General features: G+C 55.5%; 2 protein-coding genes across 5 annotated transcripts; both read left to right on the plus strand.

Moving 5' to 3' along the window:
• The first annotated feature begins 7,353 nt into the window (after positions 1–7,353).
• Positions 7,354–22,708, plus strand: KCNN4 (potassium calcium-activated channel subfamily N member 4). The gene is made up of 9 exons (XM_084769989.1): positions 7,354–8,049; positions 12,164–12,259; positions 13,331–13,752; positions 15,400–15,535; positions 18,276–18,386; positions 19,028–19,146; positions 19,399–19,468; positions 21,357–21,524; positions 22,217–22,708. Exons 1-8 carry the CDS (start codon positions 7,891–7,893, stop codon positions 21,519–21,521), a joined length of 1,278 nt encoding a protein of 425 aa, XP_084626115.1. The 5' UTR covers positions 7,354–7,890; the 3' UTR covers positions 21,522–21,524; positions 22,217–22,708.
• Positions 22,709–39,349: 16,641 nt separating this feature from the next.
• SMG9 (SMG9 nonsense mediated mRNA decay factor) lies at positions 39,350–60,649 on the plus strand. Of its 4 annotated transcripts, none has more exons than XM_084771404.1 (14): positions 39,350–39,615; positions 43,068–43,223; positions 44,811–44,885; positions 44,972–45,236; positions 45,330–45,427; positions 49,161–49,273; positions 53,033–53,144; positions 54,508–54,603; positions 54,873–54,958; positions 57,458–57,564; positions 58,236–58,343; positions 58,453–58,581; positions 58,727–58,871; positions 60,203–60,649. In XM_084771404.1, the coding sequence occupies exons 2-14, from the start codon at positions 43,074–43,076 to the stop codon at positions 60,279–60,281; spliced, it is 1,563 nt and encodes a 520-aa protein (XP_084627530.1). In that variant the 5' UTR covers positions 39,350–39,615; positions 43,068–43,073; the 3' UTR covers positions 60,282–60,649. The 4 variants fall into 4 exon arrangements, with proteins under 4 accessions (XP_084627530.1, XP_084627529.1, XP_084627528.1 ...); XM_084771403.1 differs by lacking the exon at positions 39,350–39,615 and adding an exon at positions 39,678–39,749; XM_084771402.1 differs by lacking the exon at positions 39,350–39,615 and adding an exon at positions 39,691–39,924 and having other exon boundaries at positions 44,981–45,236.
• Positions 60,650–60,948: the final 299 nt, after the last annotated feature.

A 60,948-nucleotide genomic window follows, 5' to 3' on the forward strand; every position in this document is an offset into this window, starting at 1 on the left:
ATTACCCCAAGGGTAAAGGCACTTGCTGCTAAGCCCAAGAACCTGAGTTTATTTTTTTCTTTTTGTTTGTTCTTTTTGTTTTGTTTTTGTTTTTGTTTTTTGTTTGTTTTTTGAGACAGGGTTTCTGTGTAGCCTTGGCTGTCCTAGACTTGCTTTGTAGACCAGGCTGGCCTCGAACTCACAGCGATCCGCCTGCCTCTGCCTCCCGAGTGCTGGGATTTAAGGCGTGAGCCACCACCACCCGGCGAGGACCTGCGTTTAAACCCATGGTAGAAGGAGACATGGGACAACCTCTCAGAAAAGCTGTCCTCTGACCTCCACACTCGTGCTGTGGGATGGTGCCAGTTTACACCCCCAAATCAACCCGTCAGCCAATGTATATTTAAATTTTTGTTTTTTGTTTGTTTTTTTGAGGCAGGGTTTCTTTGTGTAGCCTTAACTTTCAGGAAGCAGCTCAGTAGACTGGGCTGGCCTCGAACTCACAGAGGTCCACCAGTTTCTACCTCCCGGGTGCTGGGATTAAAGGTGTGCGCCACGGATGGCCTCAACGTATGTTTAAAATAAAGAAGCCTGCAGTTTTGGGTTGAGTTTTTTTCTTTGTTTGTTTGTTGGATGGTTGGTTGGTTTTTTCAGGGGGGGGGTTTGTGTGTGGGGAGTTGAGGTTTTTGTTGGTTTGTTTGTTTGTTGTTGTTGTTGTTGTAAACTACGGGAGAAAGGACAGGAAAGGGAAAACAGGAAGACAAAGTTTCAAGCTACAATGTAGAAATACCAAACGCATGCCCTTGGAGACGAAGGAAGAAACAGAAGTCCAAAGAGAAAGGAAAACTTGGAACTGGTAAAACAAACAAACAAATAAACCACAAAAAAAACCCAGAGACTTCGATGAACGGAATCCTGGGCGCTTTCTCCCGTGGCCCAAAAGCTCCTCCAGGAAGGGATTATTTGTTTTCTTTGTGGCAATATCCCCTGCTCTTAGAACATGGTCAGGCATTCGGTAGGTGCTCCATACATGCTAACAAGAAACTCCTGTTATGAAAAAAAAAAAAAAAAATCACAGAGTGCCTGCAGTTTCCAAAATCACCACTAGGTGGGAGTCTTCCAAGCCTCCATGAGCCCGGTCCCAAAGCTGGCTTACTGCGCTGTGCTGCCAACCGCGCCTGCTTTTCAGGGTTGTCTTCCCTGGGGCTCAGCTTGCCAGTGTCAGCACATGCCCTGGGCAACAAGTGACCTTTCCGCCTGAGACACCCTCTTCCCTAACCAGCCAGTTAAACAACCCTTTGTCCTTAGCCCCTTCCGGCTGGGCCCCGAGGCTCCTGGGTCTCTTCCAGGCCCGGAGATGGGGCAGGGACAGAGGTGGGGCATCTGGGAAACCGCCAAAGAAATGTCCTGGGGACTTTGAATCAGCTCTTCCAGTCTTCCTGGATAGAACTGTGGGATCCAGGGCCCTTCCCGCCTTGAACCCAGAGGCATCCCCACCCCCACCCCCACCCCCAGGGAACCAGGCCCCAACCCTCCCTCAGACCCAGTGGTCCAGGTGCCAGCCTCCTCCCTCAGACCCAAGGGTCCAGGACATGCCTCCTCTCTCAGATCCAGGCTTGAGCCTCCTCCTTCAGACCCAGAGGTCCAGGCCCAGCCTTCTACCTCAAATCCAGGGGTTCAGGCCCAGCCTCACCCCTCAGACCCAGGGCTCCAAGCCCAGTCCTCCTCCTTCAGACCCAGGGGTCCAGGGCCCAGTCTTTAGACCTTAGACTTAGAGTTTAGGGCCAGGACTCTGCACCCTGATTTTTTTTTTTTTTAAGGATTTATTTATTTATTATGTATACAACATTCTGGCTGCATGTGTGCCTGCCAGAAGAGGGCACCAGATCTCATTATAGATGGTTGTGAGCCACCATGTGGTTGCTGGGAATTGAACCCAGGACCTCTGGAAGAGCAGCCAGTGATCTTAACCCTCTGAGCCACCTCTCCAGCCCCTGCACCCTACCCTTACACACCCCAGTCCTTTCACTCTTTCCCCAAAGACCCCTGTCTCCCTCCACGCCCCCTTCAGTGTTTCAGGATTGAGCCCAAGGCTGAGTCACAGGAAGCCTGGGGCCTGAGTCACTCCCACCTCTCAGTTCAGCCCCTCCCAGGCCTGCAGAGAGCCAGACAATGAGGACTTTTTCAACTGCCCATCACTTCAGCACAGAGTTTGACGTCCGTCTCCCACGGCCATCACTCAATACCGCCCACTGCACTGGCATACTCCCCACATCCAACCTTTCTAGGTATCTCTTTACTACCAGTATATTTTAGGGACAAAATTTCTGTCTCATGTCTGGGTCTGGATTTCAGACTTAACCTTTTCTTTGCTTCTGTGCATCTTCTCTATTTCTTTAATTTTGTTGTGTTCTGGTTTTGTTGCACTAAAGATAGGATTCAGGACCTTGGGCTAGTGCTCTACCACTGAGCCACGCCCTCAGCCCCTCACTGGGGGATTCTAGGCAGGGGCTCTACCACTGAGCCACGCCCTCAGCCCCTCACTGGGGGATTCTAGGCAGGGGCTCTACCACTGAGCCACGCCCCCAGCCCCTCACTGGGGGATTCTAGGCAGGGGCTCTACCACTGAGCCACATCCCCAGCCCATTTTTCACCTCTGCCCCCAAATCTCTGTTGTGGTTTAGTTTCTTTTTCTTTCTTTTCTCTCTCTCTCTCTCTCTCTCTCTCTCTCTCTCTCTCTCTCTTTCTCTCTCTTTCTTTTTTTTTAAACAAGGTTTCTTCGTGTATCCTTGCCTGTCCTGGACTCACTTTGTAGACCAGGCTGGCCTCGAACTCAGAGATCCACTTGCCTCTGCCTCCCGAGTGCTGGGATTATAAGCGTGTGCCAGCACCTCTTCATTACCATGCCTCAGCCTCCAGTTTTCTGGAATTATAGATGTTTGATACTATACCTGGGTCCTCTGATTCCTCAACCTCGCCTCTCTCTCTCTCTGTGTGTCTGTCTTTCTGTCTCTGTCTCTCTGTCTCTGTCTGTCTGTCTGTCTGTCTGTGTCTGTCTTCTGTCTGTCTGTCTGTCTCTGTCTGTCTTCTGTCTGTCTGTCTGTTTGTCTGTCTGTCATTCTGTCTCTCTCTCTCTCTCTCTCTCTCTCTCTCTCTCTCTCTCTCTCTCTCTTCCTCACTCCACGTTTGTCTCTCTGTGTACGTTCATTTCTCAGCAGCCCCTGAACTGGGCCCAGCTGGAGTGGCTTGAGCTGATTTTGGCTTTTGACTCATGAGTGGCCCCAGTCCTGGACATGGCTATCAGCTCCTCTGTGGGGGCTGAGACAGGAACAGAAATAACCTGCTGCCCACATCTATGCCAGTAATGCAGACTGAGGAAGGGCTGGGGAGTAGGAAGGAAGGAGGGAGAGAGAGAAAGAGAGAGAGAGAGAGAGAGAGAGAGAGAGAGAGAGAGAGAGAGAGAGAGAAGTGAGAACAGACAAAGACCACAAAAGATGGTGACCATACCACAGAAGGACGGAGGCAAGAAGAAAAAGAGAGAGAATGAAACAACAAATCAAGGGCCATAGATGCAGACAGACATGAAGACACAAAGCCAGAGAGAGGGAAAGATGGGAAGACAGAGAGAGGACTAGAAAGAAGTGGGAGCAGAAAGAACATAAAGGCCCAGGCTGCACACACAAAGATGGTGGCTGACAGAGAAGCCATAGGAGAGAAACAAAACTATGAGAAAGATGGGGGTATAAAGACGGGGCTGAAGGCATCGCTCAGTGGTAGAGCCCCTGCCTAGAATCCCCCAGTGAGGGGCTGGGGTGTGGCTCAGTGGTAGAGCCCCTGCCTAGAATCCCCCAGTGAGGGGCTGGGGGTGTGGCTCAGTGGTAGAGCCCCTGCCTAGAATCCCCCAGTGAGGGGCTGGGGGTGTGCTCAGTGGTAGAGCCCCTGCCTAGAATCCCCCAGTGAGGGGCTGGGGGTGTGGCTCAGTGGTGGAGCCCCTGCCTAGAATCCCCCAGTGAGGGGCTGGGGGTGTGGCTCAGTGGTAGAGCCCCTGCCTAGAATCCCCCAGGGAGGGGCTGGGGGTGTGGCTCAGTGGTAGAGCCCCTGCCTAGAATCCCCCAGGGAGGGGCTGGGGGTGTGGCTCAGTGGTAGAGCCCCTGCCTAGAATCGCCCAGTGAGGGGCTGGGGGCGTGGCTCAGTGGTAGAGCACCTGCCTAGAATCCCTCCATGGTGAGCACATGTCTAGTTGACTGACTACCAACAGTGAAAAAGAAAAGAAAAACATGAAGGCTTAGAGTGAAGGAGACACTGAGCATAGAGTTGTATGCAAGGCCCAGAAATGCTCCTGTGAAGGAGGAACCAGGCTGCAAGCAGGCAAGGGACAGGGACTCCTGGGCTGCAGTGTGAGGAGTACCCGGCTGCAGCATTTTCTCCAAGTAGACACACGTGTGGTGTCTGTCTGGGTGTGCCTGGGTGTGTCTCCATCCTTCTCCAGGCATGTGTCACTGAGTGGGATCATCATGTGTGCCATGGGTGTGGGGCACCCCCACGGGGTGCGTTTTTGTCACTGGGCGTGTCTGTGTGTGTGTGTGTATGTGGTTGGGAGTCTCTGGGTGTGTCTGTGTGGGTTGCATTGGTGCCAGACATGTCTGTCCCTGGGTATCTCATTTCCCTGTGGCTGGCTGGTCCATAGTCCTAAATGCCACAGGACACAGGGAGGAAGGAGTTGGATCCGAGCATTTCTCTGAGAGTGGAGACCATGAGGTGAGACACCACGTCACAAGATCACTGTGTGACCTGTCGCGGTGACCCTGCGTCCTCTGTGTGTTGCCTTTTGTGGGAGCATTTGAGGGGTCCCAGTACATGGTGTATAGACCCATGTGTCTGCTTTCTTCCCTGTGTGTCCCTAGTTGGATTTCTGTGTCTCACACAGTGTTGCCATGTGCCTTTGTTTTATCTCTTGGGAGGTGTGGGTGTGCACGTGTGTGTTCTGTGTTGGAGGCAGGTGTGCAGGGTGTGCGTGGCTGTGGAGATCAGAGGGTGACATCAGGGCGTCTTCCTCCGTTGTGCTGAGCCTTACACGTTGTACAGTGTGTGTGTGTGTGTGCGCGCACGCCATAGCATGTGTAAGGAGGTCAGAGGACAACCGGCCTTCCACCAGGAGGATTATGGGAATCGAACTCACATCATCAGGATTGGCAGCTGATGCCTTTGAACCCCATCAGCCACCTCACTAGCCCTGCACCTTAGTTTTTTGAAACTGGGCCTCTCACACCACCAGGAACTTGTTGAGTCAGCTGGGATGGACCCCAGGGATCCAACCGACTGTATCACCTCCCCACCCAGGGCTGCAATTACAGACGCGTGTGTTTGGTGTGTGTGTGTGTGTGTGTGTGTGTGTGTGTGTGTGTGTGTGTGTGTGCATGGGTGGTGTGTGTGTGTTTGTGCATTGTGAGTGTGCATGTGTGAGTGTGTATGTGTGTGTCTGTATGGGTGTGTATGGATGGTGTGTGTGTTCATGTATGTGTGAGTGTATGTATGTGTGTGCACACATGTGTTTGTGAGTGTGTGAGTGTGCATGTGTGAGTGTGCATGGATGGTGTGCGTGTATGTGTGTGTGTGTGTGTGTGTGTGTGCCATGTGTGAGCAGGTGCCATTGGAGGTCAGAAAAACATGATGAATCCACTGCAGTTACAGGCTATTGTGAGCCACCCAGTGTCAATGCCAGAAACTGAACCAGGGTCCTCTGTAGGAACATCACAGGCTCCTACCTGCCAAGACATCTCTCCAACCCCTACACCGGTCTTTGCGCAGATGTGCCGGGAATTTGAACTCAGATCCTCACACTTGCCCGACCGACCATCTCCCCAGCCCTGTCTATGGCTTTTGCGTGTGTCAGTGTGAACGTAACGCCCTGTCTGACTCAGCGAAGTGACCTTGTGTCTCATATCGATATACGCCCACGCTAAGGGGTCTTTCTTCTCCCTGAGTGTGTTGTTCGTGTGACCATGCATGCTGGACTATATTATATGTGGGTATGTGGATGACTTTGGATTCATCAATTACCACCTATGCTAATGCTAATACGGACGTTGTGGGAAGGATTGTAAGCTTTATGACAGGACGTCGTCCTTTGTGTGGGTCCAAATCTCACCTCACCCCCTCCAAAGCATATAACCCTGGGCTGTGTCGTATGTGGCTAGAGAATTCTAGCATGTTCTACTTTGGGTAGAAGCTGCTTGCACACTTCCGTTCAGACTGTTTCTCTGACTGTAGGTTTGAATCACGTGGCGTGCTAGGGCATGCTGGGTGTCGAGTGCATCAGCGAGTGTTGAGAGTCACTGTCAGGAGTGTGTATTTGAGCCGGACACACAGCAAGGCTCTGGGTGACAGCGTCTGCCACCCCCAGGTGTTGGCAGATACTGGTTATAACCCAGTGCGTGTCACATTTGCATCCCCTTGGGTGTCTGTTGACACATGTATGTCGTGCCTTTTGCAAATTGCTGCGTCTGTGCCTACTGTGTGTTTGTGTGGCTCTTGATACACATTTTTGATGTGGCTGTTAATGCTCAGCTCTCCGTTTCATAGATTATGGGACGGCCAGGCACAACGGTGCACACCTATAATCCCAGCACTTGGGGAGGCAGAGGCAGGTGGATCTCTATGAGTTCAAGGCCAGCCTAGTCTATAAAAGGTCTATAAAATCCAGGACAGCCAGAGTTACACAGAGAAACCCTGTCTCAAAAAAAAAAAGGTTCTTATGGGGGTTTACTTGGTTTTGGAAATGGTATCTCATACAGCTCAGGCTGACCTTGAACTTATAGCTGAGGATGACCTAGAACTGCTGATCCTCCTGCTGCCAGCTCCCTAGTCCCCAGATCCAGGCACGCACCGCTGCTCACTTTATGCCGTGTTGGCGGTCCAACTCAGAGCTTCAACCTGTCAGAGGAGCGTTCTAATGACTGCTATTCCTTCCTGGCCCCACTTAAAAACTATTACTTAAGAGTCTTTTTTTTTTTTTAAATCCATGCTTGATAAGCCACACGTGGGGCAGGGGAGCCCGCAGAGGCTTGGAAAAAACGGTATTAGAGCCTCCCTGGAGTTGAAATGACAGGTGGTTGTGAGCCACTGGGTGGGTAGGTAGGTAGGTGCTGGGCACAAAAGTCAGACTTCTGAGAAGTGAGCAGCGCTCACTTTTAACTGCTGCTGTGTCTCTTCCGCCCCTCCCCCAGCCCCACTTTGAATGGGACAAGTGACTGTGTGGGTACAATCTTTGGGTGGCCCTGTATGCCACGGGTCACTCCTGCCCTGCTAAGTGCTGGCGTGTGTCACACCGTGTGTGTGTGTGTGTGTGTGTGTGTGTGTGTGTGTGTGTGTGTGTGGTGTCTGGGTGTGGCTGTGGGTTTCTGAACTTTCGGCAGTTGTGAGTCACTTCTGTGGAGATTGTGCGGTGTGTCCTGGTGTTTTGGGCTCTATCTCCGGTCTGTGGCGGGGTGCTCTGTGGTGTCTGGGCGTGGTGGCTTTGTAGGTGTGTACCACGGAGTGCGAACGGTTGGAGAGTCGCAACGTATTGTGTGTCAGAGTGTGTCTTTGCCCACGTGGATGGACTCTTCTTCTTCTTCTTCGTCTTCTTCTTCCTTGCCTGGGGCCACAAGACACACCCCAACCCCTCCTTAGTCTCAGAAGGGGCTGGGATGGGCAGCCTCCCCCTACCCAGGGACCTCCCTGTCCCTCCCCGCCCTGCTGCTGTTACCACTCCCCAGAGGGCACCAGGGCTAGGCTGTGCCTTCCAGCCAAAGTCCCAGGGTGAGTAGAGCAGGGCCGCCCGGCCTGGAAGCCAAGCTGGCTGCCATTTGTGTACTGAGAGGTGGGGGACCCTGGGCAGGAAGCTGGCTGAGCCCCAAGACCTCAGGGGCCATGGGCGGAGAGCTGATGACTGGCCTGGGGGCCCTGAGGCGGAGAAAGTGGCTGCTGGAGGAGGAGAAGAGGGTGGCCGGCTGGGCGCTGGTGCTGGCGGGAACAGGCGTTGTGCTCATGGTGCTGCACGCCGAAATGCTGTGGTTCCTCGGTTGTGAGGTGAGTGGAGGCCGTCCCCCCCCCACCCCCCCACCCCCCCACCCTGCACAGAGCAGGAGAAGCACATGGACTCTGGGTATGAGGGGAGAGAGCTGGGGTCCTACACTCTTGGGTGTCAGGGAGAACTGGGATCTGCATCCCTGGGTGTGAGGCAGGAGAGCTGGGGTCTGCACCCCTGGGTGTGAGGCAGGAGAGCTGGGGTCTGCACCCCTGGGTGTGAGGCAGGAGAGCTGGGGTCTGCACCCCTGGGTGTGAGGCAGGAGAGCTGGGGTCTGCACCCCTGAGTGTGAGAGAGGAGAGCTGGGGTCTGCACCCCTGGGTGTGAGGCAGGAGAGCTGGGATCTGCACCCCTGGGTGTGAGAGAGGAGAGCTGGGGTCTGCACCCCTGGGTGTGAGGCAGGAGAGCTGGGGTCTGCACCCCTGAGTGTAAGGGAGGAGAGCTGGGGTCTGCACCCCTGAGTGTGAGGCAGGAGAGCTGGGGTCTGCACCCCTGGGTGTGAGGCAGGAGAGCTGGGGTCTGCACCCCTGGGTGTGAGGCAGGAGAGCTGGGGTCTGCACCCCTGGGTGTGAGAGAGGAGAGCTGGGGTCTGCATCCCTGGGTGTGAGGCAGGAGAGCTGGGGTCTGCACCCCTGGGTGTGAGGCAGGAGAGCTGGGGTCTGCACCCCTGGGTGTGAGGCAGGAGAGCTGGGGTCTGCACCCCTGGGTGTGAGGCAGGAGAGCTGGGGTCTGCACCCCTGAGTGTGAGGCAGGAGAGCTGGGGTCTGCACCCCTGGGTGTGAGGCAGGAGAGCTGGGGTCTGCACCCCTGCGTGTGAGGGAGAGGGGTCTAAAGTCTTGTACTTCTTAATGTTTAAGGGAGGAGGGCTGCTGCTGAGCCCCTGAGCCCTGAGCTAGTGTGAAATCCAGGCACAGGAGGCAGCTCCCAGGGTCAGGCCTTTGAGTGGGTGTTATCAGACCCATTGGGGGTCTGAGCGTTGCCGAGGCCCCATGCAAGGCTGACCCTTGATAGCCCAGCTCTGGAGACGGGAGGGAGGGGAAGAAAGAAAAAGTTGTCTTTAGGCGGAGTCACCTTGCTCCTTGTGGAGTCACCAAGGCAGTGCCCTGAAGTAACTGACAGAGGAGCAGGTGGGAAGTGGAGCCTCCACCCGCGGCCTCTACCCGACAGATTCCTCCCAGAATGCACCTGTTATTCATTTGCCAGACAGTGGTTTGCAGTAGCTTGAGCCCCTAAGAAAGAGGTGGCCTGGGGCTCACGAAGTCTCAGCAGGCATGGCAGTGGCATCTCTGTGACCCAAGCACTGGGGGCGCAGAGGCAAGAGAATCAGAAGGTTAAGGCCAGCCTAGGCTATGGACTGAGTTGGAGGCCAGCCTGGGCTACACAGGACCTTACCTCCAAAATAAAAATAAGAGCAAAACAACATGAGGGAGGGAGGGAGGGAAGGAGGGAGCACACTTAGGAGAGCTAACTATCAATCAATCATCTTTGAAGGACCAGGGACTGCAGGTGGGGCTGGAACAGGTCTTAGCAAGCCCCTGGGATATTCCAACCTGGGTCAGGCTTGTGCCATAGGACTGATAAAGAACAGGAGGTGGTCCTGTGGCTTGAGGTAGAGACATGTTTGTTCCACAGGAAAGTTGGGGAAGGGGCTGTGGGTGTGGCCTGCAAGCCGGGGGCCGGGGGGGGGGGGTTGCTCAGCCCTGTCTTTGACGATTGGGGGTGGCAGGCAGCCACACGGAGGGGCAGGGCAGGCTAGCTTCCTTCGGCCAAGTGGCCAAGGAGAGGGCAGCCACTGCGAGGGGGTGGGGCCACCCAGAGCCATGCCAACAGGAAACATGGCTGGGGCCTGCCCGGCGCGCTCCCACGCCCCAGCACCGCGCCCGCCCAGTAGGGGAGGTGGGGGGACCTGGGGTGTCCTGGCAGATAGGACGGGACCAGGGGGTCTTTCTCTTCTTCACCACCTGCCCAGGGCCTTTCCTGCAACTGTGATATCTTGAAGAAATGGGTGCCTCTCTCTGAGCCTCACTTTCCCCGGCTGTTCAAGCATAGCCAAAAGCAGCCTCCTAGCTCTTTTTACCTTTGTTTGTTTGTTTGACACAGGGTCTCATGTAGCCCAGGCTGCCCTTGAACTGGCTATGTAGCCCAGGATGACCATGTATTTTTGATCCTCCTTGCCTCTGCCTCCCCAAGTGCAGGGATTACAGGCGTGTGCCACGGTACAAAGATGAGGGTCCAACCCAAGGCTCTGTACACCGCTGGGCAAACTCTACCAAGGAAGCCCCGTCCCAACGGCTGCCTTGGTGACACGCGCGCGAGCGCGTCCCCTCCTCCTCCAGCTCCATTTCAATCTAACACGCCTATTTTGACAGACCGAAGACACCTGCTGTCCAGGAAGAGGGGCAGGTGCCAAGATTTAGGGAGGAAGAGACAGAGAGCTCTTTGGAAGAGGTAGAGAGGATGGGATTGGCAGAGACTTGGGGGAGGGAAAGGCACACAGAGGTAAGGGAGGAAGGGGGGAGGGAGGGAGGGAGGGAGGGAGAGAGGGAGAGAGAGAGAGAGAGAGAGAGAGAGAGAGAGAGAATGAAAGAGGCTCTAAAGCCACTGAGAAACCCATTAGAGAGATGTAGACACAGGGATAGAAAGGATGCGCGCGCACACACACACACACACACACACACACACACACACACACACACACACCCCACAGCTGGGCAGTAGCTCAGTTGATAGAGTACTTGCTTAGCATGCACAAAGCCCTGGGTTCGATTCCCAGCCCCAGACAAACTGGATGTGATGATCCACGCCTGTAATCCTAGCACTGGGGAGGTGTGGAGACCTAGGGAACTCTCAGAGATAAGGAAGTTAAGAGAGGCCAGTCTAGGTAAGGGGTGGGGGTGGGGGGGGGAGGGGGAGGGGGGAGGGGGGCATCAGAGAAATAAACTTGCCTCCTGGGGAAGTGGCTGGTGTGCCATGCGAGACAAGGGGCTGAGACAAACTGAAAAAAACTGAACAGGGAAACTGGGGGAAAGAACGAAAGCTGAGTGGGGGGAGGGGAAGGCTGGGGACAAGAGCACCATTGTTCAGGCAGGGGTGGGGGAGTCCCCCCCCCCTCGGGGGCAGGAAACTGGCCCTCTTCCCCTGCTCAGAGGCGAGGTGTTGGCCCAGGCCCAGCCAGGGAAGCTGGCAGAGGACTGCTGAGAAACAGGTGCAGGGTTCAGTGAGGGAACCCAGGCAAGCCCTGGCCCCGGGGGGGGGGGGGGGGGGAGGACGACAGTATCTCCTGGTGGGCACTGGCTCATCTTAGGGGACTCAGCAATTCTCCTCCCTGCCCTCTAAATCCTTCCCGAATTCTAGATTCCTCCAAGGCATTGCCACACAAAGAGAGGAAGAAAAAAAAAAAACAACCAACCCCACTTTTGGTGGTTTATGCAGGCCCTGGACTTCCGCCCCCTGTGCCCTGGGCTTACAGCCAGGGGAAATGGTGGGAGCCCGGAGTAGGGGCTCAAGGAACAGGACCGGCGATCCCCTTTGGGAGCTGGGGCTGGGGGTGGGGTGCAGTCTCAGAGATTTACTCTCCAGATGAGAGCGGGAGGGGGGGGGGAGGGTGCCGATCTGCTTTAGGACAATTGAGTGAGAGCCTCTAGTTTTTCCTGGAGTTGGGGTTTGGGGGTAGGCACAGCTTGCTGGGAAGGGACCGGGCACTCTCTGGAAGCTGGGTGTCTTTGGACTTCCTATGTGTACATAAATGAGGAACTACGTTTCATAAGGAAAGGGAAAGAATGTGAGTTTCAAGGCTCCCCCCCCCTGGTGGGGGAGTGGCGGGGGGGCATCTACTACGAGCTGTCTGGATCAGGTGATATCTGTCTGCCCTGAGGCAGGGTTTGGCTATATAGCCCAGGTAGACCCCAAACTAGACATCCTCCTGCCTCAGCCTCCTAAGGGTTGGAATTATGGGTGTGACCCACACACTAGACTCGAGAACGGTTTTTGAGACACCTTGTGGTACAGGTTGGGGAGCTAGAACAGTGGGAATGGGGGCCCGATGGCCTTTCTGAAAGGGGGGAATGGGGTGGGGCCCTGGAGGCCCCCCCTCACGGTCTTTTGTTCTCCTCACAGTGGGCGCCATACCTGCTCTTGGTTAAATCTCTGATCACCCTGTCCACCGCCTTCCTCCTTTGCCTGATCGTGGCCTTCCACGCCAAGGAGGTCCAGGTAAGTCGGGTCCCATGCCTCGGCTCTGCCCTCCATGCACCCTCCTCCTCCTGCCCTGAGATGTGTGTGTCTACGTACACCTTTGCCTGCTGGGATGGAATGAACCACAGATGGACAGACAGACAGGCAGGCAGGCAGACAGGCAGGAAGATAGGCAGATTCTGCTGGGGTAACCGATCCATCCCCCAATCTGTGGCTCCCATGTTTTTCCTTGTTCACCTAAGGATGGTAGCAGTGTTCCACCTTCCAGCTCCCAGGTCCCAAGACTCCTTACTTATATTTTATTATTATTAACTTTGGTACTGGGAGTTGAAGTCAGGACCTTAGACTGAGCCACGCCCCCAGCCCCTCACTGGGGGATTCTAGGCAGGGGCTCTACCACTGAGCCACGCCCCCAGCCCCTCACTGGGGGATTCTAGGCAGGGGCTCTACCACTGAGCCACGCCCCTAGCCCCTCACTGGGGGATTCTAGGCAGGGGCTCTACCACTGAGCCACACCCCCAGCCCCTCACTGGGGGATTCTAGGCAGGGGCTCTACCACTGAGCCACGCCCCCAGCCCCTCACTGGGGGATTCTAGGCAGGGGCTCTACCACTGAGCCACACCCCCAGCCCCTCACTGGGGGATTCTAGGCAGGGGCTCTACCACTGAGCCACGCCCCCAGCCCCTCACTGTGGGTTTGTAGGCAGGGGCTCTACCACTGAGCCACGCCCCCAGCCCCTCACTGGGGGATTCTAGGCAGGGGCTCTACCACTGAGCCACGCCCCCAGCCCCTCACTGTGGGTTTGTAGGCAGGGGCTCTACCACTGAGCCATGCCTCCAGCCAGGAGAGTTCAAGAAAGTGGAAAAGGTGGAGTGTTGGTTTGCTGGGTTCCTGCCAGGCTCTTTCTCCAGCTCTCCTCAGCTCCACGCCCCGCGCAGCTATCTCTATCCTTTCCAGGCCCAGGGCGTCCCACCCTCTTGCCTTCCCCCCGCCCCCCCCCCACCGCATCTTATCTCGGGGTACAGGCTGGGTGTGCCACTGTCTGCCCTGCACCTGACCTCTCTCTCCTTGCCTGCCCCTTCCTGGCAGCTGTTCATGACTGACAACGGGCTCCGGGACTGGCGCGTGGCGCTGACCCGGCGACAGGTGGCGCAGATCCTGCTGGAGCTGCTGGTGTGCGGGGTGCACCCAGTGCCCATGCGGAGCCCGCACTGCCGCGTGGCTGGGGAGGCCACGGACGCGCAGCCCTGGCCGGGCTTCCTGGGCGAGGGCGAGGCGCTGCTGTCCCTGGCCATGCTGCTGCGTCTCTACCTGGTGCCCCGCGCCGTGCTGCTGCGCAGCGGAGTCCTGCTCAACGCTTCCTACCGCAGCATCGGGGCGCTCAACCAAGTCCGCTTCCGCCACTGGTTCGTGGCCAAACTGTACATGAACACGCACCCGGGTCGCCTGCTGCTGGGCCTCACGCTCGGCCTCTGGCTCACCACAGCTTGGGTGCTGTCTGTGGCTGAGAGGTGAGGGGCCTGGAGCACAGGGAAGGGGAGACCAGGGTCTGATGGATATGGAGGTGCAGGCTGGAAGGCTGCAGCTGCCGGCCAGCCAACACCAGGGCAGGCTCACACTTTCCGTGTTTCTTGCCTGGGAAATCCCACATCCTTGAGGTGGTTCCCAAGCAATTCTCTGGGCCACCTACAAAACACACACACACACACACACACACACACACACACACACACACACACACACTACACACAGCACACACACAATCCCACCCTTCTCGCTCCCATACCGAGTCCAGATTCAGTCTCCGGTAATGGGACTAATCCTAGTAATAGTAATAGTAATAGTAATTCCTTATTAAAAGGAACAGCTTTTCCGAATTAGCAGGTACAGTAAGTGCTTGCTGTGAGTCTGGAAAGGCAGACATTTGGAACCACTTTGCCGGGGAAGTCCCTGCGGGGCTGTTGCTTAGCAACCGTAAACAGATGGGGGAACCTGGTAGCCTCTCTACAGCTCCTCAGAGTGGTTTAGGGAGGAATCCAGCCTGTGGCCTGAGAACTGGCAACAGGACCCCCGTACAAAGCCAAATCTTGGGAGCCCAGGCTGCCTCCACCTCCGCACCCCAGATTCACAGCCTCCAAAACGCTGAGGGCCCCTGTGGCCTAACTCCCTACAAGCTTTTTTTTTTTTAAGAGTGGCCAATCATTTTGATTCTGATCTAGTACTTAAAGGCCTCTTTACCCGTAGCCTCTCTGTGGATATTAGATAAAGGTGTGGCTGGGCCTCATCACACACTAGCTGAGCTCAAACAGGCTCTAGGGCGTGCGTTCTCAGTCTTCCTAATGCTTGACCCTTTGATGCAGTTACTCACATTATGGTGGCCCCTCAACCCCCAACCATAAAAAATCACGTTCGTTGCTACTTCATAACTGTAATTTTACTGTTGTTAAGAATTGTGATGTCATCCGGGGCGTGGTGGCGCACGCCCTTAATCCCAGCACTCTTTGGGAGGCAGAGGCAGGAGAATGGCTGTGAGTTCGAGGCCAGCCTGGTCTACAAAAGCAGTCCAGGACAGCTACACAGAGAAACCCTGTCTCAAAAAACAAAAGAGAGAAAGAAAGAAAGAAAGAAAGAAAGAAAGAAAGAAAGAAAGAAAGAAAGAAAGAAAAAAAGAAAATCATTATGTAAATACGTGGTGTTCGGGACATCTAATATGCTGCCCCCATGAAAGGGTCAGTTGGCCTCCAAAGGGGGGTCGCAACCCACAGATTGAGAACCACTGCTCGAGAGCTAGCCGGATCTGGGTTTGTACTTGGAAGCCCAGAGTCGCTGAGCATCTGAGCCAGGTCACACAGCAGAGAAAAGGATAGACTTCCTGGCTTTTCTATTTCGATGCTTCTTGGGGTTAAAAGCATGGGAGGCAGAGGCAGGCAGATCGCTGTGAGTTCGAGGCCAGCCTGGTCTACAAAGTGAGTCCAGGACAGCCAAGGCTAACACAGAGAAACCCTGTCTCAAAAAAACCAAAAGAGAAAAAAGAAAGAAAGAAAGAAGGAAGGAAAGAAAGAAGGAAAAGCATGGGAGGAAGAGGAACAGAGTTAGAGGGTAAAGGATACCAACGCCCCCAGGCTGGGGCTTCAGAGCTAAGTTCCCTTTGTCCACAGGCAGGCTGTCAATGCCACGGGGCACCTCACAGACACACTGTGGCTCATACCTATAACGTTCCTCACCATTGGCTACGGGGACGTGGTACCTGGCACCATATGGGGCAAGATCGTCTGCCTGTGCACTGGCGTCATGGTGAGTCTCTGCCCCCAGGACCCTCTCTCCCTGCCCACTGCCTACCCTCATGCCTCAGGAAACCACGGGCCGGCATAGGTCCCTCGCTGGCATCCCTGAGAAACGTGAGTGCCTGCATCCCTCAGCATCACTCTTTGTTTGAGACCCAGATGTCCAGCTCCCGTTTCTTTCTCTTCTTCATCCTCCTCCTCCTCTCCCTCCCTTGCTCCATCACCTCCTCCTCCACCTCCTCCCTTTTTGATGTGTGTGTGTGTGTGTGTGTGTGTGTGTGCGTGCGTGTGCGTGCCCCCGCGCCCACGCACGCACGCGTGTTCGTTTGTTTTGAGACAGGGTTTCTCTGTGTAGCCCTGGCTATCCTGGAACTCACTCTGTAGACCAGGCTGGCCTCAAACTCAGGGATCTGCCTGCCTCTGCCTCCCAAGTACGTGCGCCACGGCGCCCAGCTTCTCCTCCTCCTTTAAGTTAGGATTTTGCTGTGTGTCCCAGGCTAGCCTCAAACTGCCTATGTGCTTCAGGCTAGCCTCAAACTCCCAATCCTCCTGCTTCGGCCTTCGGCTTGCTGGGTACTACAGATGGCCTATTTTCTCTTGAGACTGCTGTCCCTCCTTAGTCCTTCTAGAACCAAGGACCCATTTCCTCAGACCCAGGCCCCAATTTCCCAGCTCCGTTTTCTCCCTTAGTCAAGGGATCCAGTCTCCCGTCTCCCCCAGGGCACAGAGTCACTAGAAGGAGTATGTTTGGGGGACCAGGATTTATAGATTCCAGTCCCACTTTGTCCAGTGCCATCTGGGGAGCTCAGGCAAACCACATGACATCTCTGGGCCTCAGTATCCTGTGGAGTGGGTGCCAGTCCCAGCATCCTCTTTGTGGGATTTGTTGAGGCAGTAAATAAAGACCCTCATGTCAAAGGTCAAGGGTCAAGGGTCAAATAGGAAGCCTAGGGCTTAGGAAGTACTCAGCAGAAGTTGTGGCGGGGGGGGGGGGGGGGGAGTGGGGGGGTGAGGATGCTGAGAGTTGGGTTTGGGGAGGTGACAGTTTCGGTAACTGATCCTACACATCTGTTCCGACCCCAGCCCCCTGAGCCCTCTAGGAGGAAGTGGGAGTTTGGAGGACAGTTGTTGTAATGGATCCCATGTATTTGGCTGTTCCCACCCCAGTTTCAGAGCCCTCCAGGCAGGAGCAGAGACTCCTAACCCCAGGCTCTCTCCCCTCCTTACAGTCAGCCTCTTTCCTACCACAGACCGCCCCCCCCCCAAATCAGGTTCCTTCCCCTCAGTTCCCCCTGCGCCCCCCCCCCCCCCGCCCGCCTCCACAGTGCCTCTGCCTAGGCCTTCCCACTGGGGACCTACACCACCAGCTCCTAGCACAGATGCTGCCTCAGAACATGCTGAGTCCGTAAGCCTTGAGTCAGTGGGTGAGCAATGGCATGACAAATAAGTATGACTGACACCCACACAGTAGTCTTTGGGTGGAAGGAAAAGGAAAAAGAAGAAGAAGAAAAAAAAAAAAAAAAAAAATATATATATATATATATATATATATATATATATATATATATATTCCTGAGGCTCAGGGCCCCTCGGGGCTGCATCCGTTGACAGAAAGAGAAACCGAACCTGAACCTGTGAGAAATGAGAGAAGCGGGTGCCGCTGCCTGGCTGAGAGCTCCCAGGGCACAGCAGGACAACAGCATCTCTTTAATATCTTTAAATTATATTTAATTGTTTATTGGGGGCTTGCGGGCCAGGGCACTGATTTCCGGGTCAGAGGGCAGCTTTTGGAGAGTGGTTCTCTCCTTCCGCCATGCGGGTTCTGGGGAATCGAGCTCAGAACATCAGGCCTCGTACCAAATGCCTTTTTACCCACTGAGTCATCTCCGTGGCCCTGGTCTGTGGGGTTTTTTTTTGGGGGGGGGGTGGGCAAAGGGCTCACGTAGCCTAAGCTGACCCCAAACCTGCTATGTAGCAAAGGCTGATCCTCCTGCCTCAGGGCTGTCCCCTCCTTCCTCCCCCTGTACTGGGTCTATAGGTGTGTGCATCACAGAGCCCGGCTCTGTAGCAGACTGGTCCTCTGTGCCAGTCTCTGCACTGACATTTTCCAGGTGGCAACTGGCGGCATTTACACTGACACGGGGAGGACATGTCTGTCTCCCTGAGAGGTTGTCCTCTCATCTTCCTGTCAGTCAAGCGGCCGTTTAAAGGAAGAGGCAGATCAAGCCGTGGGAGGTGGGAGGTGACAGGTGGAGCATGCCTGGGATCCGAGAGCTGAAGAGGCAGGAGGATTGATACAGGTGTGGGGGGGGTAGCCTGAGCTACATAGACTCTGTCCATAATACTCCAAAATGAACAGGGCTGGGGATTTGGCTTGCCCAGAAGTCATGAAGGCCTGGACCAGGTCCCCAGTGTGATATTAACTGGGCACAGTGAGAAGTGCCCGTGAGCTCAGCACGTTGGAGGTGGAGGTAGCAGAATCAGAAAGTCCACATTCGCACTCGGGAGGCAGACGGGTCGCTGTGAGTTCGAGGCCAGCCTGGTCTACAAGGCGAGTCCAGAAAAAAAAAAAAAAGTCCACATTCATCTTTGGTCACATAGAGTGAATTCAAGGCCAGCCGGAAAGACAGTTCCAATAATGGTAGAACGTCAGTGGTTGTACCTGTCTTCTGTGCTAGTGAGGAGAAAGGAGCTGGTGACACAGGGCTGACCCACAGCACCCTCATAGGCCTTGCTTGGCGTACCCACAGGGGGTCTGCTGCACGGCTCTACTGGTGGCCGTGGTGGCCCGGAAGCTGGAGTTTAACAAGGCGGAGAAACACGTCCACAACTTCATGATGGACATCCATTACGCCAAAGAGGTAAAGACTGCGCACCCGCAGCTCCGGGCAGCTGCCACCCAGGCTGCGGCTGCCGCATAAGACCCTGAGCTCAACTCCCAGCACTGTGTAAATGGGTGCATGGTGGCATAGACTTGTAATCCCAGCATTCAGAAGATGGGGGCAGGAGGATCAGGGCTTCAAGGTCACCCTCAGCTTTTTTTTTTTTTTTTTTTTTTGGTTTTTCGAGACAGGGTCTCTCTGTGTAGCCTTGGCTGTCCTCGACTCCCTTTGTAGACCAGGCTGGCCTCGAACTCACAGCGACCCGCCTGCCTCCGCCTCCCGAGTGCTGGGATTAAAGGCGTGCGCCACCACACCCGGCCTCATTCTCAGCTTTGTAGTGAGTTCAAAGCCAACTGGGCTACATGAGACCCTGCATTAAAAAAAAATAAAATTAAATTAAAAAAAAATTTTTTTTAAGCCAGTTTTCCTTTAAGCATGGCAGTTCGTCTGTGTGTGACCCCAGCACCCAGGAAGATTGAACAGTAAGATGGCAGGGAATTTGAGTCCAACCTGGCCTACATAGCAAGACCCTAAAGGGGGGGGGGGGAAGAAATCCAGTCCTCTAAGCCAGGTCTTCCAGATTCCTGGGACCCCTCTCCCCTGACACTTTGTCCCATCAGATGAAGGAGTCAGCGGCAAGGCTGCTGCAGGAGGCCTGGATGTACTACAAGCACACTCGCCGGAAGGACTCCCGCGCTGCCCGCAGGCATCAGCGCAGGATGCTGGCCGCCATCCACACGTGAGGGCCTCTCTGTGTCCCTGTCTGTGTGGCCCTGCGCGGCTTGGGTGTGCATGCCCCCGGCCTGTCCACGATACCCACGTGTGATCCACACGATTCTGACCAAGACTCGGTGCTGGTGGCCCTGGATTCCCGCGGGTCCCTTCGGCTCTGAGGAAGATTTGCCCCCGCAGTGTGCTCTGCTCCTCCCCTCACCCCTACCCTCTGACTTAACCGGGGATCAGGGTTAGAACTGGGCCTGCTTCCCCACAGGTTCCGCCAGGTACGGCTGAAACACCGGAAGCTCCGGGAACAAGTGAATTCCATGGTAGACATCTCCAAGGTACCAGGGGTGGGGCCGAGGGGCGGGGCCGAGGGGCGGGGTGTAGGGAGGAGATGGAAAAGTGGGGTCAGAGGAATGGTGGGACTAGGGATGGATGGCAAGGGAAAGCTTGTGAAGCTGTGAAGGAGGAAATCTCAGACCCAGCCACGGTAGCACACCGAGGAGGTGGATACATTGTGAGTTCAAGACCAGCCTGTGCTACCTGAGACCCTGACTTTAAAAAAAAAAAAAAAGAGCCAGGCGGTGGTGGCGCACGCCTTTAATCCCAGCACATGAGGGTAGGGGACAGAGGCAGGTAGATTTCTAAGTTCGAGGCCAGCCTGATCTACAGAGTGAGTTCTAGGACAGTCAGGGCTACACCGAGAAACCGTGTCTCGAAAAACCAAAACCAAACAAACAAACAAAAAGCCACCCTAAGGACAGGTGTAAAAGGCTTGGTCACTTGAGTTCTGTCCCTGGAACTCATTTAAAAGTAGAGTGAGAGAACAGACCTCACAAAGTCGTTCTGTGACCTCCACACTTGTGCCCCCCACAATCCTCGGTACACACAACAATAATAAAGAAGTTGCTTTTAAAACAAACTAAGGCAGGGCAGTGGTGGCGCACGCCTTTAGTCCCAGCACTCGGGAGGCAGGGGCAGGAGGATCGCTGTGAGTTCGAGGCCAGCCTGGTCTACAAAGAGAGTTCCAGGATAGCCCAGGGCTATACAGAGAGACCCTGTCTTGGGGGAACAAAAGAAAACAAACCAAAGGTGACCTCACTAATAATACAAGAGGGCATCGCTGCTGGGGTCTGGACCCCACACGTGTGCAGTGAAGGTTACGGAACGGAGAAGAAGGCTCCCACGCTTGCATAAGATCCGGTCCCCCCTTTTACACGTAAGGGGGAAGCACACAAAGACTGCCAGTGTTTGGATTCAAATTGCCTTTATTACTTACATGTGGACGGATATAAATTTCCTTCCAGGTGCGACTTATACAAATAAAACCGGGCAAACTTACAAAGCAGCTCAAACACTGATGACAAACCCAATTTTAAAAAGAGGAAAAAAAAATTAGCGGACACAGTGACAGAGGATGGCATTGTCTTAGCAAAAGCCAGTTCCTGAGTGGTTATGAAGCCAGTGCCCAGGGGCGGATGGGCACCCTTGCCTCTGGAGTTCAAATCCTTTACTTCTAACCAGCAGTGGTGATGTCCTGTCCCCTTGGCCTGGCTGGTACCACCACTTCTTTATGTAGTGGCCTTTGCCTTTTCTCATTAGCCCAGCACAATTCAAACAGCCACCCTTGGCACCAAGGCCACGGTAAACATAGTCACAGACACAGAGCCCCAAACTACATGACACGTGTCGCAGGGGCAAGGTAGCCCGGGGCAGCCAGAACCAGTGGGTCTCTGCGGGTGGGGGTTATAGTCCCTGAGCGCAAGCTCACAGACAAGGTTGGGATGAATGCCTGCCTGGCATGCAGGAAGCCCCAGGTTCGATCCCCAGCCCTGCGTAAACCAGGCAGGGCAGGATATACCTGTGATCCCAGCATTGGAGAGGCAGAGGCAGGAGGATCAGGAATTCAAGGTAATTAGGGCTGAAGAAATGGCTCTGCAGTTATGAGGACTTCCTGCTCCTGCAGAGGACCCATGCTGGGTCCCCAGCTCCCAAATGGCAGCTGTCATTTGTCTGTAAGTCTGGTGGCACAGAAAAAAATCAGTTCCAGTCCGGGGTACATGAGACTCTGCACCCCTCCATACACACACACACACACACACACACACACACACACACACACACACAGTACTCAAGAGCAGAGAGGGCTTGTCAGTGCTCTGCTGTCCCACCCTGTAGGGCACACTAGGCTCTCCTAGGCCCTCACTCCAGTGTCGCCCTCCCACTCAGATGCACATGCTCCTGTGTGACCTACAGCTGGGTCTCAGCGCCTCGCACCGGGCCCTGGAGAAGAGAATCGACGGGCTGGCAGGAAAGCTGGACGCGCTGACGGAGCTGCTCGGCGCTGCCCTACAGCAGCAACAGCTATCAGAACCCAGCCAGGAGGCCACATAGCTGGTGAGGGGACAGGGACCTGGCCAGGAAAAACCCTGAGGACGAGATAGGCACCTGTGGGCAGTGTTCCGTGTGGCTGCTGCCCATAAGATAAGGCCGCCCTTTCTCTTAGGCTGTGTTACCTCTTAGGACTTTGAGTTCAAGGCTGGACTTTAGGCAGGTACTGTACAACTGAGCCACGCCCCCAGCCCCTCACTGGGGGATTCTAGGCAGGGGCTCTACCACTGAGCCACACCCACAGCCCCTCACTGAGGGATACTAGGCAGGGGCTCTACCACTGAGCCACACCCCCAGCCCCTCACTGAAGGATTCTAGGCAGGGGCTCTACCACTGAGCCACACTCCAGCCCCTCACTGGGGGATTCTAGACAGGAGCTCTACCACTGAGCCACGCCCCCAGCCCCTCACTGGGGGATTCTAGGCAGGGGCTCTACCACTGAGCCACGCCCCCACCCCCTACTAAGGGATTCTAGGCAGGAGGTCTATGCTGAGCCATATCCCATAACTAGTGGCTTCTGGCGTCCTAGCCCTCTCTGTTTTTTTGCTTGGTCTCTGTCCCTCTGCCCACCTGGGCCTTGGCATCCTTCTCTCTTCCCACCTCTGGCTATCCCCTGGCTTCGATAGCCTCTACCTCTGGTGTCCCTGTCCCCGTGCTGTCTAGATTGCTATGCCTCTACCTCCCCTCTGTCTCCTCAGGATCCACAGAAGAATCAGGCTGTGTACCTAAGAACTGAGCTGAAGGACATCTCCCTGCCACTTCTGACCAAGCCTCATTAACAAACCACCTCAAGATACCAGGACCCAGGTGGGTCCACGTTGAGATGCATGGACTCTTTGGTGGCGGCAGCCATGAGGGGTCGCTGGCTTGGACCTCCAACCGCAATGGGAGCATGGTCACCACTACACACATGCCCTCATCAGAACCCCCTTTTTGCCGTGCTGCTGTTCACGACCTCTCGAGCTCTGTTGGAGGAGGAGGAGGAGGAGGTGCCTGGGGTCCAGGATGCTCGGAAGCTTCAGTTTAACCGCGGGCCGGCCTCGCTGAAGGAACCAGGTCCGAGCGGCGCCCCCTGGTGGACACCAAGGAAGACGCCGCTTGCCCCAGAGTGGAGAGACTGCGGGGAGGAGGGTGTCAGGTGCTGTTCACCCATCCACTGTCTTTGTAATACATGGTGAGCAAAGCCAGAAGCTGTCATTTCTTTCCAAACATCCAAGTCCTTCAGACCTTGCTGCGGGAAGCCCTTGCCCCGTCCCATCCTCAGTTTCCTCATCTGTAGAGGAAGCCTCCTGGTGGCCGGTGCACACGTTTAATTCTAGGACATGGGAGGCATAGGCAAGGGGATCTCTGTGAGTTCAAGACCAGTCTAGTCTACACAGGGGTACCCCAGGACAGCCAGGGGTACATACTAAAACCCAGTCTTCAGAAAAAACAAAAACAAAAACAGAAAACAAAACCAGGGGAAGGCAAAAGGAGCTTGAGTCTGGGGATAGCCTAGGCTACATTTGTGTGTGTGTGTGTGGGGGGGTGCTAGCCACACCTATAATCCCAACACTTATTGTGAGGTAGAGGCAGGATTACGAATTCAAGGCCAGCCTCAGCTACACAAGATCTTGTCTGAAAAACAATAAAATGGGTGAGTGATGACCCATGCCTGTAACCCCAGCACTCAGGAGGCAGAGGCAGGCAGATCTCTGTGAGTTCGAGGCCAGCCCGGTCTACAAAGGGAATTCAGGACAGCCAAGGCTACATAGAGAAATTCTGTCTCAAAAACCAAAACCCAAAAAACAAACAAACGAGAGAGAGAGAGAGAGAGAGAGAGAGAGAGAGAGAAGAAAAGAAAGATGGGGTGGCATACCCCACCCACCATCCACAAATGAATACATGCTTTAAAAAAAATCAAAACCCAGCCAAGTCTCCTGAAGTGCCCGCCCCCAGCCTTATAAACCAGGTGGTTGTCATTGATACCCTGCCCAAATCCGAGGCCAGAGCAATGGGTTTGAGTTCAGCCAGGCGAGCATGGAGATCCTGACTCTGCCCTCTCCTTGCTGTGTGACCTAGGACACGGGCCTCCACTACTCTGCACATTTTACTTTTCCTGTGAAATGTGTCTCCACAGGACTGCTGTAATGCTATAAGAAAAAAATTGCGCCACGGAGGGTCGGGCCAGTGTCTAGTATCATCCCAAGCAGGAGGGACTCCTGGCACCCGGGTTAATAATTTTCACATGTGGTGTGTGGCTGCCTCGACCTCATTGACTTCCCCCTATTCGTTCATGCCTGGCCTGGTCCTAGACGCCAAGTCTCGCAATGAGAGATGAACAGAAACCCAGAATGCGCACACAGCAATTTCACAACCGCTCACGAGGAGCTGTCTGGGTCTTAGGAAAAGGAAGGGGTCGCCACAGACAGAGAACCTACTGTGAGCCCAACTTTTATTTTGTAATGGTTTGGTTTTATCTTACGTATGTGTCTGTGTGTGTTCATGAGGACATGTGCCTGAGGAGGCCATAGGTCGAGCTTGGGTGTTATCCTTAAGCTCTGGTCTGCCTTTCTTTTCTTTTCTTTTCTTTTTTTTTAGGTTTTTAAGACAGGGTTTCTCTGTGTAACAGTCTTGGCTGTCCTGGACTCACTTTGTAGACCAGGCTGGCCTCGAACTCACAGCAATCTGCCTGCCTCTGCCTCCCGAGTGCTGGGGTTAAAGGCGTGCGCCCCTAGAACCAACCTCCACCTTTTCTTTCTTATTCTTTTGAGACAAGAGTTGTCACTGGTATGGAACACCCCACACGCACAATTCAAGGTTGGAAAACGCCGGGCACCACCAGCCTGTGTCTGCCTCCCCAGGCACCACTGCATCTGACTGTTCTCACCTGCGATCTGGGGTCCACGCCTCACGCTGGCTCCCCATGGGTTGTGCCAACTGAGGCATTTCCCCAGCCCTGGTGTTTTACTTGAGACAGGGTCTCATTATGTAACCTTGGCCACCCTAATACTTTGTAGTCCAGGCTAGCCTCGACTCAATCCTTGTGCCTTGGCCTCCTAAGTGCTGAGATTACAGTCATGTGCCACCTCTGGCTGGTACCGTTTTGTTGTTTCTTGAATACTGTGTGTGTGTGTGTGTGTGTGTGTGTGTGTGTGTGTGTGTGTGTGTGTGTGTACACCATGGGCACATGTGGAGGTCAGAGGACAGCTTGCAAGAATCGGTTCTTTCTACTATGTAAATCCCACAGATCAAACACAGGTCACCGGACTTGGTGACAAGCGCCTTCACTCACCGAGCCCTCTCACCAGCCCAGCTGCCTTGCTCTTTGTAAACCCCTAAGCCACCATCAGCATCACCAGCCATGCCTCAACTTCCCCATTACACAGATCTAGAAACCGAGTTTGCAGAGCACACCCACCTGACCCCAAGGTTCCAAGCCAGGAAGCCACACATCCGGCTGCAGAGCCTAGCTCCCCAGCTGTCCCGTCTCCTGGCTGGTCTGCCCGCCTGCCCTGCCCGGTATGAGTCAGAGCCAGTGGCCTTGGGCCTGGGACCCGGGCCTGCATTCCTGCTAGCCTGGCTGATTCATCAGCCTGGCCTGGAAGGGGAAAGCCAGGCTGCGAGTCATTCTGGCTGAGCTATCTTTGGACTTCCCTACAAGTCCTCTGCCAGTGTCGCCCCTGGGCTAAATTGGAGTGTCCGCCACCCACTGCCCCCGCTGTCCTTCCTCTGCCTGCCGGCTCACGTGGAGACCAAGCCGTGGTTCCAGAAAGAGACTGCTCGAGGGATGCTGGAAATGTCCACCTCCTTCGAGAAGCCCGCAGGTGGCCTCGGGCCACATCCCATCAACTCACACCTTTGGGACTACTGTCCCTTTCCAGATTCCCTTCAGCCGGGGAAACGCCCGCGCACCCCTCCTGTGGGCCTTGCCTTGGATGTCCCCTCCCTCCAGGAAGCCTATCCTGTCATAATAATATTGACTGGGCCAAGCACCACGCTAAACTCTTTATAGAAAACTACCTCACAGACGGACGGGAAGAGGATACTGTGGAGAGGGGTTTGAGTTTTTCCACGTGAATTAACTGAGTCAGACAAATTAATAAATCGGCACAGCCCGAGTGCTTGCTTACTGTGTGTCAAGCCCCGAGTTCGAATCCTGACACTAGACAAAAATGTAAAAAGTCAAAGAAGCCTGTCCAAAGCCACAGTAAAGAACTGGGCCGGGTGGTGGTGGTGCACGCTTTTAGTCCCAGCACTCAGGAGGCGGAGGCAGGTGGATCCCTGGTCTACAAAGCAAGTCCAGGACAGCCAAGGCTACACAGAGAAACCCCGTCTTGAAAAACAAAAACAAAAAAAGGAACTGGATGCGGTCCCGCACTGTGATTGTTCAGCCATTAGATTATATTTTAGCATCGTTCACTCTCTCGTGTTCTGCTTCTAGAATTCTCTTACTTGGGAGATGGAACAAGTGCCCACGGCCCCCCCATGCCAACGCTAAGCCACCGTAGGAGTCCACCAAGGTCCAACTGGTAAACCATGAGCTGCAGATCCCGAGTGTGGGTTTATCCAGCAGCGTGGTGACCCCAAAGCAGCCGTGTCTCTTGGGAGTTTCACACACACACACACACACACACACACACACACACACCCCGCCCCCCAGCATAGATGACGGCTTCCCCACAACTCCACAATGGAGCATCCCTTCAGCAAACCTCCCTCAGTCTGTGTGCTCCTGAGACCAGCAGGCCACGTGCAATTGGAGCAAAATTGCATACAGCCGGCTGCGAGGTGCAGCAAGGGGAGGCTAGAAGCCGGGATGGCGGTTGAGTGACTGCCCCACCCCTCCTCCTGTGAGGGAACATGAAATCTCGGGAGCCTTCAGCAAGCCCACGCAGCTGCTCGGATGAAGGTGAGGGCCAGGATACTGGGATACTGCTCTCTACATCTTCAATGTCAAAGGTCCCAGCATGCCAGAACCTCAGTACATGTCCCCCAGAGAAACACCTTTCATCTCTCTGGGTGGCCGGGAGCACCCTGCCTGCAAAGAAATCAGATTTGGAGGTGGGGGCGGGGAATGCAGCTCAGTGGTACAGTGCTTGCCTAGCACGTGCCAAGTCCATCCACAGCAGCTCTCTCTCTCTCTCTCTCTCTCTCTCTCTCTCTCTCTCTCTCTCTCTCTCTCTCTCTCTCTTGTGCGCACACACGTACACACACACACACACGCGCGCGCGCACGCGCATGCATGTACACATGCACATCTTTTTTTAAAAAAAGATTTATTTATTAGTACACATACAGTTCTCTACCTGAAGGCCAGGAAAAGGCATTAGATCACCTTATAGATGGCTGTGAGCCACCATGTGGTTGCTGGGAATTGAACTCAGGACCTCTGGAAGAGCAGCCAGTGCTCTTAACCTCTGAGTCAGCCATCTCTCCAACTCCCCATCTTTTTTTTTTTTTTTTACTTTAAGTTAAATCATTTTATTTGAGCAAAGAAGACACACGAACCCTGCCATTCTCGAGAGTGAGGCTGTGACGACCTCCTAATCCAGTGCAACCTGACACGGAGGACAGCAACACGCCTATGTGGACACCAGGCCTCTGTGGTTCCAAATGAAACAAGGTCAGAAACGCAAGGGGCTTTTGGCTGACCCTAGGATCCCCCACAAAAGATCCCATGTCTTGGGGTCTCTTGGCTTTGTACCGCCAACTTGCCCCTGTTCCCTGTGGGGGCTCAGATTCTCACAGCCCTCTTGCAGTGGTTGTACAGTTCCCTTCGCCGCTGGGCGGGAGCTGAGCTGAAGACGTTGAGTCAGAGGGCACTGGCCTCCGAGAGCTTGGTCTGGCAAGCACAGTTACTTCCCTCTCTGCTTTCTGCTCTGCCTGCACTCCCATGAGGCTATGTGGGGGGGCGGGGGGAGGACAAGGCTCAGAGAGGGGCCGGAGGCCAGCCTCCCTGACTGGTATACTTAATGTAAACCACACTCCAGCCTGATTGTGCCCTTCCCCGGTCAGTGGCTTCCAGAGCCTTTCTACCTAGAGCTGGCGGCAAGGTGTAGTGCAAATGCTCACGCTCTCCCTCCCCTCTCCCTTTCATTGCTTTGCAGTGCTGGGGTTGAGCCCAAGACATTATATGCACGAGACAGCATGCTATTGGTCTATCTGGATTCAAGTCTAGGCGATAGTCTAGCACTTGAGCCACGCCCCCAGCCCCTCACTGGGGGATTCTAGGCAGGGGCTCTACCACTGAGCCATGCCCCCAGCCCCTCACTGGGGGACTCTAGGCAGGGGCTCTATCACTGAGCCACGCCCCCAGCCCCTCACTGGGGGATTCTAGGCAGGGGCCCTATCACTGAGCCACACCCCCAGCCCCTCACTGGGGGATTCTAGGCAGGGGCTCTATCACTGAGCCACACCCCCAGCCCCTCACTGGGGGATTCTAGGCAGGGGCTCTATCACTGAGCCACACCCCCAGCCCCTCACTGGGGGATTCTAGGCAGGGGCTCTATCACTGAGCCACACCCCCAGCCCCTCACTGGGGGATTCTAGGCAGGGGCTCTATCACTGAGCCACACCCCCAGCCCCTCACTGGGGGATTCTAGGCAGGGGCTCTATCACTGAGCCACACCCCCAGCCTCTCACTGGGGGATTCTAGGCAGGGGCTCTCCCACTGAGCTACACTATTTGCCCCTGCCCATGTGATGTATGTGTGTGTGTGTGTGTGTGTGTGTGTGTGTGTACAGTTTAGAGGTCAACCTCAGGGTCAATCTTCAGGGACAACCTACCTTCACTTTTGTTTTGTTTTAGCCAGGGTCTCTTGCTGGCCTGGAGCTTGCTAATGGGATGATGCCAGCTGGACCACTAGTCCCCATCTCTGCCTCCCTATCCAGGGATTACAAGGACTCACTCCTACCCAGCTTCTGTACATGGGTTCTGGTGACTGGACTAAGTTCCTCAGGCCCACGGAGTAAGCTGTTTACCAAGTGAGCTAGCTCTGCAGATATGTTATTTTGTTGTATTTTATTTGAATTTTAAAGACAGGGTCTCACTATGTAACCTAGGCTAACCTGGAATTCACGATGTAGCCAAGCTAGGCTTAAACCACTCTCAACAATCCTCCCAAATTCTAGAATTACAAGCATCTCATCCAGATCTTTTATTTTTTTATAACTTAGAAGTATTTTTATACAAAGTTAAATGCAATCTTTTAAAAATATATTTACTTATTTAAACAGTATTCTGCCCGCATGTGAGCCTTCACACCAGAGGGCACCAGATCCCATTCTAGATGGTTGTGAGCCACCATGTGGTTGCTGGGAATTGAACACACGACCTTTGGAAGAACAGACAGTGCTCTTAACCGCCGAGCTATCTCTCCAGCCCGTTTGAAGGAGAGATGAACCTGATTTTTAGGATTCCAAGTGTGGGATCAGAACGGTCTTGTGAGAGAACAGGTGAGGTTAATTCACTAGAAGACCGACCACCTCGTGCGGGAGCTTGATTGTTGCCAGCTGAAAAGATCCTGTGAGCAGACTCTGGGAGGAGATATGTAAATGAGCCCAGAACTGGAGGCGGGGCTTTTTGGAGACTTGGGATAGTTTTGGCTGTTCATCGCTGCACTTTGAGATGCTCCTAGAGAGAACCGCTCGAGGGAAGGCTTCAGGGCTCCGGCTCCTGCTGAGGTTCTGGGTTCTGGTTACTCCAGGTTCCAGCAAAAGAAACCCTGCTGATTTTGTTATTGTGTCCATTAATCCTCATCTCCTATTGTTTTGGTTAGTCGGGTTATAAGTGACGTATGCTAGTTCACTAAGGTGTTAATAAAATATATTGGTTAAGAAAATTGAGCCTACACCTGTTAAATGCAATCTTAATGTATTTTTTCAAATTATAGCATTTGCTGTGTCTGTGCACGCATGCGCACATGTGTGGGTATGCACACACGCCATGGCATGTGCGTGGCAGCTGGAGGACAACTTGTGGGTGCTGGTTTGCTCCTTCTGCCCTGTGGGACCCAGGGATCAAACTCACGTCTGGTGGCAAGGCCCTGTGCTTGCTAAAGCCACCTCACGGGCCCCTTAGTGAAGTGTGGCAGATGCCTCCAGACAACCAGTCACTACTCAACCCCGACAAGAAGTCCCCAGCCGCTCAAGGCTCTCTCAACCACTGCCTTCCACCACGCCTAGTAACGGCAGCAACTTCCACACACTCCTCTCGGCTGACGGTAACCTGGGAAGCTGGTCCTGTGTTCACCTGCTGGGACCGGTTTCTTCACGTCTGCGGGATGAGGGGGATTCTCAGCAGCTGTTCTGTCCTCCCGAGGACAGTGGTGTTCCAGGGTGTCAGTGTCCCCATGAGCCTCCACCTGGATTTCTTCCCGCCCTCCCTGCCCTGGTAGCAGGGTGTTCTCTTGCCCCCTCCCCCGTTCCCCCTCCCCTTGCCCCATCCGCTGAGAGCGGACTCCGGGTGCTGGTGCTGTGATTTACTGCCGCCCATAAACATCCACACTTGGCTGGCTGTGCAGAGATCTGCTTGCAGCCTTTGTGCTGGGGACTCTCTCCCAACATACCACAGCCAGGCGGTGCCTTTTACAGGGGGAAGGGAGTGCCGAATGACAAAGCCTTCTGTCCTGTCTGTCCCTTTCCTGCTTCCTTGTGGACAGACTGCTGAGCTGAGCACTGTGGTCCCAGCTTGTCGGTGCCCTGTCTCAGTGAGTGGAGGCAGGGGCCCAGGCATTCAAGGCCATCCGCAGCCAACAGCCTGGAGTATGTGAGACCCAGCCTTAAAATGAGACAAAGGAGAGAAGGAAAGGAAAGGAGGGCGGGAGGGAGAGAGGGCGGGAGGGAGGGAGGGAGGGAGGGAGGGAGGGAGGGAGGGAGGGAAGGAAAGAAAGGGAAGAAGGAGGAGAAAGGCTGACTTCAAGTTTCATCTCTTCAGGAGCTCCCTCACACTCATGTGCAGACAAGCATCCCTTTGGGACTTTAAGGAACACTTTCAGATCTCTGTTGTCCTTATGGTCCATCATCCACCAGACAGCCAAACATCCGGATTTGAAATTCAGCCTTTCAGCTCCTTCGTTCCTTTATGTATTGCACGGGCCTCTCACATGCCAGGCACGTATGCGCTCCACCGCTGGGTTACACGAGTCTGTGTTAAACACCGTACCCTTCGCGGAGCGTGGTGGTGCACACCTTTAATGTCTGCACTCCAGAGGCAGAGGCAGGGGGATTTCTGTGGCTTTAAGCCAATCTGGTCTACAGAGTGAGGCTGTGTCACAAATGAAACAAACACTGTACAGTTAGTGGCATCTGGAAATCCTTCAAAGCCAGTCTGCTGTGTCACACAGCAGGTGACACAGGACATGGAAGATTTGGGCACCCAAAGCTGAAGCAGCACACACACACACACACACACACACACACACACACACACACGCATGTGATCCTCCTGCCCCACCCTCCAGCGGCTGTGATAACAGGTGTGTGGCATCACACTCTTCATGTACTTTCTCAACAAACTTACACTTCTCCCAAGAAAGGACAGACAAATATGTACTAACAAACTTCTACTTGAACATGTACTTTGATTCTGAGAAATTTTCATAATAGAGTTAGATTGGGGGGTTTAAAAGCCTTGCCTGGGCTAGTGACACAGGCCTAGGATCCTAGCTGAAGGACTGCCTGAGCTACAAAGTGCATTCTACACTAGCCTGGGCTACTTAGAAAGACACTGGTTCAAAATAAAAACATTAAAAGACAGGCTGGGGCGTGGCTCAGTGGTAGAGCCCCTGTCCAGAATCTCCCAGTGAGGGGCTGGGGGCGTGGCTCAGTGGTAGAGCCCCTGCCTAGAATCCCCCAGTGAGGGGCTGGGGGTGTGGCTCAGTGGTAGAGCCCCTGCCTAGAATCCCCCAGTGAGGGGCTGGGGGTGTGGCTCAGTGGTAGAGCCCCTGCCTAGAATCCCCCAGTGAGGGGCTGGGGGTGTGGCTCAGTGGTAGAGCCCCTGCCTAGAATCCCCCAGTGAGGGGCTGGGGGTGTGGCTCAGTGGTAGAGCCCCTGCCTAGAATCCCCCAGTGAGGGGCTGGGGGTGTGGCTCAGTGGTAGAGCCCCTGCCTAGAATCCCCCAGTGAGGGGCTGGGGGTGTGGCTCAGTGGTAGAGTATTTGCCTAGCTTATGGGAGACCCTGGATTCAGTCCCTAGCATCATATACACAGACAAAGCTATCTTTGTCTTTCTCACGGTAGACTCCAGTTCACCCTCTCTTTGAAGCCCTTTGTTCTCATGGCTCTGAGTCATCTCCCTAAAGTCCCTGCTCTGTAGCCTCTCTCTTGTAGTCAGCTCCTATCCCCAACTCCAAGAAGAGGGAAGGATTGTAGGCCTTATCCCAGGTGAAGGCCCTTGGAAACACCACTAAGATTGACTGAATGGAGCCATCTTGGCTCTGGAATTCAGGAAACAGACCAGGACTCCAGCCGGGCTATTACGTTTATAATGTTTCTAATCGAACATCGAACATCGATCAATGGAAGGAGGGATTCTGAGAGGATCAGCCAATGGGCGCTAGAGAGAGTCGCAGGTGGAGAGGAAAGAGAAGGCTGCTGGTTTTGGAGCAGGAGCGCAGGTGGATTAAGGAGAAGACCAGCGTGCAGGCCAGAGACACCTAGGGATCTGTCCTGTGGAACAGACACCGGAAGGTTTCCCTTTAACCTTTTCCCCTCTGGTATAGGATAGTTGGGTTGTGTAATAAAGTCTAATTATTGAGAAACAGAGCCAACAGCAAGCGGCCGGCCTCACTTGTCTTCTCCAGCCCCTCGGCCAGATGACCTCAGGTCTCAGGACTTGAAATATCAGCCGCACTTAAATTTAGCACGCGTGTATAATTATTGGTAAGAGGGCAGAACACCTGTCATTTGCTCAAGACTGACTAATCCGGAAGGGAGACGCATTAGCTTGCTTCTTTATTGCTCTCATCAAACACTGACCAAGGCCCTGGAGAGCTGGCTCGGTGATTAAGAGCACTGGGGGGCTCTTCTAAAGGACCTGGGTTCGATTCCCAGCACCCATGCACAGAGTAACTCTGTGTAACTCCAGTTCCAAGGTGATCTGCTGCCCTCTTCTGACTTTGATGGGCACTGCACACGTGTGGAGCACAGGCACACCTGCAGGCAATGCATCCGTGTATAAGCAGTCAAGCAATCTCAAAAGCAACCCTGCCCACAAGCAACGGTGGTGGGGGTTGTGTTTCATTACAGGTCACTCGCTGTTCACTGTTGAGGGATGTCAGGGCAGGACCCGAAGCAGACGACATGGAGGAACTCTGCTTGCTGGCTTGTTCCTCACTCCTTGTTCAGTAGGCTGTTTTTATACAACCCAGGACCACCCGCTTAGGGGTGGTACTGCCTACAGTGGGATGCGCCTTCCTCCATCAATCAGCAATCAGGAAAATGCTCCACAGACACGCCCACAGGCCAATCTGATGGAGGCAACTGCTCACAGACACACCCACGGACCAATCTGATGGAGGCAACTGCTCACAGACAAGTCCACGGGCCAATCTGATGGAGGCCACTGCTCCACAGACACGCCCACGGGCCAATCTGATGGAGGCCACTGCTCCACAGACACGCCCACGGGCCAATCTGATGGAGGCCACTGCTCCACAGACACGCCCACGGGCCAATCTGATGGAGGCCACTGCTCCACAGACACGCCCATGGGCCAGTCTGATGGAGGCCACTGCTCCACAGACACGCCCACGGGCCAATCTGATGGAGGCCACTGCTCCACAGACACGCCCATGGGCCAGTCTGATGGAGGCCACTACTCCACAGACACGCCCACAGGCCTATCTGATGGAGGCCACTGCTCCACAGACACACCTACAGGCCAATCTGATGGAGGCAGCTCCTTCTCTGGGGTTCCCTCTTCCCAAGAGAGTCAGACTGGCAACCAAGCTTAGCTGCCCTGGGACAGGGGTGGAAACAGCATGGTAAGACAGCTCCAGACTGGGCAGTGGGCATACATAGAGGGTCTTCCAGCATGTTTTTACTATATTAGCCCAGGTTGGCCTTGAACCCTTGCTCATGCTTTACAAATATTTAACGAAAAGGGGGAAAATGTTATTTTCACATGTCAACTTCTCTTCCAGCATGTTTTTACTATATTAGCCCAGGTTGGCCTTGAACTCAGGACACTCCCGCCTCAACCTCCCTGGGTTTGGGGTTGCAGGTGTGCACCATTATGCCTCACCTTTTCATCAACATGGAGGTTTGTCCAGCTCTGTCCTTTCTCCTGGGCCAGCTACAAGCATCGTTCATCCAGTTAAGCAGGCCCCAAACCCTCAGAATGAACACCTGTGGGTGAGTGTGGTGGGGTAGTGGTGCACGTATGTCAACCCAGCACTTGGAGGGGAGGGTGGTCCCAAGTTCAAGGCCAGCCTGGGATACATAGTGAGCGCAAGGCCAGCCAGGATTAGGAAACTCTGACTCCAAAGATTCTCTTGCATCAAAAGAACTTTCTTTTAAAAATATCTATGTTTCTTTCTTTATATTTTTGTGTATGCGTGTTTGCTTGCTCGAGTCCACGTAGGTCACATGCACACAGCTGTGGTGGAGGCCAGAGGACATCAGAGCTGGAGCTACAGGAGATTCTGGGTTGTCGGGTGTAGACGCTGAGAACTGACCCAGGCCCTCTTGACCACTAAGCCATCTCTCCAGCCCCTCAAAAAGAATCTTTTCTGGGGGACGGGGTGTTTTCAAGACAGAGTTCCTCTGTGTAGCCTTGGCTGTCCTGGACTCACTCTGTAGACCAGGCTGGCCTGGAACTCACAGCGATCCACCTGCCTCTGCCTCCCGAGTGCTGGGATTAAAGGCGTGCGCGCCATCACCACCCAGCTAAAAAGAACCTTTTAAACACCGCACACCCTGGTGATATTAGCATGTGCACACACGGTAGAGAGGCTAGCTCATGCTGACTAAGACACGCACAGCCTTGGTACCTGCATTCTCGTCACGGGAGCTCCCTGAAGTTTCAGCACACCCCACACATTCCTCATGTCGTTATCACCCGCAGTATCATGTTGCTCGGCGGAGCCCTAAGATGACCGTCTGTCACCCCATGAGTCATGAACGCTTCCGCTGGCTCCGTCTCATCTCCAATTACGCTCCCATCTCGTCACGCCTGTCAGTCAGCACCGTTATGGTCCCAACCCACCTAGGGGCATCTTGCCTAGGCAGGTCCCGCGGCTTCCTCGGCTTCCTCAGCTTCCTCGCGTCCCGCTCGCACTTGAGAGTGCTGCAGGCCTTTCTCCTCGAAGCACCCAGCCCTTGTGCCTTGATACACATCACATGGGGGAGGGGGGGAAGCACAGTGCATTCCAAAGTGCCCCCCCCTTCCTGCCCACACTGGTCCTGACTCACACGTGCCTCTCGCCGTTACCCCCCAGGTAACCACTGTGAACTTTGGTACTGTTTTAACGTAATAATTAATAACAACAATAACAACACATCAGAACGTGCTAGGCCTTGTGTATAGTCCTCATTATACCCGGAAGCCATAGCCCCTCACCATGACGTAGGCAGGTGGTATCTCTGGGTGTGAGGGACTTCTCAGCAGGCGCCCAATGGCCTGGGCTCCGTCCCTGGAACACGCATGACGGAAGGAAGAAAATGGCTCCTGATGTTGCTCCCTCATCTCCACGTGTCACCATGGCACATCTCCCTACCTCACGCCCACACACGAGAGATAAACACACAAGGGCCCCTCTGGCCACCTCCATGGCTAGTCCAACCTCCCCAACTCTCAGGGATGGGTCAGAAGCCAAGCTGATCAGCAATGGCCAGGGATTGTCATGGAGGGTGCCTATTTAATGCAGCCCCACTGAAAACCCAAGAGGAGAGGCTGGTAATGTGGGCTCTGCCAAGCCTGCGGGCCAGAGTTCAATCCCCCACGGCCCACGTGCTGGAAGATGAGAACCCGAACTTTGTCTCTGACCTCCACACATACACAATAAATAAATAAATATAAATAAATAAAATGTTTGGTTTTGGTTTTGGTTTTTGGAGGCAGGGTTTCTCTATGTAGCCTTGGCTGTCCTGGACTCACTCTGTAGACCAGGCTGGCCTCGAACTCACAAAGTTATACCTGTCTCTGCCTCCTGAGTGCTGGGATTAAAGGTGTGTGCCACGACATAAATAAATAAATATAATGAAAATGATTTTTTTTTGTTGTTTTGGTTTTTTGTTTGGTGTGGTTTGTTTGTTGTTGTTAGGGTTTTTTTGGGGGGGGGCGGCTTATTTTGTTTTGTTTTTGTTTTTTCGAGACAGGATCTCTCTGTGTAGCCTTGGCTGTCCTGGACTCGCTCTGTAGACCAGGCTGGCCTCGAACTCACAGCGATCAACCTGCCTCTGCCTCCCGAGTGCTGGGATTAAAGGTGTTCGCTACCACGCCCGGCCAAATAATAAATTTAAAGGCCTGGTGGTCCACACCTGAAATCCCAGCACTAAGGTAGGCAGATTGGCCCGTCTGGGCTACACAGTGAGGCTCCAGTCTCAAAGAGCCACAAAAAAAAAAAAGACAAGCTTTCTGAGAACTTCGGGGTAACCAGCCACGCCCCGAGAGTGCAGTGGACCTATGAGAGAACCGCAGCTCCTGATTCTCCCTTCAGAGCTGGCTCTGTGGACTCCACACCTACCTCCTGAGAAACTAGTACGGGGCATTCCCTGACTTCTGTGGGAACGGACACCTGAGGCTAGTGACTGGAGCATCCAGGGCAGCTTAAGGGATGGAGCCCTCATCTGCCACTGCTGAGCCAACAACATTCTTGGTGGCACATGCTGCTTTGCATGCTGGGAAACCCCTCTCCCACACCTGCCAGGTGCTGGTGACATCAGGGAAACTGAAATTGAGTTTGTTTCTTCCTGTCCCAGGCCCACCTCTTATGGCGTTGCTGAAGCTTCTGGAAAACTCCGTTGCTCGCCCTTTAAGGCCTCTGTCAAGCATCACCCCTCACCCCCAAGTAACCTTCTGGGGCTCTGACACTCTCCATGACTTTTAAAATGCTCAATTCCTCTTGTCTTTATTTTTCCTTTCTCCGAGTTTTTTTTTTTTTTTTTTTTTTTTTTACAGTTAATTAAAAACCGAACGTGTATCTTAAATACTTAGTGTTGCTATTTGGTGCTCTGTTTTCTTAGCAACTACAAATGTAGGATCTACTGTTGTTAACTGGAGTAACAATGTCAGACATACAGTGTGTGTGTGTGTGTGTGTGTGTGTGTGTGTGTGTATGTACATGCGTGTGAGTCTGGTTCCACATACCTGTGCACACACCGTGGAAGCCCAGGGAGAACCTTGTGCCTTCCTCTAATGGTCTCCACCTTGTTGCCTCGAGACAATGTTGATGAAATGGGAGCTCACCTGACTGGCAGCATCCAGCATCTGTCTGCATGTATGTGCCTTGCCTGTGGAGGCTGCAAGAGACCTCTTAAGGAGTGAGTTCTAGGGGAATTTAGTGAGAGAGACACAGTCTCAAAAATAAAATCCGGGCAGGAGAAATGGTTCCGCAGTCAACGGCACTGGCTGCTCTTGCAGAGGACAAGGGTTCGGTTCCCAGCAGCTGCCTGGGGCTGCCTCACAACCCTCTGTTATTCTGGTTCCAAGGAATCCAGTGCCCTCTTCTGGCCTCTGAAAGCACCAGGCATGCACATGGTGTGCAAACACAATTATAGACAAAGCACTCGTATACATAAAAGAAAAATAAATCTTTAAAAAACGTAAAGGAGCTATAGGTCAGAGCTAGAGTGCTTAGAAAACCTGCTTAGGTTTAGTCCCCAATACCATACCTCCAAAAAAAAAAAAATATATATATATATACACACACACACACACACACATACACACACACACAAACTTGAACTCAAGGACCAGTGAGATGGCATATTGTGTAAACTGAGGCCCTCAGTTCCATCTGTGGGACCTACACGATGGGAGGAAAACACTGAGTCCTACTGACTTCCCTGCTCATCATATGTGCATGACTGCATGTGTGTGCACACACCCGGGAGGCCGCACCTTATAACTAATTCAGAAACGTTAAGCACTCTTTACAAACAGCTCTCCCAACAAAAGCTGCCTCGCCGGTCACCTTCAACCAATATGAAAACAAAAAAACAAAAGAACAACAACAAAAAATAAATGTGTCACCGGACAAGGCGGTGCAGGCCTTTAATCCCAGCACTCAGGGGGCAGAGGCAGGAGGACCGCTGTGAGTTTGAGGTCAGCCTGGTCTACAAAGCAAGTCCAGGACAGTCAAGGCTAACACAGAGAGATCCTGTCTCAAAAACCAAAAAATAAAATAAGTAAAATAATAAGACAAAAAATGTGTACTTTCTGTCCCCAAGCATTAACTATAAAAATCCTTTAGAGGCCAGGGACGTGGTCCAGGTGGCAGAGTGCTGGCCTGGCATGCATAGCACACACAAAGCTCTAGGTTCAATCCCTGGCGCCACATAAACCAGGCATAGTGGGGCGTGCCTGTATTGTAGCACTCTGGGGGGACAACTTCATTGAGATTTGAAAGAAAACCAGAAGGGAAGGTAAACTTCAATTCTTGTCAGCTGCCCATAGGGGAATGGAGAAAAGAAGGGCGTGGCTGGGCTGTGAGGGGTTGGGGGGGGCGGGGCAAGCACGTTTGATTGAGTGTGGCTGGTGAGGAGATCAGCTACACTGTGGCTGGAAGTGCAGAGCAGCAGGAGAGAACGCGCTACCTAGCAAGGGCCGCTCTCATAGTACAGAAGACATAGAGGGGCCGGGCGGTGGCGGTAGTGGCGCACGCCTTTAATCCCAGCACTCGGGAGGCAGAGGCATGAGGATCGCTGTGAGTTCGAGGCCAGCCTGGTCTACAAACCAAGTCCAGGACAGCCAAGGCTACACAGAGAAACCCTGTCTCATAAAACAAAAACAAAAGAAAAAAAAAAAAAGAAGAAGACATGGAGGGAAGAAAGAAACCCTGAAGTGAGTGGGGGTTCCCAGCACCCCTGAGTTCTAGGCCAGCCTGGTTTACATAGCTAGCTCGGGCTACACAATGGGACCCTGTCTCAAAACAACAGACAGGGACGTTTGTTGGTGGCACATGCAGGTGGGATACGCCCAGGACGCTGTGACAGGAGGATAACAAGTTTGGACTACAGATTTTTAAATTTTATTTTATTTTTATTTTTTTAAGGAAAAGAAACAGTGGAGGTGGAACATCGGCCGTTCATCTGTGTTCCCACTGGGCAACCACAACCTTCAGATGGATGGCTGAGTCCCTATGACTGTACCCTTTGTTCCGGGCAGTAGAATGTCTGTGCCTTCAGTGGTCCTGTGCTCCCTTCAGCCAGCCCCCAGTAATTATATATTTGATAGTTATGTCCTCAGCCAGGCCACATGTCCTTGTGACGTAACGATCAGACCCGATCACTGCTGCTGCCCACCTTGCCTAGACCTTCTTCCTCTGTGCTCTCCCTTAAAAGTCTTTCAAGATCTCTCCTCGCAGCCAGCTCTGAGTCCGCCCTGTATTCGCTCTGCTAAGAACACAGGAATCCCTCCCTTCAGCAGCACCCTACCCTGTCCCGCCGATACTACTGAAGACCCCGGGATTCGAACTCGAAATTCCCCAGAGCTGCCCGCCCAGACAAACGCCACGCCCACCCAGAGGAACAACGCGCACGCGCCCCGCCCACCGCAACGTGCGCCCCGCCCACCTCAACGTACGCCCACGCCCCTCCGTCATCCGCACGCGCGCGGGGGAGACCTCCTCCACTCGCGCATGCTCAGTCCGCCGAGCACGTTTGGTCCGCTTGCGCGTCCAGCCCGCCGCGCATGCGCAGAGCCAGCAGCGCGGAACCTGACTTGTTCGGCACCGCACTGCCGCCTTCACTTCCTCCTCCTCGGGGCGCTTCCGGGACGCCGAGGCCTGTTCCGGAATAGCCGGCACCGGCTCTCTCTGCCTCTCTCTCCCTCTCGTGACCTTCCGGCGCCATTTGTTCGGCAGGTGGCTGCGGAGGACCTTTCCCCGCCCACGCTGCACCCCTGTCACTCAGAGCGCGAGCCGGGCCCCAGGAGCCAATCAGCAGCCGCCTTAGGTAAGGGGGCAATTCCGCAAGCCTGCGGGAGGTGGGCGTGTCGGTGGAGGGGCGGGGCTTGAGGGGGCGGGGCTTAAGCACGCCCCGCCCCCGGCACTACCGTTAAAAGGTCGCTGGGCTGCTAGCCAATGGAGGTACAAATAAATTAGTGGGAACTATGGCTCCTGTAAAGTGAAGTACGTGGTACAGTCCTAATAGCATCAGGAGGAAGTTTCTGGAAGTATTCCCATAGAAGCCGACCCAAGGAATGTGTACATGGAAATTGGGTTTTGGTGTTCGTCATGCCTAAGAATCAGAAGGAGGCCCCATGTAAGACTGCAAATATGCATAATCTTAAATACTAGGGAGCACTTTTTAAAAAAAAAATGGGAAGGTGGGGCCAGGCGTGGTGGCTCACGTGTGTAGTCCCATCAGTTTGAGGCCAGCCTGAGCTACAGAGCGAGACGGTGTTTCAGAGGGGAGGAGACTGTAGACTGTTAAATTCTGGAATGTGTCATGCCTTAAAAAAAAAAAAATTAAAACAAAACAAAAAAAAAAAAAAGGCATCAGAACAGTTAGGAATTGGGTGTCTCCAGGAAAATTTTTCAGAGCACCCTGTCAGTTCTGGAAGATTGTCCTGAAGAGGTGTTTGAGAGCTGAGGTGAGAGGATGGCGGGAGGATGGCTCTGTCTGTGATGTGCTTGTTTTGCAAGCACGAACACCTGAGTTTGATCCCCAGCAGCCACGTAAGAAGTGGGGCTTGGAAGCCTGGCGTGGTGGCGCACGCCTTTAATCCCAGCACGCGGGAGGCGGAGACAGGCGGATCGCTGTGAGTTCGAGGCCAGCCTGAGCTACAGAGCGAATCCAGGACAGCCAAGGCTGCACAGAGAAACCTTGTCTTGAAGAAGAACAGGGAAGAAGAAGGAGGAGGAGGAGGAGGAGGAAAAGAAAATAGTAATAGTGGGGCTTGGTGGCACAAATTTATAATCCCAGTGCTTGGGAGGCAGAGACAGGCAGATATGTGGGGCTCCCTGGCCAGCCAGTCTAACCTAATCGATAAGCTCTGGGCTCCATTGAGAGACCCTGATTTAACAAAGCAATTCGAAAGAAAAGTTAGCCACCACCTAAGAACCTACACTGAAGGATGACCCCCAACCCCCACATGCACACGCATGTCCAAGCCGAAGAAACCCAGAAAACTCCCACCCCAAGAATATGCAGATTAGACTTCCGTTTCTGTGAGGCCACTGTAGAGGCCTGTAAACAAATAATTATGCTAGCTTAGTAGTTTGTGGAGAGCTCTCCCAGAGGACTCTGGGAACAGCAGCACAGGTCCCAGATTGCGGGTAGGTGACCACTTAGGTTCTGGATTGCTCCCCACAAGAGCTGCTAAGTAGACGCAAACACCAGTTCTGGAACAGTGTGCAAATGGACACTTACCTGCCTGGAAGAGGGAGGAGGGGCAGTCACAGTAAACGGTGTGAGGACAGGGGCCCTACGGGGGCAGAGACTCAGACTGTTAAGCACCAGGGAGGTTTCCAGAATAATAGGGAGCAGACAGTTAATTGCAGGGGAGGAAGGAGTCGCAGGTTGTGTGGAGAGAGGTCTCTAGCGGGTAAACGGTCATTTAAGGGCTGAGTCACTCCGGTAAGCATCTGTTAGCTTGCCCCCTCCTCGGCCAGTCCCAGTTTGTGGCTGGGGAGAGGTCACTCGGGCCTGAGAGGGGCTAGGCAAGCCCCCACATGGCAGGTAAAATTGCCCCGTCAGTTCTAGAGTGTTCCACAGGAGCCTGTTGATGTCATTGAGGCCTGGGGTGGGCATGCAGAGGGTTTTGAGGGAACATCATGTAAGGGCCAGACCCTGTATTTGTAGGTCCCGACCTCCACTGCTGCTGTTGGCAGAAGGCGGCCATAGCCACTCTTGTCAGTTGGTTGGAGCCAGGGTCCGGTGAGACCTTGTGCTTAAAAACAGTGAAGACTGAAGGTTTGGTCTGCACTTTGCCAGCCTGGGCTCTTGAGCCAGAGCAGGCAGCCACATACGGTCCTGTGGGCAGTTGAGCTGTGCCTGGGACACATTCTGTTGTAAAGACCCCAAGGAACTCTGCCCCAGTTCCCGGAAACATACGCTGGTGGTAGAGAGTGGATCCTGAGGGCTTAGGTTCCACAGCATGTTCAGGATTAGACACTGGAGGGACCTGTGACGTTCAGGGTGAGGGGGCCCAGCTGGAGCAACGGGTAGGTACACGGGAACCTTGAGGGGCCAGTAGGTGAAAGGGCCTGTGGGAGTCAGCCCACACCACTGTCACCGTACACACCCATGGGTGACCAACAGTCCTTCAACTGTGACGACTGGTTGCGTTTTGGGAAGGAGACTGTCCCACTTTTATGTGACTCCGCTCCTGTAAGTTGTATTTGCGGTGGAACATTTCAACAGTTGCAAAGAGTTCCGAGCCCAAAGAAGAGAAATAGATTTCTTTCTCGCTGCCTTTGGGGGGTCGGCACCTTCAGGTCTCGCTACAGGAGTGCTGCCAGCACGTGTGTCTTGTTTTACCCTGCCTTCCATTACATTGTCTTGAAGATTGGAGCAGCTGCCTGAGCTCCAGCCTCTGCACTCACCATCCTTCTAGCCAAGAGGAGGAAGAGGCAAAAGACACGTACTGGCTTGAACCTTCCCAGGCCGGCCTTCTGTTGCTACACCATTTATTTACCACACTTAACTACAAAAAAAGCTGTGTTGCTGGGTATGGTAACGCATGCCTTTAATCCCAGCACTCGGGAGGCAGAGGCAGGTGTATTGCTGTGAGTTCGAGGCCAGCCTGATCTACAAAGCGAGTCCAGGACAGCCAGGGCTGTTACACAGAGAAATTCTGTCTCGCAAAACTAAAACAAAAACAAACAAACAAAAAAACCTGTGTGTTAACCTCACCAGGATGAAAGAAGTCAGGATAGTTAGGAGGCCACTGGTAGCCAGCTGTGCCTCAGCCACAGCATTCCTTTTGGGGTTGGTGTGTGTGTGTGTGTGTGTGTGTGTGTGTGTGTGTGTGTGTGTGTGTGTGTGTGTGTTTATATGTGCACGTGGGTGCAGTACCTAAGGAGACCAGCAGAGGGTGCTGAGTCCCTGGAGCTGGAGTTGGAAGTGGTCGTGAGCTGTGAGCTGTCCCGTGTGATTGCTGGGAGTAGGACGTGGGTCATCTGCAGGAGGACTACACACACTTTAACTGCCGAGCCATCTCTCCGTCCTCTGCTTTGTTGGCTTTGGCTGTAAGGTTTAGGATTAAGAGTGGGAGGGTTAATGAGTGCAGGTGTCTGTGCAGGCCGGAAGCATTGGTGACTTTGTGGGATCAGTTCTCTCCTGCCATGTGGGTCCTGGAGACACTGGTCTCAGGGCTTCCCTTCGTAAGGAGGAGCCTCCGTTCAGCAGGGAGCCCATGGAGGAGAACTCGCTTTGTACCGAAGCCTCCTTGTTCCTTCCAGGTGACCATGTCGGAGTCTGGGCACAGTCAGCCTGGGTTCTATGGGATAGAACGGCGGCGGCGGTGGAAGGAACCGGGCTCCAGTGGCCCCCAGAACCTCTCCGGGCCTGGCGGTCGGGAGAGAGACTACATTGTAACCTGGGAAAGGGAGAGACGGGTGAGTGAGCCCAAGGATGGCGTGCAGGAATCCAGTGGCTCCAGTCTGGTTGAGCTCCTGCCACAGGCTAGGCCCAGTCCAGGGGAAGCTGCCCTCGGGGAGCAAGGGGGGAAACGGCAAAGGGTTGGTTTTGATGACATGGCCAAAGAAGACCTATGAAGAGGTGACTGTGAATAGCGGCCTGACAAGCCATCCCAAGCCCTCGTTGAAGAGCATTGCAGACAGAACAGCGTGTGCGGGGGTCTTGGGGTGTCCTGTGTGCTGGGCTAGTGAGGCTGCAGCACTGACAGGAGGTGGGCTCAGCTCCCTGGGGCCCTGACGCACAGAGGAACCACATTAGAGGGTTGAGCCTAAGCGCTTATCAGCTCCAGTTAGAAAGAGTTGCAAGCTGCTCATGTGTGCCCCTGCTTCTCAGAGTGCTGTGTCTCCGAGTGGTTTCCCGAACCCTGTGCAGCCCTGTGGACTCTGTTTCAGGCCCTTGGGGGGTGGGGGGGACTGTCTAGGTCTTCCGCAGCTTGTCAGCTGTAGTCCCTGAGGAAGCTGCTGCAAATCTTTCCTCTGTCTGAGACGGGACCGCTTCTGAGCCTTTGTACATCCTGCCTCACCACCTGACTATAGCCTCTTCCTACTGTTGCACTGTCTGTGTTTCTCCTCCCGCGGGACTTGTTCTGGGTGCCCCCACCCCACCCCCATCCTCTTCCTTTTTTGGTTTTGGTTTTTCGAGACAGGGTCTCTCTGTGTAGCCTTGGCTGTCCTGGACTCACTTTGTAGACCAGGCTGGCCTTGAACTCACGGCGATCCGCCTGCCTCTGCCTCCCGAGTGCTGGGATTAAAGGCGTGCGCCACCACGCCCGGCCCCATCCTCATTATTAGACGCCCCTGCCTCATGAGCACCCCTGTCTGTCAGCCTCCATCCTAGGGGTGTTCTTTTGGAGCTGTCCTTGCCAACGCACTCCGGGTCAAGCCTGTGAGCTAGTGTGCTGAGCAAGGCTTATGGAGAAACAGGCACAGTGAGGCTCCATATTGACCCCAGGCAGAAGCACGCCTGAAGCTCGGTCCTTGATCTAGACTGGCAGTGGTCAGGAGACAGAGGAGGGGAGCGCATAGGAAGGAGCCCATTAGCCTCTGAGAGCAGGGGCAGGGCCAAGGGCTTGGCAGTCAGGCTAGCAAGGATCCCAGAGGCTCTCACAGAGCAGGCACCTGCCATGCGGCAGGTATCCCACTAGGCAAGGCGCAGTTGCTCCCCTGTGTCCTGTGAGGGCAAAGCTCCTGTCTCACTCCCACAGTGGAACAGGTAGGAGTGGGTGTGGCTCTTACTTGGGTTACCAGCTTGCTTCTGAGACTCACAGTCCCACCCCAGCTGCAAAGCTCTAGGCCTTCACTCCTCCTCATGGGGCTGGTCTGACAGGAGGCCGTCGGGAGTGGCGAGGATGTCAACACAGAGTGGCCAGGTTTGCAGCTGGCTCCTTGGCCTGGCCACATTCTGCCTGGGTTTCTCAGGCCCACGGCAGTGGTGCCAGCACCTGGGTAGGGTGGGGAGGCATCGTGGAGGCTGTCCAGAGTGCACACTGCATTCCTTCCCTTCAGGATGGCAGCGAAGACTCCAGCACTAATGTCATGCAGAAAACCCCCATCATCCTCTCAAAGCCTCCAGCCGAGCGGGTGAGCATGGCGGACCCCGCAGGGAGGTGGGAGGAGGGCGGGGTGGGAGGGCTCCCCAGTGGCCTGCAGCCTTCTCACTCTCACAGTCAAAACAGCCGCCACCAAGCACGACCCCGGCTGCACCGCCAGCCCCAGCCCCGCTGGAGAAGCCCATTGTGCTCATGAAGCCACGGGAGGAGGGGAAGGGGCCCGTGGCTGGGACAGGGGCGACCAGCCCTGAGGGGACGGCCCCGCCGCCCCCAGCGGCCCCTGCACCACCCAAAGGAGAGAAGGAGGGACAGAGACCCACGCAGCCCGTGTACCAGATTCAGAACCGGGGCATGGGCACTGCTGCCCCAACTGCCATGGACCGTGAGTGGACCCCCCCCCCCCCAGGGTGGGCAGGGACACCAGCTCCTGCCTCCCTCAGACCCTCACTGTCCTCTGTCTCCTCCTTCCATGCAGCTGTGGTGGGCCAGGCCAAGCTCCTGCCTCCGGAGCGCATGAAGCACAGCATCAAGCTGGTCGATGACCAGATGAACTGGTGTGACAGTGCCATTGAGGTACAGCCTCCCCAGTGCTGCTGCTCCTGTGTCCTCAGCCTCCCCAGTGCTGCTGCTCCTGTGTCCTCAGCCCCAGTGCTGCTGCTCCTGTGTCCTCAGCCTCCCCAGTGCTCCTCCTGTGTCCTCAGCCTCCCCAGTGCTCCTCCTGTGTCCTCAGCCTCCCCAGTGCTCCTCCTGTGTCCTCAGCCTCCCCAGTGCTCCTCCTGTGTCCTCAGCCTCCCCAGTGCTGCTCCTGTGTCCTCAGCCTCCCCAGTGCTGCTGCTCCTGTGTCCTCAGCCTCCCCAGTGCTGCTGCTCCTGTGTCCTCAGCCTCCCCAGTGCTGCTGCTCCTGTGTCCTCAGCCTCCCCAGTGCTGCTGCTCCTGTGTCCTCAGCCTCCCCAGTGCTGCTGCTCCTGTGTCCTCAGCCTCCCCAGTGCTGCTGCTCCTGTGTCCTCAGCCTCCCCAGTGCTGCTGCTCCTGTGTCCTCAGCCTCCCCAGTGCTGCTGCTCCTGTGTCCTCAGCCTCCCCAGTGCTGCTGCTCCTGTGTCCTCAGCCTCCCCAGTGCTCCTCCTGTGTCCTCAGCCTCCCCAGTGCTCCTCCTGTGTCCTCAGCCTCCCCAGTGCTCCTCCTGTGTCCTCAGCCTCCCCAGTGCTGCTGCTCCTGTGTCCTCAGCCTCCCCAGTGCTGCTCCTGTGTCCTCAGCCTCCCCAGTGCTCCTCCTGTGTCCTCAGCCTCCCCAGTGCTCCTCCTGTGTCCTCAGCCTCCCCAGTGCTCCTCCTGTGTCCTCAGCCTCCCCAGTGCTCCTCCTGTGTCCTCAGCCTCCCCAGTGCTGCTGCTCCTGTGTCCTCAGCCTCCCCAGTGCTGCTGCTCCTGTGTCCTCAGCCTCCCCAGTGCTGCTGCTCCTGTGTCCTCAGCCTCCCCAGTGCTGCTCCTGTGTCCTCAGCCTCCCCAGTGCTGCTCCTGTGTCCTCAGCCTCCCCAGTGCTGCTCCTCCTATGTCCTCAGCCTCCCCAGTGCTGCTCCTGTGTCCTCAGCCTCCCCAGTGCTGCTGCTCCTGTGTCCTCAGCCTCCCCAGTGCTGCTCCTCCTGTGTCCTCAGCCTCCCCAGTGCTGCTGCTCCTGTGTCCTCAGCCTCCCCAGTGCTGCTCCTGTGTCCTCAGCCTCCCCAGTGCTGCTGCTCCTGTGTCCTCAGCCTCCCCAGTGCTGCTGCTCCTGTGTCCTCAGCCTCCCTAGTGCTCCTCCTGTGTCCTCAGCCTCCCCAGTGCTGCTGCTCCTGTGTCCTCAGCCTCCCCAGTGCTGCTCCTCCTGTGTCCTCAGCCTCCCCAGTGCTGCTGCTCCTGTGTCCTCAGCCTCCCCAGTGCTGCTCCTGTGTCCTCAGCCTCCCCAGTGCTGCTGCTCCTGTGTCCTCAGCCTCCCCAGTGCTGCTGCTCCTGTGTCCTCAGCCTCCCCAGTGCTGCTGCTCCTGTGTCCTCAGCCTCCCCAGTGCTGCTGCTCCTGTGTCCTCAGCCTCCCCAGTGCTGCTGCTCCTGTGTCCTCAGCCTCCCCAGTGCTGCTCCTCCTGTGTCCTCAGCCTCCCCAGTGCTGCTGCTCCTGTGTCCTCAGCCTCCCTAGTGCTCCTCCTGTGTCCTCAGCCTCCCCAGTGCTGCTGCTCCTGTGTCCTCAGCCTCCCCAGTGCTGCTGCTCCTGTGTCCTCAGCCTCCCCAGTGCTGCTGCTCCTGTGTCCTCAGCCTCCCCAGTGCTGCTCCTCCTATGTCCTCAGCCTCCCCAGTGCTGCTCCTCCTGTGTCCTCAGCCTCCCCAGTGCTCCTCCTGTGTCCTCAGCCTCCCCAGTGCTGCTGCTCCTGTGTCCTCAGCCTCCCCAGTGCTGCTGCTCCTGTGTCCTCAGCCTCCCCAGTGCTGCTGCTCCTGTGTCCTCAGCCTCCCCAGTGCTGCTGCTCCTGTGTCCTCAGCCTCCCCAGTGCTGCTCCTCCTATGTCCTCAGCCTCCCCAGTGCTGCTCCTCCTGTGTCCTCAGCCTCCCCAGTGCTCCTCCTGTGTCCTCAGCCTCCCCAGTGCTGCTGCTCCTGTGTCCTCAGCCTCCCTAGTGCTCCTCCTGTGTCCTCAGCCTCCCCAGTGCTGCTGCTCCTGTGTCCTCAGCCTCCCTAGTGCTCCTCCTGTGTCCTCAGCCTCCCCAGTGCTGCTGCTCCTGTGTCCTCAGCCTCCCCAGTGCTGCTGCTCCTGTGTCCTCAGCCTCCCCAGTGCTGCTCCTCCTATGTCCTCAGCCTCCCCAGTGCTGCTCCTCCTGTGTCCTCAGCCTCCCCAGTGCTCCTCCTGTGTCCTCAGCCTCCCCAGTGCTGCTGCTCCTGTGTCCTCAGCCTCCCTAGTGCTCCTCCTGTGTCCTCAGCCTCCCCAGTGCTGCTGCTCCTGTGTCCTCAGCCTCCCCAGTGCTGCTGCTCCTGTGTCCTCAGCCTCCCCAGTGCTGCTCCTCCTGTGTCCTCAGCCTCCCTAGTGCTGCTGCTCCTGTGTCCTCAGCCTCCCCAGTGCTCCTCCTGTGTCCTCAGCCTCCCCAGTGCTGCTGCTCCTGTGTCCTCAGCCTCCCCAGTGCTGCTCCTCCTATGTCCTCAGCCTCCCCAGTGCTGCTGCTCCTGTGTCCTCAGCCTCCCTAGTGCTCCTCCTGTGTCCTCAGCCTCCCCAGTGCTGCTCCTCCTATGTCCTCAGCCTCCCCAGTGCTGCTCCTCTGTTTTTTTCTCCCTTTGTGGAGCCTCTTGAATGGCAGCCGTTCCCTCCCCTGTAGCCCGAGCCTGTTAGTGCAGCATGTGTGTTAACCTGGCCCTGCCAGCTTGCTCCACAGTGGTCCTTTCTGCAGGGATAAAGCTGCTCTTTTGAGCTGCCTAGTATGGCAGTCTCCTTCCCTATGCAAGGCTCCTGAGCCCTGACATACCCTAGGACTGAAGAGAGAATTGTCAGTTTTGTTTGAGTTTAATGAATTAAAATAGCCACATGCGATCCAGCTACCACAGTGAACACCCAGTCCTGGGTAGTTTGGCTTTAAGGTGTGGAGGCTCATTAGACCCTGGCCAGAGCCCAAGTATATTTTTCCAAGTGCCTCTGGTGATTCTGGGGCAACTGCCAACCGAGCAGTTGGCCTTTGGAAGAAGCTCTTCTGCCCCCTGGTGGTAAAGATCAGCAGAGCGGGTGGCCTGGAGGCCGAGGGCTCAGGTGTTTACAGAAAGGCCCCTGCCCTGCTCCTGACTGAGTCCTGGCTGCCCACCTCTCCACTCTGTCAGTGCAGTCAGTGGTTCTCGGGCCTTCCCTCCTGTTGTTTCCTGCCCAGTACTAGCCAGGCCTTACACTGCGTGCTGTGGCCCTGGGTAGTGAAGAGTGACGCAGCACCCTTCTGCTTCTCAGCCACAGGAGGCTCTTCCCACTCTGCCTCCTCAGACTGTACTCTGGGCCCAGAGCCTTACGCACAAACCTGCCACAAGCCGGGCGTGGTGGCGCACACCTTTATTTAATCCCAGCACTCGGGAGGCTGAGGCAGGCTGATCTCTGAGTTTGCGGTCAGCCTGGTCTACAAAGTTGAGTCCAAGACAGCCAGGGCTACACAGAGAAACCCTGTCTCCAAAAACCAACCAAACAACCCTGTCACAAGCCAGAACAGAGGCCCTTTGTCCACATGAAGGGAGAGAGACTGACCAAGTGGGGGAGGGGAGAGCCCACTAAGGGGCCTGGCTGCCCTGTCAAGGCCTGCCAGCCTCATGATCCCCCATTGCTCCCCAGTACCTGCTGGATCAGACTGACGTGTTAGTGGTCGGTGTCCTGGGCCTCCAGGGGACAGGCAAGTCCATGGTCATGTCACTGCTGTCGGCCAACACTCCAGAGGAAGACCAGAGGTGAGGGGCGTTGGGGAGGGTTGGAGGAGGGGCTGGGGGCTGTAACTGAAGGTGGCTTCTCCCTGGCTCACCTTCACAGAGGAGGAGGAGTGTGGCCCAGCTGAGCCTTGCGCCCAGCCAGCACGAGTGGCCTCAGGCTTGGTGTCAGTTCTCAGCTGGTTCGCTGTGGGCAAGTCAGCTCTTCTCGCATTCGGGTAGATTTATCTTCCTTTTGTGCATTTGGGTGTTGTGCCAGGGTATATGTCTGTGTACTGCCTGTGTGCTTGGTGCCCACCGGAAGCCAGGAGAAGGCTTCACGTCTCCTGGAACTGTGCTTGCAGGCCGATGTGAGCCTCCATGTGGGTGCTGGAAGTTGAACCTGGGTCCTCTGGGAAGGCAGCCAGAGGCCCCTCAGGGCCAGTTTCCACAGATGAAGCAGCTGGCACAGAGCCCAGGAGTTAAGGATGCCCGTAATCTGGGAGACAGGCAGGGAAAGAGATCTGGCCGGAGAGCACTGCGCTAGCCTCAGGCCTCCTGCATTTCTCTGCGCAGGATCTCAGTGAGGGGAGGCGTGAGGTTCCCTGGCCTGTGCGGGGTCTCAGTGAGGGGAGGCGTGAGGTTCCCTGGCCCGTGTGGGGTCTCAGTGAGGGGAGGCGTGAGGTTCCCTGGCCCGTGTGGGGTCTCAGTGAGGGGAGGCGTGAGGTTCCCTGGCCTGTGCGGGGTCTCAGTGAGGGAAGCGTGACAGAGATAAATGGTGATGTTAGAGGCGTTTGGGAAGGGACCTTAAGAACTACCTCCTGACCCTGGGGCAGGGAAGCCTGTCCCTCCTAGAAATGAGCTCTCCAGGTACAAGTGGGACAAATGACCTTGTCACATATGTGAGTCACAGGTTAACCAAGCTGCTTTCTTATAGAACCTGGGGGCCACCTGCTCAGAGATGACCCACACCCACCATGGGTCACTAGTTGAGAAAACGCCCTCAGGTTTGCCTGCGGCCTGATGGAGGCATTTTCTTAGCTGAGCCTCCCTCCGCTGATGTCAAGTTAACATAGACTATGCAGCACCGGGAGGGTCTCAGCTCTGGACACCGTCGTCTCCAGAAGCTAGGGCTGGGCTTTCCACAGAAGGCGCCTTAGCAGCGCGTGTGATGTGAACTCCCATTCCGAGCCGTGAGCCCTCACGCCATGTGCAGGGTCTGGCATCTGCAGCACAGTTTCACTGGTGCTGGATTCTGTTTAGGGGAGCTGTGTTCTGTTTGTTTATGACAGGGGCTCGCTATGTAGTCCAGGCTGGCCTCTATCCCACAATCCCTCTGCCTCACGTCAGGTTTTTCTTTTAGGCAAAGGGCCCATAGTTCGCCCCAGGTCTCAGGGCCGATAGAAGTGCAGGAAAGGTTAGGTACTGTTGCCTGTGCCTGGGGCTAAGAGGTCCCCCTGCCTCTTTACCCCTGGCCTCTCTGCTTAGTGGCAGCTGCAGCCATCCTGAGTGTGCTGTTTTAGCCCCTGGGAACTGGCACACACGGTGGCTCAGTCAGCCTGTGATACCTGTGTTGACATGGCATGTGGTAGGCGTGGTCCCGGCTCTCTCAGCTCCTGAAGGATTTACCTCATCTACTGACCCTTCTCCCCTCCTTCAGCCCAGCCGCTGCCCCAGCCGCTGTCTCCCTTGGCAGATGCCAAGACCCAGCAGGCCAGGCTCTGGGCTGTCCCTCGGTTCAGCAAATGTGGAGCCAGGCCCTGTGCTGGGTATCACAGTGCGCATGCCTGCCACAGCCTGCCTTGTGGGATTGTTTTCCGGGGAGTCTGTAGAGAGAACCCATCTGGCACATTAGAGCCAGTTGGCACGTCAGGGGATGGGACCAGCGGGCCTGTGGTGCGCGCCTGTGGAGCCAGCTTTCAAGAGGTAGAAGCAGGAGGACCAGGCACCTGAGGGGGTCAGCAGTCAGTGACAGAGCACTTGCCTAGCCAGCTTGCCATGTGAGGGCCAAGTGAGGCTGCGGGAGGCGCCCATGAGCTGTACCCTTCAGCCACCCTTTCCCTGCAGACCTGAGGGAAGGCTTTCCCAGGCAGAGTGACCTTCCTTGCCTGTCTGCTTCAGGACATCGTGGGCTCATATCCCCAACTCCTGCCTGTGCCTGTGCTTGTCTGTGCTGGTCGTGCTCCTCCTCAGCCCGCCCTGCTCTTGCCTCTCACCTTAGTCTTGCCCTTTGTGCTGTGTTTGTGTATACTTTTTTTTTCTTTGTTTGTTTTTTGAGACAGGGTTTCTCTGTCACCCTGGCTGTCCTGGACTCACTTTGTAGACCAGGCTGGCCTCGAACTCAGAAATCCACCTGCCTCTGCCTCCCGAGTGCTGGGATTAAAGGCGTGCGCCACCACCACTCGGTGTAGACTAGTACTTTTTAAATCTATTTTTATTTTGGTCTCTCATAATCTCTTTCTCCCTTCTCTACCCCAGTCCCTTCCAACACCCCAACACCAGGTAGGAGAGAAAGGAGGTTAGTTGTAGGGGGCATAGCTTTCCTTAGCTGCTTCCTGTTGTTTAGGGTTGTCGGGTTCCTTGGGGCAAGTCCAGTCCCCTTTCAGAGCACCCTTGATTAGTGAGCTAGACAGAAATGTTTGGAGACAGCGGCTTTGTCTCACTAATGCTCTGTCCTGGTGTCTGATCATGGCAGCTGGGGTTCTGAGGGGTTTGCTGAGTGGGAGGGTGCCTGCTGCATACAGGCATCGTCAGGACAGGATGTAAGAAGGACCCTTCCCCACAAGCAGGTGCTGTCATCCTGAGTTCACAGACTGAAAGCAGCAAATGCACTGTCACACTCTGCCACAAGACCCCCTAACAGGAAGAGTGGAGTCAGAGGGGGGCCTTCTATGCTGTATCCTGGTGTCTGGCACAGAGAAGGGGCACTTGATGACTGGCAGCCAGCAGGTGCTTTGGCGTGGTCTGAGGGCTTCATGGGTGTCAACCTCACGGCAACCTTAGGCGTTGGGGCACAGAATCAGACCGGTCCAACCTTCAGCCCACAGGTCACATGTAGCCCAACACAAGATTGTTAAATAACATCAAACACTTTTCAGTTTTTTGGTAACTGAAATACGTAATTCTTTTTTTATTTGAAAAATTTTTTTTGTTTAAATATGTGTGTTGGGTACCCATGAGGCCAGAAGAAGGTAAGGGGTCCCTTGGAGCTGAGGGTGCAGTAGGTTGTCAACCACTTCACATGGCTGCTGGGAGTCAAACCCAGGTCCTCTGTAGAGCAGTGCACACTCTTAACCACTGAGCCAGCTCTCCAGCCGAGTCACACAGTTCATGACTGTGAACTTGGTAGATGACAATATTTATGTCACAATATCAAAATTCGGACATCCTTGGATTGTATCATTGTTCTCATTTAAAAGTAAAATTGAGAGAGGGTCTTTGTGGAGCCCTGGCCAGCCTGGAACTTGCAGAGGTCAGCTTGCCTTGGGCTCATGGTACCGGGGTTACAGGTGTGCATCGTTACTATCTCATCTTACAGATAGGAAACTGAGGTGAGAGGGCTTAAGGCCAGGAAGCCAGAGTGAGGTCGGCAGCGCTTGAGTCAGCTGACTCCCGTAGCTGCTCCAAATGTACCTGTGGGTAGGAGTGGAGTTGGTGGTAAAAAGCATGTTGTCGTCCCCAGCCATGGCCACCGCTGGGGCAGCTGGAAGGTGTGGAGGGCTGGCAGAGACTCTTCCCGGGTTATTCTCTGGGCATGACAGGTGCAGAGCCAGATGCTCATGGACCCCACGTTCCTCCTCACAGGGCATATGTCTTCCGGGCTCAGAGCGCCGAGATGAAGGAACGCGGGGGCAACCAGACCAGCGGCATCGACTTCTTCATTACTCAGGAGCGGATTGTCTTCCTCGACACCCAGGTGCCGGCCCGGCCCCTTCTCCCTGGCCCTTAGCATCCTCTTGTCAAGGTGTGGCCTGGGGGCCGTGTGGGTCCAGATCCTGAACTCTAACCTAGTCAGCTGTGTGGCCTGATGCTGAGCTCTGCCCCAGGCCTGTCCTTCACCTGTCAGTGGGGTGCGGGCTCTACCCGGCCTCTTGGGAGCTCTTGAGGAGTTATTGAGTGGTGCAGGAACAGTGCTTGGCCAACACCTGGGACGAGGTTCTGACTGGCAGTGGGTATCCGGCCAGCTTTCCTCAGCCGCTCCTCCAGGTGCCTCAGCCTGGTGTTGAGGCGTGCGTGCTGGGCCCTCCTGGCTGCCGTCTTCACCCTTGGGAGTCATCAGCAGGCCCTCTCCATGGGCTCTTGACTTGAAACTGTCTTTGAACTGTGCAGCCTTGGTCCAGTCCTTTTCCATTTCTTCCAGAGAGCTTACGAAGGTTCAGACAATAAAGTCTTAGCAGTAGCACGGACCCGAGGGTGGAGCTGAGCTGGATGCTCTCAGCTGTTAGTGGTGGGGTCCTGGGACTGTCTCCACACTTCTGCCTGGCTGCCCGGCCGGTGCCTCCCCTTCCAAGGACTCCCATGGGACATGATTTTTGGACATCTCTAGCCTCTGGTGCCACTGCTGTCCCGTCACCTCCACTGCGGTGTGTGCCCAGTCTCTTCCTGTCTGGAGCTCTTTGGGCACTGGGCCTGCCCCTGCCCCAGCCTTGGTATTTCCTCTTGGTAGAGCAGCTCTGCTTTCCCGGCATTGGCACAGAGTGGGACCCTGCATCTGAGGGTCACTGGGTGTCGGGCAGGGACTGCTGGGACCTGAACACAAACAGGCCTGGCTCGGGGCTGGGTCAGCGGCCCGAGGACAGAAGCAAGGTCAGCAGAACAGGAGCAGCAGACTGAGGGCACCTTCCAGAACACCTCACATGCCTGAGAGCCAGCCAGAGTGCCCGGCTCATTTCACAAGCTCAGTGGGCCAACTGCTGGTTCTTCTGCATGCACTGATGTAATTTGCAAATCCACACCAAGATTCACACTAATCATTTTTTTTTTTACCTAAGTAATTATTTCAACAAAGCTCTGAGAGCACATGGAACGGCAAACAACAAAGTCTGTAAGGTGCTCGTCAAGTCATGTGAAATTTATCAGCACCAGGCAGGCGCCTGAGAGCAGCAAGGCTTGGCTCGGAAAGGCCTAGGGGAGATAGGTCTGCTTTGGAGTTCAGTGGTTAGCCCCTGTTGCTGGGTACCAGGTAGAAGTGGCCCGCCATGCTGCTAGGCACTGTTTGCCTGTGGTCTTAGGACCTGCTTCATGCTAACCCTGCCCTGCCCCTCCCCTGCCTCTTGCAGCCCATCCTCAGCCCATCCATCTTGGACCACCTCATCAATAACGACCGCAAACTGCCTCCAGAGTATAATCTGCCTCACACCTATGTGGAGATGCAGGTGAGGGGTGGCGTGAGCTGCGGGGGGCTGGGCTGGGGGCTGAAGGGGCAGCTCAGCAGCTGGGGCTCAGACCTGCCCTTAGGCAGTCACTTCCTACCCCTCTGCGTAAGGCAGGGTACTGCTGCCAACCAGCCCCCGACCAGGACTAGCCTGGAAGGAATCGGGACACAGTGGTGCACACAGAAAGCGGCTAAGTGTACCGCAGCCCTCCTTGCTACCCTGCAGCTGTGTCCTGGCGTCTCACCTCTGTCCCTGTCTCCTCCCTACAGTCCTTGCAGATAGCTGCCTTCCTCTTCACGGTCTGCCACGTGGTGATCGTCGTGCAGGACTGGTTCACGGACCTCAGTCTGTACAGGTGAGCTGCTGAGGCGGGGGTGGAGGACTGAGCCTCAGGCCAGGGTCCCGAAGTCCCTGTGGCAGGAGGTCATTCCCACCAAGGTCCTCAGCTGTCTTCACGGTGGGACTGGGCAGTACCTACCACCTCTCCTGAGGCCCCTGTGCCGTCTTCACCTTCACCAGCCTCACCCAAGGGAACTCGGCTGCGAACAGAGCAGCACATACAGGCAGGCGCGTAGGTGACCTTGACGCTGCCCACCAGAAGGTCTGCACACAGCAGGGACAATGGCTTCCCTGCGGCCTTGCAGATGGAGCCCCTCTGTAGTCCTGCCCGGCCCCTGACACGGGTGCACTTAGGCTACTTGGGAGGAAGGAATGGGTGGACACTCAGGTGTGGTCCCGTGGCCTCCCACCCCTCCTGTGAGGGAAGTCTGTGGTGGTCTTTTGCCAGGAGACACAGCTGAACTCATAAAGACGGCAGTTTAATGTGCAGGCTAGACCTGTGCAACACCCCTGCAGAACACACACGCCTTCACAGAGCGCACCTCAGTCAGTCGGGGTACAGCACTTGCCTGGGCATCGTCTGGACAGGCATGCTTCCTGCAGCCCAGCGACACCCTCGTCATGCTCCTCGGCCCTGGCTGACAGCACTTTGTCTACAGTCCTCTCTGATGCCCTCCTGGGCTGAGGCCAGCCTCAGGCCTTCCCTCCCCTTCCCGGCCTCCTCCGTGGCACCTGCCGCTCTGAAGGGACAGCACAGGTCTGATGGCCGCCCTCAGTGCAGCCTCCCAGCACCGCATGCAGAGTCTGACACAGGCAGGCGCAGGGTGCACAGGGCCTGGCTTGCTCAGCCCATGGAGTTGTGTTTTCCAGCAGGCGTGTGCAGCGGGCACGCACACCGTCTGGTCCCCTGAGCAGCAGGAAAAGGGTGGTGGCCCGTGGGGATGAGAGTCCTGCCTGAGCAACTTTGTGCCCACACAAAGCACGGGGAGAACTAGGGTGAAGCAAATGTACCCTAAATCAGGGGGCTCCAGGGTTTGAACCCCAGGTCTTCGTGGCTGTGCCCCCCCTGCCTTTGGTCCGCATTCTGTAAAGACGGAGTGAGTCCAAGAACATGAGCACCTGGTGCTACACCTGGAAAGGCACAGTACCCAGATGGCATTGTATTGGGTACAGGACACACAGGAAGCACTTGCTTAGTGGGCACTGCTCTTGGGTAGCTAGATGTGGGGCTGTTGGTGGGCTCCCCAACAACAGAAAATGTCTGGCCGGGGTTGTGGCCTCACCTGAGTGACTCCATCCTGGAACCTCCCCTCCGACCTCTAGCCACAAGGATTCATCCCTACAGTAAAGCAAAGGCCTCTGAGCCAGGCCCTGTCGCACGGTGTGAAGAGCACAGAGCCGGCGGCTCCCGTGGGATTTGTGTTCTGCTGGGACCTGCAGCAGAGCCTTGTGTTGAAGCCAGGGTCTGCGGGTGGGCCCTAGCGACTGCCGTAACCACGCAGGAGAACGCCCACACGTTCGACAGTCTCACTTCCCCATTAGGGAACAGGTTTGTTTTATTTGCTGTTCCACACTTGGAAGATGTGTTGGGAAAATAGCACAAAGTGAAAACACGTCCACATAAAGACCTGTGCGCAGCTATTTATAGCAACGGTGTTCATAACGGCTCCTCAGAGCAGCCAGCACGCCTTTGAGTAGGTGACTGGATGAAGAAGGGGGTCCGTCCAGGCAGTGGCGCGTCATTCAGCACTAGAAAGAAACGAGCTGTCAAGCCAGGAAGGGAACCGAGGAACCTTAACCGCATGCTGTTAAGAAGCCAGTGTCGGGGCTGCAGAGTGTGCGGGGTCCAGCCACGCGGCAGCCTGGAGGAGGCAAAGCCTGGGCACAGGACAGATGGGGGTGAAACAGCACATCCCAGAGGTCTTCCAGCACAGTGACCCCGCCCCGCCCCCCACTGTGCTGGAGATATACTGCCTGGGTGCAGTTCTCCAGACTCCTCTGCACCGAGGTGACCACCCTATGCAGGGTGGACTGGGTGACAATGTGTGTCCATTTGCTGGGTGCTGCTGAGGAGGAGGCTGGCTGCGCACAGAGGAGTGTGGCACACCACTGCTCTCTGTGACCCTAAAACTGGCCCAGAAAGTGGTTTGGGGTTTGTTGTTTGGTTTTATTCTTGGTGTGTTGGGGTTTGTTTGTTAGGAAGACAGGGGCTCATACTGGCCTCAAACCCCAAGTAGTTGGGACTACAGACACATGCTGATAAAAACCCAACTTTATCTTTGTTGTTGTTGTTGTTGTTGTTATTGTTATTATTGTTGTTGTTGTTGTTATTATTATTATTGGGGAAACTCAAGATGCTGCACAGTTGACACAGGTGTCCGTGGGCTGGTGTCATAACTCTAAAGCTACATGAGGAACATGGCTGTGGCTCTCCTCAGAATCTCAAGGGGCACCCTCCCCAGCATGTGGGAGGTGGGCCATGTGTAGTCATCAGCCCCTCACTCCAAACCTGCAGGTTCCTGCAAACGGCAGAGATGGTGAAGCCGTCCACCCCGTCCCCCAGCCACGAGTCCAGCAGCTCCGCAGGCTCGGATGAGGGCACTGAGTACTACCCCCACCTCGGTGAGAGATGCTCTGGGGCCAGAGTGGTGGGACTCGGGAGGGAGGGAAAGAAAGAATAAGCCGGGGCTTGCTCTCTGGTCCTCACTGTCTCAGTCCAACCCCAGCGGCCAAGCCTAGGTCTAGCGCCACATCCAGATGGGAGGAAAAGGTGGCCTACCGTTTCTCTGTCCTTGCACTGGGTTACGCGGGTGCCCCGTGCACCTGCTTCCCTTCCAGTCCTGTGTCCTCCCTGTTCTCTACCTGCTGTGTTCTCCCTGATGCTCTCCTTCACGGACTGTTTGCCTGTACACACATGTGCACACTCGCCCTGATCTTTCTTTCTTTTCTTTTTTTGGTTTTTTGAGACAAGGTTTCTCTGTGTAATAGCTCTGCCTGTCCTGGAACTCTGTAGACCAGGCTGGCCTCGAACTCACAGAGATCCGCTTGCCTCTGCCTCCCAAGTGCTGAGATTAAAGGTGTGCACCACCACACCCACCTGCTTCCTATCATGTCGATGACACAGCTGTCCTTGTCTGTCTTTCCGTCGGGCTAGGGATGCTCAGTGGTAGAACTCAGGTCTGGCTTGTGTCTGAGTCCTGAGCGCTTCCCTGCTCACCATTACTGAGCACAGGGAGCCGGGGAGCCGGGCAGGCCAAGCACTGTGTGTCTCACTGCTGCACTCTCCCGCCCAGTCTTCCTGCAGAACAAGGCACGCAGGGAGGACTTCTGTCCCCGGAAGTTACGTCAGATGCACCTGATGATCGACCGGCTCATGGCGCACTCCCACCTACGCTACAAGGGTGAGCATCCTTGTGCCTCTCCCAGGCAAAGACCCCCAGGTGGCCTTCCTGGCTGCGGGTCCCCAACCCTGGTCCACAGCTGAGGCTGCAGCTCATGTGTGCTCCCCAGGGACGCTGTCCATGCTGCAGTGCAACATCTTCCCAGGGCTGCCGCCCGACTTCCTGGATGCTGAGGTCAACTTGTTCCTGGTGCCCTTCATGGACAGTGAGGCGGAGAGCGAGAACCCGCCTCGAGCAGGTGCAGTGACCCTGGGGGATACAACCTGCCCTGGGGCTGGGAGAGCTCTCTGGCCTGCTGGCTCGGGGCCATGTTTCAGTGCTGAAGAGATTCAGGAAGAGCTGGTCCAGGGCAGAACTCTGAAGCTCCCATCCCACTGTTCCAGGCCCTGGTTCCAGCCCTCTCTTCTCCCTGCTGCCTGGGTACCGAGGCCACCCCAGCTTCCAGTCCTTGGTTAGCAAGCTCCGCAGTCAGGTGATGTCCATGGCACGGCCACAGCTGTCGCACACAATCCTCACCGAGAAGAACTGGTAAGAGTTCTTTGGAGTGGGGTACATTTGAGTAGCCCACTTAGTGCAACCAGGAGGACACTGGGTGGGGGTGCGGGGGCGCTCAGTGAGCCCAGGCCTTGCTAATCTGTAGCAGCACTTCAGCCAGGCCAACAGGATGGCCTTGTGTGTGGCTAGCCATAGGCCTCAGGCTTGGTACAAGTTTTTTCCTGGAAGAAATTTAGAGCATGGTAGTTCATGTCGGTAGGCCCAGCACACAAGAGACTTAGGCAGCAGGGCCACTGTGCCTTCAGGGCCAGCTTAAGCTTCAGAGTGAGTTCCAGAGCGGCCTGGTGTACAAAGTGAGACCCTGTCTCAAAAGCAGATTTAGACTCAAAGAAAATGACACATAGCAAAGGTGCACACTGGTCTCATACCACTCACTAGCCAGAGGGATCAGTGAGCCTGCTTAAGCTTGGAGAGTTATTGAAGTCATGAGTGCCTAGTCCCCAGGAGCCGCGCTTGGCTCCCACTGGACCGCTCTGTCCCTCCCCCCTATGGTAGGCTCCCCTGCCCGTCTCACAGGCCTGTGTGCAGCCCACAGAGGAGCTATGCCCGCCTGGTTTGCTGGGAGAGTTGGATATGAGAGTAGTGTGGCCTGGTGCAGCCTCCAGCTTAACGCCTACAGTCAGTCAGCTGCGGCGTGGAGAGGACACCACTCACTGAGCACCCAGGGCAGAGCTCAGGCTCCTTCATGGGCTGAACCAGGGCCTGGGGGGGGGGCAGGGGGGGGGCATGAACCAGGGCCTGAGGGGAGGAGCCTGAACCATGGCCTGAGGAGAGGCCTGAACCAGGGCCTGAGGTGGGGCCTGAACCAGGGCCTGAGGGGGGGCCTGAACCAGGGCCTGAGGGGAAGCCTGAACCAGGGCCTGAGGGGAGGCCTGAACCAGGGCCTGAGGGGAGGCTGAACCAGGGCCTGAGGGGAAGCCTGAACCAGGGCCTGAGGAGAGGCCTGAACCAGGGCCTGAGGAGGGGCTGAACCAGGGCCTGAGGGGAAGCCTGAACCAGGGCCTGGGGAGGCCTGAGGGGAAGGCCTGAGGGGGGCCCTGAACCAGGCCTGGGGAGCTGCTGGTCAATAACTTTGTCCATCACGATGCTGCGAAGAGTGAAGACACCTTTACCACAAAGCCCAGCCCTTAGTGGAGACTTGGACCTCCATCCAAGCCTGCCCTCAGCCTCCCTGGAGAGGGCATTGAAGCAGGGCTACCCCATCAGGGTTGGTACCATGGCTGTGGGCTCTGGGAAGCTTACTTGTATGCTGGAACTCACGTGGGCCTCAGTTTCCCACTCTGACTGCAGCCCTCCACCCCCAGGTTCCACTACGCTGCCCGAATCTGGGACGGGGTGAAGAAGTCCTCAGCCCTGGCAGAGTACAGCCGCCTGCTGGCCTAAGGCTGAGAGAGGAGCAGCGCACGGGGAACCTCCCTGTCCTGTGGGCAGTGAGGGCACACAGCCATCCCCCAGTAGGGGAGGAGAGTGACAGGCCTGGCAGAGGGATTGTGGCTTCCCGCCCAGAGACATGAGGTGTCTGAGGCCCGTTCCTCCCTCAGATGGGGGGGGGGCGCGCAGGGGTGACCAGGAGATCCCACCCCCAGCCTGGGACGAGCAACCCTTCCCAAACCTCCATAGAGACAGGCAGCAGGAGGAGTCAGACCGGGCCCAGGAAGCCTGGCTCCCACGGAGTCAGACCTCAGGCCTTCCCTGGGGGCCGCGGTAGGCTGGAGGAGGAGCTGACGGTCCAAATAAACGTGGTCATAGGAGCCTGTGCTGGGGTCTTTTCTTTCCCGACCCAGCACCGCTCTGCACACAGCAGCTGGTCCTGTCGCTAGAGCCTACTTCAGGACAGCTCTGTCTTAGGCTGAAAAGGTGGAATTGTCAAGTGTGGTGGCTCGGCCTCAGGGTCCATCAGGAGATGGAAACAGGAGGATCAAGGGTTTAAGGCCAGCCTCTGCCTAGCCACATGAGACTGTACCTCAAAAAAACAAGTGGTGGGGTCGCCCTGAAACATGCTGTACGTGCCGTTAGGGCCCCACTCATTCTTGGTAAGAGCTACGAGCCT

This window comes from Acomys minous, assembly GCF_964271855.1.
Source record: "Acomys minous genome assembly, chromosome: 20".
Classification (NCBI taxonomy): Eukaryota; Metazoa; Chordata; class Mammalia; order Rodentia; family Muridae; genus Acomys; species Acomys minous.

Excerpts from the sequence above, each read along its gene's own strand:
- KCNN4 (XM_084769989.1), top strand. The coding sequence starts at position 7,891 with ATGGGCGGAGAGCTGATGACTGGCCTGGGGGCCCTGAGGCGGAGAAAG. Across the intron at positions 8,050-12,163 it reads TGTGGTTCCTCGGTTGTGAG|TGGGCGCCATACCTGCTCTT; the intron begins GTGAGTGGAGGC and ends TTCTCCTCACAG. Across the intron at positions 15,536-18,275 it reads GCCTGTGCACTGGCGTCATG|GGGGTCTGCTGCACGGCTCT; the intron begins GTGAGTCTCTGC and ends GCGTACCCACAG.
- SMG9 (XM_084771401.1), top strand. The coding sequence starts at position 39,871 with ATGGAAATTGGGTTTTGGTGTTCGTCATGCCTAAGAATCAGAAGGAGG. Across the intron at positions 43,224-44,810 it reads CCTGGGAAAGGGAGAGACGG|GATGGCAGCGAAGACTCCAG; the intron begins GTGAGTGAGCCC and ends CCTTCCCTTCAG. Across the intron at positions 54,959-57,457 it reads ACGGACCTCAGTCTGTACAG|GTTCCTGCAAACGGCAGAGA; the intron begins GTGAGCTGCTGA and ends CCAAACCTGCAG.